Source organism: Oncorhynchus mykiss, chromosome 3 (genome assembly GCF_013265735.2).
Source record: "Oncorhynchus mykiss isolate Arlee chromosome 3, USDA_OmykA_1.1, whole genome shotgun sequence".
NCBI lineage: Eukaryota > Metazoa > Chordata > Actinopteri > Salmoniformes > Salmonidae > Oncorhynchus > Oncorhynchus mykiss.
This window is the reverse complement of record NC_048567.1, coordinates 39,330,586-39,402,674: the sequence shown is the minus strand read 5'-3', so window position 1 is coordinate 39,402,674 and position 72,089 is coordinate 39,330,586. Positions and strand designations below refer to the sequence as shown.

At 42.4% G+C, this 72,089-nt stretch overlaps 1 protein-coding gene, 1 non-coding gene and 1 pseudogene across 2 annotated transcripts; 2 read left to right on the top strand and 1 right to left on the bottom strand.

Annotated features, from left to right (window-relative positions):
• Nucleotides 1-8,961: 8,961 nt before the first annotated feature.
• trnaf-gaa lies at nucleotides 8,962-9,034 on the bottom strand. Its single transcript has one exon. It is a non-coding gene; the product is annotated as a tRNA-Phe (tRNA).
• Nucleotides 9,035-9,134: 100 nt separating this feature from the next.
• On the top strand, nucleotides 9,135-13,900 carry LOC110519954 (heparan sulfate 6-O-sulfotransferase 2). The gene is made up of 2 exons (XM_021596863.2): nucleotides 9,135-10,089; nucleotides 10,687-13,900. Exons 1-2 carry the CDS (start codon nucleotides 9,515-9,517, stop codon nucleotides 11,558-11,560), a joined length of 1,449 nt encoding a protein of 482 aa, XP_021452538.1. The 5' UTR covers nucleotides 9,135-9,514; the 3' UTR covers nucleotides 11,561-13,900.
• Nucleotides 13,901-37,759: 23,859 nt separating this feature from the next.
• Nucleotides 37,760-56,910, top strand: LOC118944667 (annotated as a pseudogene).
• The last annotated feature ends 15,179 nt before the right edge of the window (nucleotides 56,911-72,089 follow it).

Here is a 72,089-nt window from a genome sequence, read left to right as displayed (position 1 = left end):
TAGGCTTCAAACATAAAGATATAAAACTGTATTTTTTTGTGAAGAATCAAGAAGTGGGACACAATCATGAAGTGGAACGACATTTATTGGATATTTCAAACTTTTTTAACAAATCAAAAACTGAAAAATTGGGCGTGCAAAATTATTCAGCCCCTTTACTTTCAGTGCAGCAAACTCTCTCCAGAAGTTCAGTGAGGATCTCTGAATGATCCAATGTTGACCTAAATGACTAATGATGATAAATACAATCCACCTGTGTGTAATCAAGTCTCCGTATAAATGCACCTGCACTGTGATAGTCTCAGAGGTCCGTTAAAAGCGCAGAGAGCATCATGAAGAACAAGGAACACACCAGGCAGGTCCGAGATACTGTTGTGAAGAAGTTTAAAGCCGGATTTGGATACAAAAAGATTTCCCAAGCTTTAAACATCCCAAGGAGCACTGTGCAAGCGATAATATTGAAATGGAAGGAGTATCAGACCACTGCAAATCTACCAATACCTGGCTGTCCCTCCAAACTTTCAGCTCATACAAGGAGAAGACTGATCAGAGATGCAGCCAAGAGGCCCATGATCACTCTGGATGAACTGCAGAGATCTACAGCTGAGGTGGGAGACCCTGTCCATAGGACAACAATCAGTAAGTAGTATATTGCACAAATCTGGCCTTTATGGAAGAGTGGCAAGAAGAAAGCCATTTCTTAAAGACATCCATAAAAAGTGTTATTTAAAGTTTGCCACAAGCCACCTGGGAGACACACCAAACATGTGGAAGAAGGTGCTCTGGTCAGATGAAACCAAAATTGAACTTTTTGGCAACAATGCAAAACGTTATGTTTGGCATAAAAGCAACACAGCTGAACACACCATCCCCACTGTCAAACATGGTGGTGGCAGCATCATGGTTTGGGCCTGCTTTTCTTCAGCAGGGACAGGGAAGATGGTTAAAATTGATGGGAAGATGGATGGAGCCAAATACAGGACCATTCTGGAAGAAAACCTGATGGAGTCTGCAAAAGACCTGAGACTGGGACAGAGATTTGTCTTCCAACAAGACAATGATCCAAAACATAAAGCAAAATCTACAATGGAATGGTTCAAAAATAAACATATCCAGGTGTTAGAATGGCCAAGTCAAAGTCCAGACCTGAATCCAACCGAGAATCTGTGGAAAGAACTGAAAACTGCTGTTCACAAATGCTCTCCATCCAACCTCACTGAGCTCGAGCTGTTTTGCAAGGAGGAATGGGAAAAAATGTCAGTCTCTCGATGTGCAAAACTGATAGAGACATACCCAAGCGACTTACAGCTGTAATCGCAGCAAAAGGTGGCGCTACAAAGTATTAACTTAAGGGGGCTGAATAATTTTGCACGCCCAATTTTTCAGTTTTTGATTTGTTAAAAAAGTTTGAAATATCCAATAAATGTCGTTCCACTTCATGATTGTGTCCCACTTGTTGTTGATTCTTCACAAAAAAATACAGTTTTATATCTTTATGTTTGAAGCCTGAAATGTGGCAAAAGGTCGCAAAGTTCAAGGGGGCCGAATACTTTCGCAAGGCACTGTATACACATATATACACATGTGTGTGTGTGTGTGTATGTATATATATATATATATATATATATATATATATATATATACGTTTTATATGTATATATATATATATTTTGTGTGTAACATATATTAGGTACTACAGTGATTTTCCTACTAGTTTTAGGAGCTGGTGGGAGTGGTCTGTGAGTGCAGATTATATTTTTGGGCACTTGTTTGCACCCCATACAGACATTTATCTCTGCGTTCATTATAGCCTTCATCTGTATAATTTAAGGCATCTCTGTCTGACTTACATGCATCCCCTCTCACATCCATTTTCACATTTTACCTCGAGTGCAACTCAATTTTATACATTCTGTCTTGCATGGAAAATGAAACCTCGGTGCGTTAGTAACACTTCTCAATGACCATGAAAATAACATTGCTTTTTGTGACTTCTCGAAACAGTAAATTGTGTCTGTTGTACTTTACCGTATGTCTCACGACAGAACGGTGGGTGTCCCTGAATTTGTGTTGAATTGGATGACTGACGAGCACAATATTTGAAGTCCCTGTCAACTCTGTCACATCACCTGATAGTTTCACCTCTCACATTTATCCACCTGTTGCTCTTGTACAGTAAATTATTTAATGGCATGTTTCTTTTAAAGAATTTACAAACATGCTTTCAAATAAAAAATACTGTATACAGAATGTATTGATATCTTTTGTAGAAGAAAATATATTAATTTGACAAATTAACTGAAGATGTTTATTAGTTATTTCCAATTTTACATTTGAATTCTCTAAAGAAAAAAACGGATTTGCATGTTGCAATTGTCTGTCAAGTCGTCTGACGTATGGTGATGATGCCTGGACAGGGCTGTTTGCTCAAGGTCTTTTGTGCCTCTTGTGTCCTCCCTAGTGCTGGAAGCACCATTGACTTTCTCAAGCTGATTGTACATTGAAACATGACAGGAGTGCCCTCAAGGATTATGCCTGGATGGCTGACAGTACTTGGAAGGAATCCCTGAGGACATTTGGTAGTTGGGGATTAGGGACAGGACATTGTAATGTCATGCAGCGAAAACATCTATGTAGCCCGTGAAATGTATATATCTATGCTGCCCTTCCACACTCAACTAGTATTGTATTTTAATAGTGTAGTCCCTATGTTGTGAATTGTAGGTTACCACCATCACCATATTTGCAAAGGGTTGTGCTGCTTGTGTTTGTGTCATCAGGGGGAAGTAATCATTGAACACTATTTTCCATCTCAATCGTCAAATGTCTGTGCTTGAGGGCCATGGCAGCAGCTATTTCAGCAGGCACGGCAGTGGTGTGTTAGTCTAGCTTTTAACTGATCCATGAAACAATCTCTGTGAGGTGCATCTGAAATGGCCTCCTTTTCCCACCATAGTGCACAATTTTTGACCAGACTCTTATGGGCCCTGATCAAAAGAAGTGTGATATATAAAGAACAGGGTTCAATTTCAGACACAGCCAGATAGTTGAAGAGATGGATAAATGAAGACACACCCCCATCTGTCTTCGGCCCACAAGAACAACATTGAGTCATCTTTATGATGCCTGAGGAGAGTATGTCTGTGTCCCAAATGTTACCCTATTCCCTTTATAGCACTGGTCAAGATTAGTGCACTACATAAGGAATACTAAAATGTAATTTGGGACACAGCTGTAAGTGGCTTAAAAGAGTCATGTTAAAACTGTGTTAATAATAAGCAGCCGTTTTAAATGTCTCTGCAAAGAGACTGTAACAATCCATCAGATTTTTAATCCGCGTTTCTCTAAGATGTTATGAGAAAAACAAGATGAGATAGATGCTACATTGTAACGGGTATATTAAATAAAGACAGATATTTACTTAAATGAAATGTTAAATGTTTTATTTTCTGAATTACTGACATGATGGTTAGTTTAGTTTACCCTAAAAATCAAACTTCTTCCTATTTCAAAATATGCACTTTGAAAAATTAAATCCATAATACTTATGAACATTCAATCATGCAAATGCCTTTGTGTGTAGAAGCTACAGGTCTTGTCTACTCTCCTTCACAATTATTGTTGTCTATCAACAATGACAAGCCACCTGGATCTGACAACTGGGATAGAGAATTACTGAGGATAATAGCGGATGATATTGACACTCCTATTTGCCGTATCTTCAATTTAAGAGTACTAGAAAGTGTGTGCTTTACACTCCCTGCTATATTTTGGATAAAGATTTACCTGTCTAACAGTAGACCGAGGGTGTTTTTTAATGGAAGCCACTCCAACATAATCCAGGTAGAATCAGGAATTCCACAAGGCAGCTATCTAGGCCCCTTTTTTCAATATTTTCTAACGACCTGACACTGACTGAGTAAAGCGTGTCTATGTATGCGGATGACTCAACCCTACACATCAGCTACTACAGCTACTAAAATTACTGCAACACTTAACAAAGAGCTGCAGTTAGTTTCAGAATGGGTGGCAAGGAATAAATTACTTCTAAATAGATTAAACTGATTGGAGTAACCCTGGATTGTAAATTGTCATAGTCAAAACTAAATGACTATCACCCCGTAGCACACACTTATGTCATCATGAAGTGCTTGGAAAGACTAGCCAAGGATCAAATCACCTCCACCTTACCTATCACCCTACACCCACTTCAATTTGCTTACCGTCCCAATAGGTCCACAGACGATGCAATCGCCATCACACTGCACACTGCCCTATCCCATCTGGACAAGAGGAATACCTATGTAAGAATGCTGTTCATTGACTATAGCTCAGTTTTCAACACCATAGTACCCTCCAAGCTCATCTTCAAGCTCGAAGCCCTGGGTCTGAACCCTGCCCAATTGGGACCTGGACTTCCTGATGGTAGGAAACAACATCTCCACTTCACTGATCCTCAACACTGGGGCCCCACAAGGGTGCGTGCCCAGCACCCTCCTGTACTCCCTGTTCACCCATGACTGCGTAGCCATGCACGCATCCAACTCAGTCATCAAGTTTGCAGACAACGCAACGGTAGTAGGCTTGATTACCAACAACGACGAGACCGATTACATGGAGGAGGTAAGGGCACTCGGAGTGTGGTGTCAGGAAAAAAACCTCTCACTCAACGTCAACAAAACAAAGGAGATGATTGTGGACTTCAGGAAACAGCAGAGGAAGCACCCCCCTATCCACATTGACGGGACAGCAGCGTAGAAGGTGGAAAGTTTTAAGTTCCTCTGCTTACACATAAACTGAAATGGTCCATCCATTCACCATAGTGTGGTTGTAACAGTTGTTAAAGTACTATGTGAATTTCACCAGGTTCATATATCAATATGTTGTGTTGATTTGTTATGCATGCCTGCATCCTGGGAGAAGGGGAGTGTGTACTTACGTTTTGCCCGGCGTGCTCGTGCTCAAATCATTTTGATGCACTGAGAGAGGTAGGCACGCCTTTTCTGTCTTCAGAAAAGTTTGATTATTTTAAGTACAAAGTCATACACACAGTGTTTTGTTCATGAATAATGATGTATATTTAGAGGTTACTCATAAGTGGATGGTATTGTTAAGATGCACTTGTAATTGTACTTTTTAGGATGATATCAACATTCTGAATTCAACATGTGGTTAATAGCTACAGTGCCTTGCGAAAGTATTCGGCACCCTTGAACTTTGTGACCTTTTGCCACATTTCAGGCTTCAAACATAAAGATATAAAACTGTATTTTTTTGTGAAGAATCAACAACAAGTGGGACACAATCATGAAGTGGAACGACATTTATTGGATATTTCAAACTTTTTAAACAAATCAAAAACTGAAAAATTGGGCGTGCAAAATTATTCAGCCCCCTTAAGTTAATACTTTGTAGCGCCACCTTTTGCTGCGATTACAGCTGTAAGTCGCTTGGGGTATGTCTCTATCAGTTTTGCACATCGAGAGACTGACATTTTTTCCCATTCCTCCTTGCAAAACAGCTCGAGCTCAGTGAGGTTGGATGGAGAGCATTTGTGAACAGCAGTTTTCAGTTCTTTCCACAGATTCTCGATTGGATTCAGGTCTGGACTTTGACTTGGCCATTCTAACACCTGGATATGTTTATTTTTGAACCATTCCATTGTAGATTTTGCTTTATGTTTTGGATCATTGTCTTGTTGGAAGACAAATCTCTGTCCCAGTCTCAGGTCTTTTGCAGACTCCATCAGGTTTTCTTCCAGAATGGTCCTGTATTTGGCTCCATCCATCTTCCCATCAATTTTAACCATCTTCCCTGTCCCTGCTGAAGAAAAGCAGGCCCAAACCATGATGCTGCCACCACCATGTTTGACAGTGGGCATGGTGTGTTCAGGATGATGAGCTGTGTTGCTTTTACGCCAAACATAACGTTTTGCATTGTTGCCAAAAAGTTCCATTTTGGTTTCATCTGATCAGAGCACCTTCTTCCACATGTTTGGTGTGTCTCCCAGGTGCCTTGTGGCAAACTTTAAATAACACTTTTTATGGATGTCTTTAAGAAATGGCTTTCTTCTTGCCACTCTTCCATAAAGGCCAGATTTGTGCAATATACGACTGATTGTTGTCCTATGGACCTCAGCTGTAGATCTCTGCAGTTCATCCAGAGTGATCATGGGCCTCTTGGCTGCATCTCTGATCAGTCTTCTCCTTGTATGAGCTGAAAGTTTAGAGGGACAGCCAGGTATTGGTAGATTTGCAGTGGTCTGATACTCCTTCCATTTCAATATTATCGCTTGCACAGTGCTCCTTGGGATGTTTAAAGCTTGGGAAATCTTTTTGTATCCAAATCCGGCTTTAAACTTCTTCACAACAGTATCTCGGACCTGCCTGGTGTGTTCCTTGTTCTTCATGATGCTCTCTGCGCTTTTAACGGACCTCTGAGACTATCACAGTGCAGGTGCATTTATACGGAGACTTGATTACACACAGGTGGATTGTATTTATCATCATTAGTCATTTAGGTCAACATCGGATCATTCAGAGATCCTCACTGAACTTCTGGAGAGAGTTTGCTGCACTGAAAGTAAAGGGGCTGAATAATTTTGCACGCCCAATTATTCCGTTTTTGATTTGTTAAAGTTTGAAATATCCAATAAATGTCGTTCCACTTCATGATTGTGTCCCACTTGTTGTTGATTCTTCACAAAAAAATACAGTTTTATATCTTTATGTTTGAAGCCTGAAATGTGGCAAAAGGTCGCAAAGTTCAAGGGGGCCGAATACTTTCGCAAGGCACTGTATTTTGGCTTTACTCATCTCTGTATACTGTATTATATTTTAGTCTATGCCACTCTGACATTGCTCATCCTAATATGTAGACCCCTACAAATCAGCCGGGCTAGACAATCTGGACCCTTTCTTTCTAAAATTATCTGCCGAAATTGTTGTCATCCCTATTACTAGCCTGTTCAACCTCTCTTTCGTGTCATCTGAGATTCCCAAAGATTGGAAAGCAGCTGCGGTCATCCCCCTCTTTAAAGGGGGGGGACACTCTTGACCCAAACTGCTACAGACCTATATCTATCCTACCCTGCCTTTCTAAGGTCTTCGAAAGCCAAGTCAACAAACAGATTACCGACCATTTCGAATCTCACCATACCTTCTCTGCTATGCAATCTGGTTTCAGAGCTGGTCATGGGTGCACCTCAGCCACGCTCAAGGTCCTAAACGATATCTTAACCGCCATCGATAAGAAACATTACTGTGCAGCCGTATTCATTGATCTGGCCAAGGCTTTCGACTCTGTCAATCACCACATCCTCATCGGCAGACTCGACAGCCTTGGTTTCTCAAATGATTGCCTCACTTGGTTCACCAACAACTTCTCTGATAGAGTTCAGTGTGTCAAATTGGAGGGTCTGCTGTCCGGACCTCTGGCAGTCTGTGGGGGTGCCACCGGGTTCAATTCTTGGACCGACTCGCTTCTCTGTATACATCAATAATGTCGCTCTTGCTGCTTGTGAGTCTCTGATCCACCTCTACGCAGACGACACCATTCTGTATACTTCTGGCCCTTCTTTGGACACTGTGTTAACAACCCTCCAGGCAAGCTTCAATGCCATACAACTCTCCTTCCGTGGCCTCCAATTTTTCTTAAATACAAGTAAACTAAATGCATGCTCTTCAACCGATCGCTGCCTGCACCTGCCCGCCTGTCCAACATCACTACTCTGGACGGTTCTGACTTAGAATACGTGGACAACTACAAATACCTAGGTGTCTGGTTAGACTGTAAACTCTCCTTCCAGACCCACATCAAACATCCAAAGTTAAATCTAGAATTGACTTCCTATTTCGCAACAAAGCATCCTTCACTCATGCCGCCAAACATAGCCTTATAAAACTGACCATCCTACCGATCCTCGACTTTGCCGATGTCATTTATAAAATAGCCTCCAATACCCTACTCAACAAATTGGATGCAGTCTATCACAGTGCAATCCGTTTTGTCACCAAAGCCCCATATACTACCCACCATTGCAACCTGTACGCTCTCGTTGGCTGGCCCTCGCTTCATACTCGTCGCCAAAACCACTGGCTCCATGTCATCTACAAGACCCTGCTAGGTAAAGTCCCCCCATATCTCAGCTCGCTGGTCACCATAGCATCACCCACCTGTATCACGCGCTCCAGCAGGTATATCTCTCTGGTCACCCCCAAAACCAATTCTTTCTTTGGCCGCCTCTCCTTCCAGTTCTCTGCCGCCAATGACTGGAACGAAGTACAAAAATCTCTGAAACTGGAAACACTTATCTCCCTCACTAGCTTTAAGCACCAACTGTCAGAGCAGCTCACAGATTACTGCACCTGTACATAGCCCACCTATAATTTAGCCCAAACAACTACCTCTTTCCCTACTGTATTTATTTTATTTATTTATTTTGCTCCTTCGCACCCCATTATTTTTATTTCTACTTTGCACTTTCTTCCACTGCAAATCTACCATTCCAAATGTTTTACTTGCTATATTGTATTTACTTTGCCACCATGGCCTCTTTTTTTTTTTTGCCTTTACCTCCCTTATCTCACCTCATTTGCTCACATCGTATATAGACTTGTTTATACTGTATTATTGACTGTATGTTTGTTTTACTCCATGTGTAACTCTGTGTCGTTGTATGTGTCGATGTGTATGTATGTGCTTTGCTTTATCTTGGCCAGGTCGCAATTGTAAATGAGAACTTGTTCTCAACGAGCCTACCTGGTTAAATAAAGGTGAAATAAATAAATATATATATTATTTAGCCTTAAACCGCTGCGCCACTCGGGAGCCCACTTCATTACGTTATTTTACTTTTAGGTTGTGTAGCGTTAGATATTACTGCATTGTTGGAGCTATAAACACAATCGCTTCGTGCCACCCGCAATAACATGTATGTGACTAAAAAAAAAATGTACACCTTGCCGAAACCCGGGATCGAACCAGGGACCTTTAGATCTTCAGTCTAACGCTCTCCCAACTGAGCTATTTCGGCGGTAAGAGAAGAGTGACGTGATACGTTTATGTACGGGGGGGATGTACGGGCATGCTATATATCAAACTCCATGGATTGGTTCACATGAGAGGGCCTCCACCCAGTGACGTATTTCCCTAGCCAACGCAGGGGATTGTGGGAGGAAAGGTTGAGGATCACAGGGAACGTGATAATGGAAGGGAACTCTAAACACCGAACTATTGTAGGTGGAAACACAAAATCCGTAATCTACAAGCAGATTTCTGTGAGAAGTAAATGGTATCACTCCTGTGCCACAATTATTTCGTGAAACATCAAAGCGCTCTCTGTATGCGAATGTAACTTAAGTTAGCAAGTGTGGCTAGCCAGCCATAGGTGGCCATTGTTTTTGTTTAGTAAACGAAGTGAAAGCAATATAAAACCAGTGTTTTCCCCAACCGAGGAAGGGCCCAGCAGAGGGGCAAACTGTTTGAGTAATGCGGTTTGGTTTCTCTCGGGAAGATGGATGAAAAGTCCACCAACCAACACCGGCTCTATATTGCCCTGGTGATGGTGTTGCTCTTTGGCGTTATTGTGCTTCAGTACGTTTGTCCTAGCTCCGATTGCCAGCTGTTGCACATAGGATCATTGTCCTCCAGGTCGGGCGGCAATGCCATCGGGTCCCGGGGAGAGGTGAACGACATTGGCCTCAGTGGAAAGGACCCGTACGTCGCTGAGGACGGTGCCCTAGCCCGGTTCGTTCCCCGCTTCAATTTCACAACTTCCGACCTCAGTCGCCTTGTTGACTTCAATATCAAGGGAGACGATGTTATTGTTTTTCTTCACATCCAGAAGACAGGGGGCACAACCTTTGGTCGACATTTAGTGCGTAATATTAAACTCGAGAGGCCTTGTGAGTGTCATGCTGGCCAAAAGAAATGTACCTGTTACCGGCCAGGTAAAAGGGAAACGTGGCTTTTCTCCCGGTTCTCGACCGGATGGAGCTGCGGTCTTCACGCGGACTGGACAGAGCTGACCAACTGCGTGCCGTCCCTCATGAACATGCGTGAGCCACCCAAGAAGCCTACAGTTCCCAGGTGAGTGTCACTCAAGAGTATAGCGAGGAATGGATTTGACATGAATTGTGGACGAACATTTCAATTTGTTCAGCATCTTCTTCCAATATTGAATCCACAGCTCATATTTAATTATGTATGATCTTTGAGTGGTAATCCTGATTTTGTCTGGTAGTGTTTGTGTAGCTTCTCTCATGTCCGAGTCAGTGTAAAATGTGTTGTGAGCCAAATTGTTGGGAAAATGTGTGTTTTTGGGAGGAGTAAGAATTAAATATTGTTGGCACTCTGCATGAACTCACACTTTGAAGGCATGATTGGGTGTGTGGCTTGGGTGATCTGCAGAGAGACTGTGAGATGGTTGGGAACTTGGAAGATGGGTGCATACAGAGGCTGTGTCCCAAATTACCCCACTGATATTCCTCTATATAGTCCACTGGTTTTGATCAGAGGCCCTGGTCAAAAGTAGTGCACTTTATAGGAAATAGCATGCCTTTTGTGACGTAAACTTATTGAGGCCATTTAGTTGGTTATTATTAGTTAGGTGAAATTTCAGAGGTGCTGAATACAAAACCCCAAATATAAAGACAAATGAACTGACCTAGGTCTCTTCTCTCTCAGCCGGAACTACTACTACATCACCATCCTGCGTGACCCGGTGTGGCGCTACCTGAGTGAGTGGCGGCACGTGCAGCGTGGTGCCACCTGGAAGGCCTCCCTGCACGTGTGTGACGGTCGCTCCCCCACGCTGGCCGAGCTGCCCAGCTGCTACCCCGGGGATGACTGGTCAGGCTGCTCTCTGAAGGATTTCATGGACTGCCCCTACAACCTGGCCAACAACCGGCAGGTCCGCATGCTGGCAGATCTCAGCCTAGTGGGCTGTTACAACGACTCGGCCATGAGCGAGGACGAGCGCTGGGCCGTGTTATTAGAGAGCGCCAAGCGGAACCTGCGGGGTATGGCCTTCTTTGGCCTGACAGAGTACCAGAGGAAAACCCAGTATCTGTTTGAGAAGACCTTCCGCCTGGCGTTCATCGCCCCCTTCACCCAGCTCAACGGGACGCGGGCGAGCAGTGTAGAGGTCGCCCCTGAGACGCAACAACGGATCCGCCAGCTGAACCAATGGGACGTGGAGCTGTATGAGTACGCACGTGACCTGTTCCTCCAGCGCTTCCAGGTGGCCCGTCAGCAGGAGAGGAGGCAGGCCAGGGAGAAGAGGCAGCAGGAGAGGAGGAGGCTTCGAGGGAGGCTGGGGTCAACTAGGCTGGGGATAGGATGGCCGGTGGCGATGTGGCCCAGCAACAAGCCCCATTGGACAGAGACCCAGGCCGGGGAGGCGATCACCACCCACCTACGACCACCCACCCCAGAGATGAAGCAGGAGAGAGACGGTGGAGGGGCGGTTGAGGCTGAGGTGCAGCTGCCAGAGTGGTGGGGTCTGGAGGAGAACAGCACCATGGAGGACTACATGGACAATGTGGAACAGTGGCGGTAGTAGTGAGAGGACCAAGCCGAAGAAGGAGTGAGCCATGTGAATTTTCCAGGCTTGCCTTGTCTGCACAGACATTATGGGTGTGTCCCAATATCTCCTTTCTCCCAAAGTGTGCACATGTTCACGTCCCTTTGTGATTTTGAAAGGAAATGACTGGTATAAGAAAAATGTGGTTTTACCCATGCCTACACCAATCCAGCGCTATTAAATATTTGGGGAATAGTGAACAAATGCACACTTCAGGAACAAAGAGATATGGGACATATCCATTTTCAAAACTCGCTAACCACGCACAGCTCCCTTTAGCCTGCATCCCAACCTTTAATCCAGGGGTTCTGAAACATTTTTGGCCATGACCCCATTTTGATATGTGAAAATTCTCACAACCCCAACCATGTGAAGTTTACTATATGGCGGTCAATTGAAAAACATTCCTTCAGTATTTCTGATTGTATTCTCAACCCACCCTCATATACTTTTAATGTGGGGCCATGACAGTCAATTGCAAATTAGTCTGACAAAATGGATCTCATCTCACCACCACTAATGAGAGGGGTGTGCTTGATGCATGTCGCGTCGGAGCTACTCAAAGTCAGGGGACGTGGTCGACAGTGCGCATCTCATCTCTCCTGTCACATTCAACCTGGATCGATATTTGTTTTTAATGCAGACGAGAGCACTGAATCAGTTTTAATACCCGGAGGGAGATGGCACAGTTTTCCCTTTGAGTTAGGTCCCAAAACTCCTCCATATCAGCTGTGTCATTTCATTTACCGGCATGTCAACTGCACCAGGATCACAGTCAAATGGATTTCCATCTGTATAATATTTTTCTATTTCCCCTGCATGCTTGCGTTCAGTTCCCCAAATATGTATGTTACATAGGCAAGGAGACACATCTTCTTTTCATGACACAGATAGTCAACAAAGTCTGTTTTGACATCCATTGCGAATGACAACCGTTCCCCTCTCAATTCTAAAAATCATTCCAACACTACCCCTCGATAACCACCAAGCCTTGCATGAAATGGAGCATTGTCATGCTATGATCCCATATGTCCACATAGTTTTGCGAACAGGCTTATGCGATATAGTTTACAATCTAAGTTACCTGCTGCATATCTCCAAGTTCTGTGCACAGCTCTTTTGCCGCCAGTTGCTCTTGGTGTATCCATTATGGCTCAGTGGGTGTGTCATACAATGCGTCCATATGGCAGGGGGAGACACATTCATAACTAGAGTGCACAGGCCTACCCGCGATAGATGGATCCCCAACTGTGCAAAAGCCCACCATTCAATCCCATGGAATCTGTTTTTGTTAATATAGCCACGGGGCACACTGAACATCCCCTGTGCCGTTTCATGCTCGTGAATCGTGAGACAGAACAATATGTTGTTGAGAATAGCATCCCCCGACATGTAGTGAACAAAAGTCAATGCATCTCGGCCCTCACAGCTAGCATCCAATTGGAGAGCATAAGATGGGGAGTTATCTGACAAAGGTGTTGATGTGAGTTTATGTGCCTTTGCCTCACCACATTGTTTTCATCATATCAATTGTGGCCAGTAGTATCAAAGTATCTGAAATAGTGTATGGTTTCATAGCATACTGGGCTTAGCCATTCACCGTGGAATAATTTTTAAGTGCAATGGTCAAGTGTGGCCTTTTCCAATGATCTAAGGGCGCTCTCTGGTTGAATTTCACATTTTTAGATTTTAATCATTTTCATCTCGATTTTTAAGGTGAACCACATTACAATGATTTTAAGAGACAAAAACAATATTATAACAGGATTTTGGAAATTCTCCTGCGACCCCATTTTCATATCAGGCGACCCCTACGGGGTCACGACCCCTAGTTTGGGAACCGCTGCTTTAGTCCATGGCCAGTTTTCCATTTCGCTATACCTACTTATGTTTCTTGAATGTAATTTGTTTTCATGTACTTCACTTACCCACATTGTGGCCATGACATTTCTGAGAGAGAATACAGTGCTTGTCCCAATTGGCACCCTATTCCCTAATATAGTGCACTAGTTTTGACTAGAACCTGGACTAGAACAAAACTATATAGAGAATAGAGTGCCATTTGGGCCAGGACCACCACCAATCCCATGCCCCTCACAATCACCCAAGCCTTCTGAGGAGATCCCTACGATTCTGGTGCAGAACTGTTGGTTACTAGTACAGAAATGTTTTAATTATAATAATTTTGATATTGAGGTACAGTGCATTCAGGAAGTATTCAGACCCCTCGACTTTTTCCACATTTAGTTATGTTACATCCTTATTTTAAAATGGATTCGATAGTTTTTTTTTTTTTTTTTTTTTTTTTTTTTTTTTTTTTTTTCTACACACAATACCCCATAATGACAAAGCAAAAACAGGTTTTATGAATCTTTAAAAATATATATATATATATTCCAATGTACATTATTATTCAGACCCTTTACTCAGTACTTTGTTGAAGCACCTTTGGCAGCCATCTAGTCATCTTGGGTATGACGCTATAAGTGTGGCACACCTGTATTTGGGGAGTTTCTCCCATTCTTCTCTGCAGATCCTCTTAAGCTCTGTCAGGTTGGATGGGGAGTGTCGCTGCACAGCTATTTTCAGGTCTCTCCAGAGGTGTTCAATCGGGTTCAACTTCAGGCTCTGGCTGGGCCGCTCAAGGACATTCAGAGACTTGTCCCAAAGCCACTTATGCGTTGTCTTCGCTGTGTGCTTAGGTTCGTTGTCCTTCTGGAAGGTTAACCTTCGCCCCAATCTGAAGGTCTTGAGCCCTCTCGAGCAGGATCTCTGTGCTTTACTCCTTTCATCTTTCCCTTGATATTGACTAGTCTCCCAGTCCCTGCCACTGAAAAACACCCCCATAGAATGATGCTGCCACCACCATGCTTCACCGTAGGGATGGTGCCAGGTTTCCTTCAGACATGACGCTTGGCATTCAGGCCAAAGAGTTCAATCTTGGTTTCATCAGACCAGAGAATCTTGTTTCTCATGGTCTGAGAGTCATTTTGGTGCCTTTTGGCAAACTCCAAGCGGGCTGTCATGTGCCTTTTACTGAGGAGTGGCTTCCTTCTGGCCACTCTACCATAAAGGCCTGATTGGTGTAATGCTGCAGAGATGGTTGAGCTCTAGAGCTCTGTCAGAGTGAACATTGGGTTCTTGGTCACCTCCCTGACCAAGGCCCTTCTCCCCTGATTGCTCAGTTTGGATGTGCGGCCAGCTCTAGGAATAGTCTTGCTGGTTCCTAACTTCTTCCATTTAAAAATTATGGAGGCCACTGTGTTCTTGGGGACCTTCAATGCTGCCTACATTTTTTTGGTACCCTTCCCCAAATCTGCCTCGGAGCTCTACAGACAGTTCTTTTGACCTCGTGGCTTGAATTATTATTTTTTTGATATGTGCTGTCAACTGTTTATATAGACAGGTGTGTGCCTTTCCAAATCACGTCCAATCAAGTTGTAGAAATATGTGGAAATATCAAGGATGATTTTTATTTATTTTATTTAACCAGGCAAATCCGTTAAGAACAAATTCTTATTCACAATGATAGCCAAACCGGACAACGCTGGGCCAATTGTGCGCCTCCCTATGGAACTCCCAATCACAGCCTGTTGTGACACAGTCTGGAATCGAACCAGTGTCTATAGTGACCCCTCTTGCACTGAGATGCAGTGCCTTGACCGCTGCGCCACTCTGGAGCCCATGATCAATGGAAACGGGATGCACCTGAGCTAATTTGAGTCTCATAGCAAAGGGTCTGATTACATTTGTAAGGAATATTTTTTTTTTATACGTTTGATAACATTTCTACAAACCTGTTTTTGCTTAGTCATTATGGGGTATTGTAAGTAGATTGAGGAAAACATTTTAAATATATTTATTTTAGAAAAAGACTAATGTAAACACGTGGAAAAGGTTAAGGGGTCTGAATATAACTGGTTTTGTTTGAAAGACAATAAGCTATGTTTTTGTTTTCACTGAGATTTTTGTATTCGTATTATGCTACTATTTTGTCATGACTTAATGTAGGTCAGGGTAAAGCTGTTGAATGATTTGTCGGATGACATGCAGCTTACAAATGACTGAGAAAGACTTAAGTGATCGTGTGGAAAGAAACACATTTCTCACTAAATTAGATTTGTATAATTACCTCAATCAGTAGCACACCTGTCTGTTATATTCACTTTTTGTGCTATCCTTGTCTTCTCTTTTGTATATTAAACAAAAATAATTCACTGGTGTCATGTCTTGTTACTAATATGCATTAGTTTGTTGGTATGTGTAATCTGCACGCTTGTCTCTGGTTGGTACAAATGTGTTGCCAGCCAGGTCTCGATTGGACCATCATAAATTGTCTCATCGTTGCCTTCTCTGTTTGCTCCAGCAGGAGGTGCCGATTCCATGTGACCACAACTGTCTCCACTGAAAATGTCATCTCTAGTTTTTTTTATAAATCTGGTCTAGTCTAAATTATAATCCCTGTCTGTAAATTATACTTTGGATGTATTACTTGATTGTGCAAGGAATAAATTGATGGAAATCTGAATGCTGCACATGCTACAATAACACCACAGTGCACCATGCATAGGTACCATGGGTGCGTTTTGGAACATTCAGATAGAACTATACTATGTAGAATAAGGAATCATATCATCTCTGTTTATGCCATTTCTATCTGCAACATTTGGCCACTGAATGTGGCCCTAGCATACAAGTATGGTTATTCTTAGTTGTCTGGCACATCTCATTTGGGTTGAGGTCTGGTGATTGTGGAGGTGAGGTCATCTGATGCAGCACTCAATCACGCTCCTTCTTGGTCAAATAGCTCTTAAACAGCCTGGAGGTGTGTTGGGTCATTGTCCTTCTGAAAAACAAATTATAGTCCAGCTAAGCGCAAACCAGATGGGATGGCGTAACGCTGTGGTAGCCATGCTGGTTAAGTGTGCCTTGAATTCTAAATAAATCACTGACAGTGTCACCAGCAAAGCACCATCACACCTCTTCCTCCATGCTACACGGTGGGAACTGCACATGCGGAGATGATTCGTTCACCTACTCTGCGTCTCACAAAGATGCGGCGGGTGGAAACAAAAATCAAACATTTGGACTCATCAGACCAAAGGACAGATTTCCACTGGTCTAATGTTTCTTGGCCCAAGCAAGTCTCTCCTTATTGGTGTCCTTTAGTAGTGGTTTCTTTGCAGCAATTTGACCATGAAGGCCTGATTCACGCAGTCTCTGAACATTTAATGTTGAGATTTGTCTGTTACTTGAACTCTGTGAACCATTTATTTCGGCTGCGATCTGAGGCTGGTAACTCTAATGAACGTATCATCTGCAGCAGAGGTAACTCTGGGTCTTCCTTTCCTGTGGCGGTCCTCATGAGAGCCAGTTTCATCATAGCGCTTGATGGTTTTTGCGACTGCACTTGAAGAAACTTTCAAAGTTCTTGACATTCTCTGGATTGACTGACCTTCTTGTCTTAAAGTAATTATGAACTGTCGTTTCTGTTTCCTGTTCTTGCCCTAGTAGGTGACTGCCTCATGAAGCTGGTTGAGAGAATGCCAAGAGTGTGTGCAAAGCTGTCATCAAGGGAAAGGGTGTCTACTTTGAGGAATCTAAGATATATTTAGATTTGTTTAACACTTTTTTGGTTACTACATGATATGTGTTATTTCATAGTTTTGATGTCTTCACTATTATTCTACAATGTAGAAAACAGTAAAAATAAAGAAAAATCCTTGAACGAGTAGGTGTGTCCAAACTTTTGACTGGTACTCTATAAGCCCAACACATGATACATTTCTGAAATCCTCAAATGTTTCCTAATCATACAAAATTGAATTGTCATTCGGTACAATTAGGACTAAAATAATGGTGTCCCTGTTTGTCTAACCTGCTGTTCCATTCTACCAAATGTGAACTGAAAATATGGTTTTGACTCAGTGTATGCAAATATGCCTCCTGTGAATATGATATCAATATTTTGTGTGTGTGTGTGTGTGTGTGTGTGTGTGTGGTTAAGAAACATCTTGAGGATTTCAGAAATGTATCACATGTTGGATAGATATCGAAAGAGGTTACAGAATACGGAAATGTTAAAAGCGTCCCCCTTATTCCAAATTCACCCTCTATCTTTTGAAGAACTACAGAATGCATAGGTCTATTGAATTGCAAATCAATAGACCTATTTGAACCCTTTTTTGATAGAAAATGTTCCCCAATTCTTGACTGACAGTTATGAACAGTAATAAGAACATTGGCGATGTGAAAGTCTGATCCTAGATTTGTACTCTAACTCCTGGCTTCGCCTCATTATAAATATTCAAACCTAATTAACATCTCATCAAAACCGACACAGTGATTAATCTCCCTAGGCAGACTTGTTGCTTCCCACAATGTGTCAATGCCACGGCATACGAGTCTACAAGTTAATGATGTCAATCTGGAATAGAGGAAGTGGTTGGGACAAAGAGGAAGAGGCGAAGTGAGACGTTTCACTTTTGCCAAAATTTGTCCAAAGTAAGCCCAATGTGTTTCTATGGATTTATTTTGGATCTAAGTTTGTCTCCTGTATTTGTATTTATTATGGATCCCCATTAGCTGCTGCCAAGACTGTGCCCTCAGGCCCCTACTCCACCACTACAACATACAGTGGGGCAAAAAAGTATTTAGTCAGCCACCAATTGTGCAAGTTCTCCCACTTAAAAAGATGAGAGAGGCCTGTAATTTTCATCATAGGTACACTTCAACTATGACAGACAAAATGAGAAAAGAAATCCAGAAAATCACATTTTAGGATTTTTAATGAATTAATTTGCAAATTATGGTGGAAAATAAATTCTAGTTTGGATTATAACTTGGATTATTGCTTTTCATCTCAATGTGTGATACAGTATGTTATTCCTTGAGTTCACCAATATGGCTGTGTTTACACAGGCAAATCAATTATGATCTTTTTCCCAGTAATTGGTGTTTTGACCAATCACATCAGATCTTTGCATTTCAGATATTTTTCAGAGCTGATCTGATTGGTCAAAAGACCAATTAGTGAAAAAAAGATCAGAATTGTGTTGCCTGTGTAGACACAGGAATAGCCTACCCGTGTGTGGTCAACTATTTCATGCTGCTTTGAGACAAGCATGGGGACTGGTATTTATAAATCAATCAGATTATTATTTCCACTGAATCTCCTGTTGGCTATTGGTTAGCCTACAATTAGGCTGTGGAAATGTTAGGATAATTTAGATTTTCACACAGTCGCTTAGTTGCCTAGGCCTCCTCCGGACGGGTCATGTTGTACAACGCCACATTTTGCTAATGGAAACCCTGAGGCCTACATAGGGTACTGTAAAATGCATTTTTGTTTTTCTTGGAATAAAAACACTATAATATTAATCAATTGCAAAAATCTCTGAAGCCGGAGACTCACATCTCCCTCACTAGCTTTAAGCACCAGCTGTCAGAGCAGTTTACAGATCACTGCACCTGTACTTAGCCTATCTGTAAACAGCCCATCTACCTACCTCATCCCCATACTGGTATTTATTTATTTATTTTGCTCCTTTGCACTCCAGTATCTCTACCTGAACATACACCTTCTGCTGATCTACCATTCCAGTGTTTAATTGCTATATTGTAATTACTTCACCACCATGGCCTATTTATTTCCTTAACTTACCTCATTTGCACTCACTGTATATAGACTTTTTGTTTTCTTTTGTTCTACTGTATTATTGACTGTGTGTTTTGTTTATTCCATGTGTAACTCTGTGTTGTTGTATGTGTTGAATTGCTACGCTTTATCTTGGCCAGGTCGCAGTTGCAAATGAGAACTTGTTCTCAACTAGCCTACCTGGTTAAATAAAGGTGAAAAAAAAAATTAAGCTAAATTTCAAACAATATAAACAGGAAAATATTCCCTGTCTTAGATCAGTTAGGATCACTATTTATTTAAAAAATGTGAAATGTCAGAATAATAGTAGAGATAATTATTTAATTCAGCTTTGATTTCTTTCATCACAATCCCAGTGGGTCAGAAGTTTACATACACTCAATTAGTATTCGGGAGCATTGCCTTTAAATTGTTTAACTTGGGTCAAACATTTTGGGTAATCTTCCACAAGCTTCCCACAATAAGTTGGGTGAATTTTGGCCCATTCCTCCTGACAGAGCTGATGTAACAAAGTCAGGTTTGTAGGCCTCCTTGTTCGGAAACGCTTTTTCAGTTCAGCCCACAAATATTCTATAGGATTGAAGTCAAGGCTTTGTGATGGTCACTCCAATACCTTGACTTTGTTGTCCTTAAGCCAATTTGCCACAACTTTGGAAGTATGCTTTGGGTCATTGTCCTTTTGGAAGACCCATTTTCAACCAAGCTTTAACTTCCTGACTGCTGTCTTGAGATGGTGCTTCAATATATCCACATAATTTCCCTACCTCATGATGCCATCTATTTTGTGAAGTGCACCAGTCCCTCCTGCAGCAAAGCACCCCCACAACATGATGCTGCCACCCTGTGCTTCACGGTTGGGATCGTGTTCTTCTGCATGCAAACCTCCCCCTTGTTCCTCCAAACATAACGATGGTGATTATGGCCAAACAGTTCTATTTTTGTTTCATCAGACCAGAAGACATTTCTCCAAAAAGTACGATCTTTGTCCCCATGTGCAGTTGCAAACCGTAGTCTGGCTTTTTTTTATGCGGTATTGGAGCAGTGGCTTCTTCCTTGCCGAGCGGCCTTTCAGGTTATGTCAATATATAGGACTCATTTTACTGTGGAAATAGATACTTTTGTCCCGGTTTCCTCCAGCATCTTCACAGGGACCTTTGCTGTTGTTCTGGGATTGATTTTCACTTTTCGCAACAAAGTACGTTCATCTCTAGGAGACAGAACGTGTCTCTTTCCTGAGCGGTATGATGGCTGCGAGGTTCCATGGTGTTTATACTTGCGTACTATTGTTTGTGATGAACGTGGTACCTTCAGGCGTTTGGAAAATGCTCCAAAGGATGAACCAGACTTGTTGATCCAGACTACAATTTATTTTCTGAGTTCTTGGCTGATTTCTTTTGATTTTCCCATGATGTCAAGCAAAGAGGCACTGAGTTTGAAGGTATGCCTTGAAATACATCCACAGGTACGCCTCCAATTGACTCAAAAATGTCAATTAGCCTGTCAGAAGCTTATAAAGCTATAACATAATTTTCTGGAATTTTCTGAGCTGTTTAAAGGCACAGTCAACTTAGTGTATGTAAATGGTACAGTGAATTATAAGTGAAATAATCTGTCTGTGAACAATTGTTGGAAAAATGACTTGTGTCATGCACAAAGTAGATGTCCTAACCTACTTGCCAAAACTATAGTTTGTAAAAAACTTTTTCGGGTTAGGGGGCAGTTTTTGGAAATTTGGATGAATGAGGTGCCCAAAGTAAACTGCCTATTACTCAGGCCCAGAAGCTAGGATATGTATATTGGTAGTATTGGATAGAAAACACTCAAAAACTATTAAAATAATGTCTGTGAGTATAACAGAACTTGATATGGTAGGCGACAATCCATCCAGAATAGTTTTTTCCCAGCTCACCACTGATTACAATGGCTGTCAATGGGAATATAAAAGGAATACCTCCCAGATGGCAGTTCCTAGGGCTTCCACTAGACGTCAACAGTATTTAAAGAGTTTAAGGCTTGTTTTTGAAAAATGTGCTGCATGGCACTTGTATTTTCATGAATGTGTAATATTACGATTTTTGTCATTTAAATTTCGCGCTCTGCAATTTCAACGGATGTTGTCGAGGCCGGGCGGTAGGGGTACGCCTATCCCAAAGAGGTTTTAACAAGAAATTTGTGAAGTGTATGTCAACTTCCGACTTCAGCTGTATATATATATTTATATATTAAAGTAAGCCTTTAGGACAATAAGTAAATTACGTTACGACAGCTACAGTTAACAGGACTCTTAGGTCTACAGCTCCATGTCATTTCAATAACTTAATGTAAATGAAAACCTTGAACCCACTTGTCCCTGACATTTCCTAAATATGTGTATTTTACACTCTAGAGTAGGCCTACATTGAGAGAAATGTCATAAAGGACAAAGGTCTGCTGCACCGTATGCGTGTTAACAGTGGAATAGCCTGAACTTGACTAGTAGCCTACCAATAGCTGCCAGTCTAATACAATATATACATTTCAAATCGACAATCATAAAAAAATCCATTAATATTTTGTTTGGGAAGGTCATAAAAACATGGTACTAAGACAATTTATTTCAAAATAACAGAATGTTTTAAGATGTATTTATCTGTGCTGTAGTAGCTGAGGCTATGGCTACGCCGTGTCAAATAAATTTACTTGTTCATTTCCGTAGCAGACGTCACACACTTATATTCCCCAGCCCTTTACAATATGAATATAACATAATAAAATATAATAAAATATTTTCCCTAAATGGGTATTTGGTGATTCAGTACTCATGGAGCTGCAGTTATTCTTGGAAAATGTTTTATTTTGAAACAGAGAACACAATCTGCTCAATTTGTTGTGTTGTTTGGCAAAACTAGGTTAATTAAAAACCTTGGAATATGCTCTTTCAGATAGGGTATTACAATCAAAATGTCTGGCCTGCATGGACCTCTGTGGTTGAACTAGCATTAATGGCAACAATGGCTGACAATAAAATACTATGACGTCATGCACTCCAACACTCCCATGCTATACCGCAGCGTCCTGCAAGCTGTGCTGCGGTATGATGCAACTTTTAAATGAGGACCCACTGCATGTCATTTATGAGTATTGCCTTCGAGTATATGCCAGTTACACGTGTGTATCCTGTATACTGTTTGTTTTTGTGTAAGTGGTGCTTTCACGAACTGAGGGGATTATAGATACTTAACCTAATTACTTTGCTCTCTCCCTCTGGCTGTGGACTTTCACGCTCATTGTGGCCCATAGGTCCCCTCGTCTTCTCCTCCTCCACCTCTCTTTAGTCAATCACTCTACCCACACCACTCTCTCTCTGTTTCTCGCTCTCTTGCTTCTCCTTCATTTTTGAATAAATTAATTTGTTAAAAACTGTGAAACTATCGTCTTTCTCTCTCTTTGAGACAACAACTCACCATATTGTATGCACTGCAGTGCTAGCTAGCTGTAGCTTATGCATTCAGTACTAGATTCATTCTCTGATCCTTTGATTGGGTGGACAACATGTCAGTTGATGCTGCAAGAGCTCTGAAAGGTTGAAGGATGTCCTCCGAAAGTTGTCATAATTTCTGTGTAAGTCTCTGGAAGGGGGTGAGAACCATGAGCCTCCTAGATTTTGTATTGAAGTCAATGTACCCACAGGAGAACGGAAGCCAGCCGTCCATGGTGCTACTCTACGGAGTGATGTTGAGGCTACTGTAGACATTCATTGCAAAACAGTGTGTTTTAAACAATTATTTTGGTGACGTGGATATTTTTTGTATAGTTATATCGAAAAAGGAGATGTTTATATATATATATATATTTTTTTTACGTTTTCTTATTTTTCAATCAACAAACAACACATTCCCCTTTCACAGATGTGGCAGACATCAATCAGATTTGTATTTGTCACATGCGCCAACTTACTTTGAAATGCTTACTTACAAACCCTCAACCAACAATGCAGTTTTAAGCAAATAGAGTTAAGAAAATATTTACTAAATCAACTACAGTAAAAAATGACACTAAGGCTAAATTCAGGGGATATTTATATCGTGTCAGTGTGCGGGGGTACAGGTTAGTCGAGGTAATTTGTAAATGTCGGTAGGGGTAAAGTGACTATGCATAGATAATAAACAGTGAGTAGCAGCAGTGTAAAAATGGGGGGAATTGTCGTGGAAATTCAGTACTGAGAGAGACTTGGTCATTTCTTCAAACAATCTTTATTTAATATTGATTAATTATTGCAATAGTGAGGTTGTTAACTTAACAGCCTTGACTGTTGAGCCGAGAGTCTACCCTTTACAGACCATGCTGTTTCTTATATAGCTGATACCAATAATGGTTAGTCACTCCTCCCATATATATTGGGGGGCACCATAAGCCACTTTGGGTTCATCCTGTGGTCATCTGCCTCTGGTGCTGTCTCCCAGATGCCAGGATAAGTAGGAATACTGAGGCCTTTGTTCTGTTCCTCTAGGCTACCTCTATCTCGGTGACACCAACCACATCTTATCTATGGAATGCCAGCTGTAGGTTTTTTGCCTAGCCATCACTTAATCAGTTGCCAGCCCAAGCTTCAAAAGACTCCTCTCAGTTAACTCAGAAAGGGAGAGCGAGTCCTAAGAACCTTACTCTATTTCATAAAACAACCATATTGTGCATAAATATAACAATCTTGTAATCCTGCTACCACACAACGCAAATAGTCCAGGTGGCCATTTGATTCATAGTTCAGCAGTCTCATGGCTTGGGGGTAGAAGCTGTTGAGGAGCCTTTTGGACCTAGACTTGGCACTCCGGTACCGCTTGCCGTGAAGTAGCAGAGAGACAGTCTATGACTTGGATGACTCGTCTTTGACCATATTTTGGGCTTTCCTCCGACACGCCTGGTATATAGGTCCTGGATGGCAGGAAGCTTGGTCCCAGTGATGTGCTGAGCTGTACGCACTACCTTCTGTAGCGCCTTATGGTCAGATGCCAAGAAGTTGCCATACAAGGCGGCGATGCAACTGGTCAGGATGCTCTCGATGATGCAGCCGTAGAACTTTTTGAGGATCTGGAGAGCCATGCCAACGTCTCCTGAGAGGGAAAAGGCGTTGTTGTGCCCTCTTCATTACATTCTTGGTGTGTTTGGACCATGATAGTTTGTTGGTGATGTGGACACCAAGGAACATAACTCTCTACCCACTCCACTAAAGCCCTGTCGATGTGAATGGGGGTCATCTCATTTGTCTTGGTCATGTTGAGGGAAAGGTTGTTGTCCTGGCACTACACTGCCAGGTCTCTAACCTCCTTATAAGCTGTCTCATCACTGTCATTGATCAGAACTATCACCGTTGTGTCATCAGCAAACTTAATGATGGTGTCATGCCTGGCCATGTAGTCATAGGTGAACAGGGAGTACAGGAGTGGACTAAGCACAAACCCCTGATGGGCCCCTGTGTTGAGGATCAGCGTGGCAGATGTATTGTTGTCTACCCTTACCACCTGGGAGCGGCCCATCAGGAAGTCCAGGATTCAGTTGCAGAGGGAGGCATTTAGTCCCAGGGTCCTTAGCTTAGTGATGAGCTTTGTGGGCAATATGGTGTTGAATGCTGAGCTGTAGTCAATGAATAACATCCTCACATTGGTGTTCCTTTTGTTCAGGTGGGAAAGCGCAGTGTGGAGTGCGATTGAGATTGCGACATCTGTGGATCTGTTGGGGAAGTATGAGAATATGAGTGGGTCTAGGGTTTCTGGGATGATGGTGTTGATGTGAGCCATGACCAGCCTGCCTGTTGCCCCCCCCCCCTATGTTCCCTGTAATCCATGGCTTCTGGGTGGGAAATGTACCTATGGTCACTGTGGGGATGACTTCGTCGATGCTCTTATTGATGGAGCCGGTGACTGAGGAGGTATACTCCTCAATGCCATTAGATGAATCCCGGAACATATTCCAGTCTGTGCTAGCAATACAGTCCTGGAGCGTAGCATCAGCGTCATCTGACCACTTCTGTAATGAGCGAGTTGCTGGACCCTCCTTCTTTAGTTTTTGCTTGGTCGCAGGAATCAGAAGGCTAGAATTATTGTCCGATTTTCCAAAATGGAGGTTGAGGGAGAACTTTGTTGTCACGATCGTTATAAGGAGTGGACCAAGATGCAGCATGGCATGTTTCCAATCCTTATTTTGGAATAGAAAATTTTAAAGAACAAAACAATTAAACGAAACGTGAAGCTAATATAATGCTCACAGGCAACTATACATAGATAAGATCCCACAAAGCACAATGGGAAAATGGCTACCTACAACGAGGGCATTTAGTTTGCCCCCGGTGATGCGTTGTGCAGACTGCACCACCCTCTGGAGAGCTGGAGTGGGCTGTGCAGTTTCCGTACCAGGCGGTGGTACAGCCAACAGGATGCTCTCAATTGTGCATCTGTAAAAGTTTGAGGTTGAAGACCACAGTGTCTGTGTGGGTGGACCATTTCAGCTATTGGCACCTCCAAGCTTCCCTCTCCCAGAAACGGTTCGCTGACTGGCGAGGGAAGCTTGATGGAGATGCCGATGTGCGGTCTCCCAAACTTGCTCGCTCCGTCAAAATCACTTATTGACGGCAGGCACAGTTCCGGGCTCGGTCTCCCATGGGAACACGGGGGGGTTGGTACCCGAGGACACACTGAAAAGGAGTGAGATGGAGTGAGGAATGCCACAGGAAGTTCTGTGAGTATTTGGCCCAGGCTAGATAGCGACTCCACTCGTGTGGTTGGTGGGTGCAGTGTTGGTGAAAGTACTTCCCTATTTCCCGATTCAGATGTTCCACCTGCCTGTTGGTTTGGGGATGGTATCCGGAGGATAGGCTGATGGAGATCCCCAGTCGGTCGCAGAAGGCTCGCCACACCCTGGAGATGAACTGGGGTCCCCGATCGAACTGGGGTCCCCAATCCAAAGCAATGTCTTCTGGAATCCCATACAGACGAAACACCTGTTGGAACATGCACTCAGCCATTTCCATGGCATTAGGTAGATGCGGAAGGGGGATGAGTCCGCTCATCTGGGAGAACAGGTCCACTACAACTTAAATAGGTTTGAAGCCCGAAGAGTCTGGCAGATCCATGAGGAAATCCATGGCAATGTGAGACTATGGTCTGTGTGAAATAGGTAAAGGCTCGAGTTTACCGGTAGGTAGTTGGCAAGGGCTCTTTGCCCATGCACAGACAGGACAGGAGAGAACGTAATCTCGGACGTCTGCTGGTAGGGATGACCACCAGAACTTGCGTGTCAGTAGCTCCGTGGTCCAGGTGATTCCAGGAAAGCCAGAACTCAGCGAGGTATGGCACCAATGCATTAGTTGGGGTCTGACGGACGCCGGAACGTAGGCCTTGCCTGCAGGGGTTTCGGAAGGTGCTGGGTTTTGGCATAGGGCCTCTTGGACGGCTGATTGGATTTCCCACTGTATGGGTCCCACGACGCAAGACGGAGGCAGCATGGGCTTGGGAGCTGGGTTAGAGGAAGGGGAGTCATAGGAATCAGCCTCCACATTTTTCTTGCCGGGTAGATAGGTGACGGTGAAGTTGAAGCGGGTGAAGAAGAGTGCCTAGCGAGCCTGTCTGGGGTTGAGCCTCTTAGCACTTCTTAAGTACTCCAAATTGAGGTGGTCATTAAGGACAAGGAATGGGTGAGCTCCCTCTAACCAGTGGCACTCTTCGATAGCCAACTTCATGGTGAGAAGCTCTTGACCCGCTGAGAGAGAACCGCTCCTACGCCGACTTCAGAAGTATCCAACTCCAGAACAAAAGGAAGAGTAGGATCTGGATGCCTAAGGATGGGTGCAGAGGTGAACAGGCATTGAAAGGTCTCAAATGCAGTAGGGGTGGTGTCGGTCCATTGGAGGATACGGGTATTTTGGCTGGTGAGAGCTGAGAGAGGAGCGGTTGTGCTGCTGCAGTTTCGGATGAACCGGAAGTAGTAGTTGGAGAGCCCTAGGAACCGTTGTAGTTCCTTTACGGTGGTAGGTTTGGGCCAGTTAATCACAGCTGTGACTTTGCCTTCGTCATGTTAACCCCTCCTGGTGTCAGCACGAACCCTAGGAAGGTTACCATAGTAACGTGAAAGGCACTTTTCTCAGCCTTGACATAAAGATGGTGGTCCTGTATTTGTTGGAGGACCTGTTTCACATGCTGTACGTGTTCTGCAAGGGAGTGAAAGTAGATCAGATATCGTCAATGTACACGATGATGAACTGGTTGATCATGTCCTGGAAAACTCCATTCATGAAGGACTGGAAGACTGCAGGAGCATTGGTGAGACTGTAGGGCATAAAAGGTATTTGTAGTGACCCCTAGCAGTGATGAACGCAGTCTTCCACTCATCCCCACTTTGGATATGGACCCGTTTGTAAGCACTGCGTAGGTCCAGTTTGGAGTAGATGGTAGCCTGTCCCACTTGTTCTAGTGTGGCCGGAATCAGAGGAAGAAAGAAACAATTCTTGATGGTAAGGTCATTGAGGGGTAGGTAATCTCTGCAGGGACGGACACTACCATCCTTTTTCTTCACAAAAAGAAACTGGATGCAGCCGGAGACATGGTTGGACGGATTAATCCCATGTCGAGGGCCTCTTCTATATAAACTCAGCAAAAAAAGAATAATCCCTTTTTCAGGACCCTGTCTTTCAAAGAGAATTCGTAAAAATCCAAATTACTTCACAGATCTTCATTGTGAAGGGTTTAACCTCTGTGCACGCTAGCGGGCTGAAATTCCACAACATACGGTGATCGCTACATAAATAGTCATATTAAACATTCATGAAAATACAAGTGTCTCACATGTTTCGAAAGCCTAGAATCTTGCTAATCCAACTGCGTTGTCAGATTTAAAAAAGGATTTACTGCGAAAGAATACGATGCGATTATCTGAGCATATATATATATATATATATATATATATATATATATATATATATATATATATATATATATATATATATTTATTTATTTATTTATTTATTTATTTATTTTTCCTTTTTTTTTTTTTTTTTTTTCTCTTTTTTTTTGGGGGGGGGGTGTGTTAGAATACCATTTTGGTATTTTGTATATAGTTATTTGTTTCAAAATGTATACCTTCACCAATTTGGCCACTTGGGTACATTTGGGCTACTTGTGTGGGACACCTGGGTGACTTCATGAGAAATGTCATGTGGATATGAGTACTGTTGCCCTCTTGTATTTTTCACTGAAATTGTCCCCATCATCCTATCTGAATGTTTGTTTTATCTTGTTCATTTTAAAGATGATGATACAAAAATAAAAATAAAAAACATATGTTATTCTTCATTGTTTTATCTAAACCAGATCTATTGTGTTATATTCTCCTACATTCAATTCACATTAACACAAACTTCAGAGTGTTGTCTTTCAAATGGTACCAAGAATATGCATATCCTTGGTTCTGTGCCTGGGCTACAGGCTGTTAGATTTGGGTATGTCTTCAGGCAGAAATTGCACAAAGTAGGGGGGAGCTCTAAGAGGTTTTAACCTTTCTGGCACAGGCGTTCCGCTAGCAACCCACCTCGACAACATCCGGTGAAATTGCAGAGCGCCAAATTCAAAATATAGAAATAGTCATAATTAACATTCATAAAAAATACAAGTGTTATACATCGGTTTAAAGATTAACTTCTTGTTAATCCAGCCGCTTTGTCAGATTTCAAAAAGGCTTTATGGTGAAAGCATACCATGTGATTATCTGAGGACAGCGCCTCGCTTATTATGAGTCTTTCTGTATATTGAATTTCGCACTCTGCAATTTCACCGGATGCTGTCGAGGTGGGATGCTACCATCCCACCTGCCCATAAGAAGTTAATCTTCAGGTTGTCAATTGTCTAATTAATCAATAATATTTCAACAGGACAATAGCGTATTCAATGGAAAGGAAAAACAACGAAGGGTGGCCTTCGTCACGCGCCCAAACCAGCTCTGCATTCTTCCTCAGTCCACTGAGAGAAAGGTCTCATTCTTCTTCATTTTTCAGAAAACAAGCCTGAAACAATGTCTAAAGACTGTTGACATCTAATAGAAGCCATAGGAACTGCAATCTGGGTCCTAACCCATTAAATACAAACATTTAAAAAATCCCACTTCCTGGATGGATTTTCCTCAGGTTTTCGCCTGCCATATCAGTTATGTTATACTCACAGATGTAACTTTAGAGTGTCTTCTATCCAAATCTACCAGTTATATGCATATCCTATATGCATATCCGAGTAACAGGCAGTTTACTTTGGGCACGCTTCTCATCCAGACGTCGAAATACTGCCACCAAGCCATAAGAAGTTATTAAACTGGAGGGTAATGTCAAGGTTGTATTTTTAATGATCCAATACGTAATATTGTACACTAATCATTATTAGGTTTTAGTCCAGAGAGTCCAGAAAAGTTATCTAGATCTTCAATGAGACATTGCAGAGATCTATCTTGCGGACTTAATATCAAACTTGAGGCATCGGCATACAGAACATGTACACCTTTGATTTTAAGCCTTGGATTTCTTATCCTCTAATGTTGTTATTGGAGGTGATTTTAATAGCTAGCATTTCAATGGCCATAACAAATAGATATGGTGACAGCAGACACCCTTGTTTAACTCCTCTTGACAATTCAAAACTCTCTGAGAAGTAGCCGTTATTTCCTATTTTACACCTGGGGTTGCTTTACATTACTTTTACTTATTTTAGAAGAGAATCACCGAAATTTAAAAAATCCAGGCATTTATAAATAAAATCCAGTCTTACTTTATCAAATTACTTTTCAAAACCGCTATAAACATCAGGCCTGGCTTCTTAGATGTTTCATGATGTCCTATTATTTCTAGCAGTTGTTGTATGTATTGTCCATGTATCGTCTGAAAAGGCAGCGTGCGAAATTCAAAAAAAATTTTTTGAAATATTTAACTGTCACACATTAACAAGTCTAATACAGCAAATGAAAGATAAACATCTTGTTAATCTACCCATCGTGTCCGATTTTTAAAAATGTTTTACAGTGAAAACACAACATATATTTATGTTAGATCACCACCAAATCCAAAAAACACAGCCATTTTTCCCAGCCAAAGGTAGTCACAAAAGCAGAAATAGAGATACAATTAATCACTAACCTTTGATAATCTTCATCAGATGATACTCATAGGACATCATGTTACACAATACATTTGTGTTTTGTTCGATAATGTGCATATTTATATCCACAAATCTCGGTTTACATTGGCGCCATGTTCAGAAATGCCTCCAAAATATCCGGAGTAATTACAGAGAGTCACGTCAAATAACAGAAATACTCATCATAAACTTTGATGAAAGATACATGTTTTACATATAATTAATGCAACCGCTGTGTCAGATTTTTTTTTTACTTTAGTAAAAAGCACACCATGCAATAATCTGAGACGGCGCTCAAATATAAATAACATTTCTCCGCCATGTTGGAGTCAACAGAAATATGAAATTACATCATAAATATTCCCTTACCTTTGATTATCTTCATCAGAATACAATGCCAGGAATCCTATTTCCACTATAAATCTTTTTTTTGTTCGTTAATGTCCATTACTTATGTCATATTAGCAACTTTAGATAGCATGTGTAGTACATGTGTCCAAACACTGGCGCAAGTGAAGGCAAACGTTGGACGAAAACTTCAAAAAGTTATATTACAAGTCGAATAAACTGGTCAAACTTAGTAGAGAATCAATCTTCAGGATGTTATCATATATATCCAAAAACGTTCCAACCGGAGCATTTCTTCATATCTGTATAAGTAATGGCACACATTGCCATTCCATGACTAGCGCGCGTGACCAGGAACTGGCAATCTGCCAGACCAGTGACTCAAGTAGCTCCCATCCGGCTCCGCATCACACTAGAGGCTTCATTCCACGTTCTACTGACTGTTGACATCTAGTGGAAGGCATATGAAGTGCAAACAGATCCATAAACTACAGGGAATTGAATCGGTGATGACTTTCACATCGACCCTTTTCAGAATTCTCACTTGCTGTTTGGAAGTTTGCCTGCCATATGAGTTTTGTTTTACTCGCAGACATAATTGAAACAGTTTTAGAAACTTCAGAGTGTTTTCTATCCAATAGTAATAATAATATGCATATATTATCATCTGGGACACACTCCAAACTCCACTATGGCCAAGACCAAAGAGCTGTCAAAGGACAGAAACAAAATTGTAGACCTGCACCAGGCTGGGAAGACTGCAAGCAGCTTGGTTTGAAGAAATCAACTGTGGGAGCAATTATTAGGAAATGGAAGACATACAAGACCACTGATAATTTCCCTCGATCTGGGGCTCCAGGCAAGATCTCACCCCGTGGGGTCAAAATGATCACAAGAATAGTGAGCAAAAATCCCAGAACCACACGGGGGGACCTAGTGAATGACCTGCAGAGAGCTGAGACCAAAGTAACAAAGCCTACCATCAGTAACACACTACGCCGCCAGGGACTCAAATCCTGCAGTGCCAGACGTGTCCCCCTGCTTAAGCCAGTACATGTCCAGGCCCGTCTGAAGTTTGCTAGAGAGCATTTGGATGATCCAGAAGAAGATTGGGAGAATGTCATATGGTCAGATGAAACCAAAATATAACTTTTTGGTAAAAACTCAACTTGTCATGTTTGGAGGACAAAGAATGCTAAGTTGCATCCAAGGAACACCATACCTACTGTGAAACATGGGGGTGGAAACATCATGCTTTGGGGATGTTTTTCTGCAAAGGGACCAGGACGACTGATCCGTGTAAAGGAAAGAATGAATGGGGCCATGTATCGTGAGATTTTGAGTGAAAACCTCCTTCCATCAGCAAGGGCATTGAAGATGAAACGTGGCTGGGTCTTTCAGCAAGAAGCATTTCAAGGTCCTGGAGTGGCCTAGCCAGTCTCCAGATCTCAACCCCATAGAAAATCTTTGGAGGGAGTTGAAAGTCTGTGTTGCCCAGCAACAGCCCCAAAACATTACTGCTCTAGAGGAGATCTGCATGGAGGAATGGGCCAAAATACCAGCAACAGTATGTGAAAACCTTGTGAAGACTTACAGAAAATGTTTGACCTCTGTCATTTCCAACAAAGGGTATATAACAAAGTATTGATATAAACTTTTGTTATTGACCAAATACTTATTTTCCACCATAATTTGCAAATAAATTCATTAAAAATCCTACAATGTGATTTTCTAGATTGGTTTTCTCTCATTTTGTCTGTCTTAGTTGAGTGTACCTATGATGAAAATGAAAGGCCTCTGTCATCTTTTTAAGTGGGAGAACTTGCACAATTGGTGGCTGACTAAATACTTTTTTGTCCAACTGTATGTAAAGGAATGTAATTAAGAATATATAAATATATGGACGAGCAATGTCAGAGCTGCATTTTTGTAATACATTTTTTAACTCGGTAAGTCAGTTAAGAACAAATTCTTATTTACAATGACGGCCTACCCCGTCCAAACCCGGATGATGCTGGGCCAATTGTGCGCCACCATATGGGACTCCCAATCACAGCCAGACGTAATACAGCCTGGATTTGAACCAGGTACTGTAGTGACACCTCTTGCACTGAGATGCAGTGCCTTAGACCACTGCAGGTCTCCTCCTCCAGGTAGACCCATTGTAGCAGCAATCGACTCTGTGACATCCAACATGGATTACCACATAAAACCGATGGTTGAGAATCTTCCATCTTATATCAAATACACTAATCACATGATCTCATTGATAGAGGGCTTAGGAAGGATACCATAGGGCATCCTGCTGGACACTTTTGATGTGGAGAGCTTGTAAAACTAACATCTCACACACTGCAGGCACTGCAACACTTACTGCAGAGGCCTGTAGGCACTGTAACACTCACTTCAGCAGAGAGACTCTACCCTTGCTCCATCAAATGACTACATCCTGCAACTCATTGAACTGGTATTATCCTAGAACTACTTTGTCTTTGAGTCAGACCTTTTCCTTCAAATTCGGGGTGTAGCCATGGGCTCCCCCTTTTCCCCCAACTATGCAAACCTGTATGTGGGACAATTTGAGGAAGCACTCCTTTACAAACAGAGACACACCACTTACTTTCTTAAATGCTCGTATGAAAGAGATACATAGATGATGTCTTTGTACTCTCGGAAGAAAGTCGTTTGGAACTAAATGAATTCCAAACTCTACTAAACGAGAGCTCAGAATACCACAAATTCACCATGCAGACTGATGAGGCAAAAATAAACTACCTGGACTTATGAATCATCAAAGAGAATGATGCATTGCACACAGACAGATCGCAATACCTTGCTATGTGCTGATAGTATGCTTCCCCTTCCCCTCAAGAATGGTCTACCATATAGCCAGTTATGCAGGGTTAAACGAATCTGTGGTCACAAGAAAGATTTTGACAGTAATGCTAGAAAACAAAAGATACATTCAAAATGAGAGGCTACAAGGACAAAACTATTGATAATGCAATGATGAAAGTATCTCAAAAACCGGGAGAGGAATTACTAAAAACTCAACCAATGAAGAAAAACACAGCAACCTTCTTTTGTACCAAGTACAACAAGCGTTCGGAGATAATTTAAGCAATCCTGAAAAAGCTCTGGCATATTCTGCAATCAGACAAAATAAATTGCACACCTCCTCAAGGAACCCCCACTGGTAGTCTAAAGTCAAAAAAAGAAACGTCCTCTCACTGTCAACTGCGTTTATTGTCAGCAAATTTAACGTGCTAATATTTGTATGAACATAAGATTCAACAACTGAGACATAAACTGAACAAGTTCCACAGACATGTGATTAACAGAAATGGAATAATGTGTCCCTGAAAAAAGGGGGGGTCAAAATCAAAAGTAACAGTCAGTATCTTGTGTGGCCACCAGCTGCATTAAGTACTGCAGTGCATCTCCTACTCATGAACTGCGAAATATTTGGCAGTTCTTGCTGTGAGATGTTACCCCACTCTTCCACCAAGGCACCTGCAAGTTTCTGGACATTTCAGGGGGGGAATGGTCCTAGCCCTCACCCTCCAATCCAACAGGTCCCAGACGTGCTCAAAGGATTGAAATCAGGCTCTTCGCTGGCCATGGCAGAACACTGACATTCCTGTCTTGCAGGAAATCACGCACAGAACGAGCTATATGGCTGGTGGCATTTTCATGCCGGAGGGTCATGTCAGGATGAGCCTGCAGGAAGGGTACCACATGAGGGAGGGGGATGTCTTCCCTGTAACGCATAGCGTTGAGATGGCCTGCAATGACAACAAGTTCAGTCCAATGATCCTGTGACACACCGCCCCAGACCATGACGGACCCTCCACCTCCAAATCGATCCCGCTCCAGAGTACAGGCCTCGGTGTAACGCTCATTCCTTCGACGATAAACGCAAACCATCACCCCTGGTGAGACAAAACCGTGACTCGTCAGTGAAGAGCACTTTTTGCCAGTCCTGTCTGGTCCAGCGACAGTGGGTTTGTGTCCATAGGCGACGTTGTTGCCGGTGATGTCTGGTGAGGACCTGCCTTACAACAGGCCTACAAGCCCTCAGTCCAGCCTCTCTCAGCCTATTGCGGACAGTCTGAGCACTGATGGAGGAATTGTGCGTTCCTGGTGTAACTCGGGCAGTTGTTGTTGCCATCCTGTACCTGTCCCGCAGGTGTGATGTGCCGATCCTGCGCAGTTGTTGTTACACGTGGTCTTCCACTGCGAGGACAATCAGCTGTCCATCCTGCCTCCCTGTAGCGCTGTCTTAGGCGTCTCACAGTACGGACATTGCAATTTATTGCCCTGGCCACATCTGCAGTCCTCATGCCTCCTTGCAGCATGCCTAAGGCACGTTCACGCAGATGAGCAGGGAGCCTGGGCATCTTTCTTTTGGTATTTTTCAGAGTCAGTAGAAAAGCCTCTTTAAAGTCCTAACTGTGACCTTAATTGCTTACCATCTGTAAGCTGTTAGTGTCTTAACAACCGTTCCACAGGTGCATGTTCATTAATTGTTTATGGTTAATTGAAAAAGCATGGGAAAAAGTGTATAAACCCTTTACAATGAAGATCTGTGAAGTTATTTGTATTTTTACGAATTCTCTTTGAAAGACAGGGTCCTGAAAAAGGGACGTTTCTATTTTTGCTGAGTTTATAAGCGTCGCAATATTGGCGATAGCTTGGTGAGATCTGACATGCGCCCTGAGCCCACTCAGACACTCTTGACACCCACTACAAATGGGAACTACAAATGTGGCTCATGCGCAAAGTGCAATGGCACTATAAAAACATCCTTCTTCAGACACCCACATACAGGTTCAAAAATACCTGTTAGGGGTATCATCTCATGCAAGACCAAGGGAGTAATCTATCTCGTCACCTGTTCATGTGGATATCCTACATAGGACAAACAAAAATACAATTAAAACAATGCATAGCTGAACACCGCAGCTCAATCAGGTGTAAGAACATTGACTATCCAATAGCAGCTCACTTTGTTGAAACTAACCATCCAATCTCCTCCCTCAAATACACAGGCATTGAGCATGTTGCTTTACCAAGGTAACATCAAGATCCTTCTACTACAAAGGGAGGCTTACTGGATATCATAAATAAAAACATTGACCCTGAGAGGTGCAGTGGTCTAAGGCACTGCATCTCAGTGCAAGAGGTGTCACTACAGTACCTTGTTTGAATCCAGGCTGGATCATATCCGGCCGTGATTGGGAGTCTCATGGGGCGGATCACAATTGGCCCCGTGTTGTCTGGGTTTGGCCAGGGTAGGCCGTCATTGTAAATAAGTTAATTCATTCTAATAAAAGTTAATCATTATGACACACCCTCACTATTGTCATTGGTTGCACTAATGGCACTGTTTGTCTACATAACCTGGTTCAAGTATTCATAGTTGAAAAATCCCTGTTAGGGGTATCATCTAATGCAAGACCAAGGGAGTAATCTATCTCATCACCTGTTCATTAACCTGAAGAAGGCACAGTGATGTCGAAATGTTGGTGATTTACCCAGAGTATGCAAGTCTTAATTTTAATAATTTATTTTTTATAGTTAATTGAATATTAAAACTTACAATCTACCTGCAATGAAGCTGCTCAATATTTACATTACATTCAGTCATCTAACAAACTTCCATCCAGAGCGACCGACAGAAGCAACCAGGGTCAAGGGCACAACAGACTTCCCACCAAGTCAAATCGGAGACCTTAACCAGAGACCTAACAGCCACAGGGCCAACCTCCCAACTGCCAGACCACCAACTATCCAAGATCCCCCACAGTTCCCCGAGAGCCGCCCCTCAACCATCCGAGACCCCCCCCAAACACAGTCCCCTCAAGCCACCGTCCCCCAATCACCAACAAAATGAACAAAAGAGAAAAAATTGAAAAACAAAGGAAGAGAACAACAGAAAACAATAATTCAAAAACAAAAGACATCAAGGACAGCAAAAATCAAAACAGCAAGGCAGACTGTATGCGTTTGAGTGCATGTGTGGCACTATTTACGTGTGTGTGTGTGTCCGTGTGTGTGCACGTGTGCATTTGAATGCGTGTGTGTGTGCATGTGTATGCATGTACATGTCACGACTTCCGCCGAAGTCGGTCCTTCTCCTTGTTCGGGCGGCGTTCGGCGGTCGACATCACCGGTCTTCTAGCCATCACCATTTTACATTTGTTTTGTCTTGGTTTTCCGCACACCTGGTTCACATTCCCTAATCTGACTAAAGGTATATTACCCTCTGTTCCCCCCATGTCTGTGTGTGGAATTGTTTGTTTGTTACGTGTGGTTTGCATCAGGCTGGTTTGCGCCGGGTATGTGTTTGACCTGTGTGTTTTGTTTATTGTACCATTTGTGTACTTTGGGTGTTATCACTGTTTTCCTTGGGCATGAATAAAGTGTGCCTGTTATTACCCATCTCTGCTCTCCTGCACCTGACTTACCTTCAACCAGTTGCGTACATCGTGACAGTACAAGCATCTGTGCGGCATCAGCCTCCGGCAAACAGGCATTGGATGTAACAGCATTCCCCCTCAGTGTCATTCAAACATACTTTAAAAAATATATGTTTGCCAAGAAACTCCACTCCCACTTGTCTCCAATTCTACATCCCAACCCTCAGTTTACCTCAGCCCCCATATTACTTACACTGTTTAGTGCAAACCTATTTGCCATGTTCAAAAGTAGTGCAAAACATTTTAAAACATTTCATGACAGACTGACCAGGTGAATCCAAGTGAAATCTATGATCCCTTATTGATCCACTTCAATCACTGAAGAACTGCAGCGCTGCTGGGTTGTTCACGCTCAACAGTTTCACGTGTATTGATAGGTTTGGATTTCTGAACTTTAAATGCCATTAATCATTACTTGTAATAGAGACCTGAGGGGTGCCATAGCTGAGGGGCTACACCAGAGGTTAATGGTTATATGTACGAGGAAAATATATAGTGGGTGCAATTAAGCTTGGAATGAGGTCAGTGTAGGGAAAGTGATCACATGGCAGGCATTGATAAGGGGAGAGAGCCATGGATTAGTGATGAAGGGGGTCGAGGTCAGGTAAGGGAGAAAGAAAAGTGTATGGCCAGCATCACTTAGTTTCCTGCCTATCAATGAAGATACAATGTTTGTTCAGATGTGTAGGAGTAGACTCAGCCTAGGAGGGAGGGTTAAATAATAGTGGTTGTGTGAAAATGTCTTTGTCTAATGCAGCTGTATCGATCCTCTGGGAAGAATAAACTTGGTTTGAGTGTCCTTAGGTTCTAATTCTCAGAGTAAAAACTCAAACAGTATCAAGAATGGTCCACCACTCAAAGGACATGCAGCCAACTTGACACATCTGTGGGAAGCACTGGAGTCAACATGGGCCAGCATCCCTGTTAAATGCTTTCGATCCCTTGTAGAGTTCATGCCCCAGAGGCTGTTCTGGGGGCAAAATGCAACTCAATATTAGGAAGGTGTTCCTAATGTTTTTTACACTCAGTGTAAATGGAATAGGGTGCCATTTGGGACGCACACCAAGTGATAGCTCTTGATCTGCTTTTCCTTCTATATGACATGGAGATCTCGATCTTGTTGTCTTTAGGGGCCTAATGTCAGGGGAACCCCAGAGTGATTGACACCCTCCAATCACATTACTCTCATCACCTTGTCACACCCGATTCATCTCTCCTAAATCGAATATTGAAGAGACGTCTCAATCCATCACCAATGATGCACCACAACTCAGGCCCTCTCTCTCCTCTCTCTTCTCTTCACTTCACCCCCAGGGACGCTGCACACATGACAACTGTAAGTACCTGCACCCCCCTCTCCACCTCAAGACCCAGCTTGAAATCAACGGGAGGAACAAACTGATCCAGCAGAAGACAGCAGCGGCCATGTTGGCCCACCAGATGCAGATCATGCTGCCGGGAGTCCAGTTGCAGCCCACAGTAAGTAGATCACACTACACCATGAGTAGTTCATGTATAGTGCATAGCTGGGGCACCATTTGGTTTTAGAAGTGGGGTGGGGATAACGTGGCCCCCAGAATTTCTTTGAGCATCTAAAGCTCATTTCCTGCATCTTTACACAATCCAATCTCCATTTAGTACAAAAAGTAAGTCACAATTCCCACATTCATCAAGCTAGGTAAGAGATCATTATTAAATATGTTTAAGTGATTAATAAGACTGAACTTGATCAAAGGTAATTCAGTAATACATATTATTTTGTACCTTTAACCAATAGCCTAACAAATGAACAACTCCAGAAAAAATACAAAGACTTCTGATTGTGTTTATTAAAACATGCTCTATATCAAAATTCTGCCAGACAAACCAGCCTGCCTGAGCCGCCTGCACGCCCGACCCCCACCAGTCTAATCAATAACTCAACTCTCTCCCAATAGCATTTCCTTCCCAGTTCACACCTTTCATTTTTTTAATTCCCAAGGGAAAGGTTTGGAAAAAAAAACAAAAAAACACATACACCACAAATATATATATTAACACACAGAAACAGCAAATCCTCCATATAATTAATCTCATAGGACTAATACTACTGTATAAGTATTTTTTACTTGTACACAATATAGCTGGGTTGCCCCATCCTCAGTGCCCCAACCTACCACACCCAACTCAGCTTTAGGATCTTAGTGAAACATTCATTATTGGTTTCGGGTGTGTTAGGCCAAGACCAGAGTGACAACCCACAGGACAGCAGATCCCCAGGGCCAGGACTGAGGAGTCCAGCAGCTAGGGATTGCCTAATTAGTTACAGTATCTCCCCTGACGTGGGCATGTTTTCAATACAGACTCCGTTAGTCATAATGTATTCCATATAAGGCATCCAATCCTTATGAAAGTTGCCCAGTATACCCTTAATCTTGTAATAAATCAAATATAGTGATACATAACTTGACATTGCGGGAGGATAACCAACCTTCCAATTAATGGCAATGCATTTCTTAGCCACTATAAATGCTTGGTTACACAGTTTCTTCAGATAAGTCTCCAGTATCAACATTTCCAAGCAAACAAAAACAGGGAGAATCTGTAGAATTTTGGCCCACTCCTCCATACAGACCTTCTCCAGATCCTTCAGGTTTCGGGGCTGTCGCTGGGCAATACGGACTTTCAGCTCCCTCCAAAGATTTTCTATTGGGTTCAGGTCTGGAGACTGGCTAGGCCACTCCAGGACCTTGAGATCCTTATTACGGAGCCACTCCTTAGTTGCCCTGGCTGTGTGTTTCGGGTCGTTGTCATGCTGGAAGACCCAGCCACGACCCATCTTCAATGCTCTTACTGAGGGAATGTTGTTGGCCAAGATCTCGCGATACATTGCCCCATCCATCCTCCCCTCAATACGGTGCAGTCGTCCAGTCCCCTTTGCAGAAATGCATCCCCAATGAATGATGTTTCCACCTCCATCCTTCACGGTTGGGATGGTGTTCTTGGGTTTGTACTCATCCTTCTTCTTCCTCCAAACACAGCGAGTGGAGTTTAAACCAAAAAGCTCAATTTTTGTCTCATCAGACCACATAACCTTCTCCCATTCCTCCTCTGGATCATCCAGATGGTCATTGGCAAACTTCAGACGGGCCTGGACATGCGCTGGCTTGAGCAGGGGGACCTTGCGTGCGGTGCAGGATTTTAATCCATGATCGCATAGTGTGTTACTAATGGTTCTCTTTGAGACTGTGGTCCCAGCTCTCTTCAGGTCATTGACCAGGTCCTGCCGTGTAGTTCTGGGCTTATCCCTCACCTTCCTCATAATCATTGATGCCCCACGAGGTGAGATCTTGCATAGAGCCCCAGACCGAAGGTGATTGACCATCATCTTGAACTTCTTCCATTTTCTAATATTTGCGCCAACAGTTTTTGCCTTCTCACCAAGCTGCTTGCCTATTGTTCTGTAGCCCATCCCAGCCTTGTGCAGGTCTACAATTTTATCCCTGATGTCCTTACACAGCTGTCTGGTCTTGGCCATTGTGGAGACGCTGGAGTCTGTTTGATTGAGTGTGTGGACAGGTGTCTTTTATACAGGTAACGAGTTCAAATAGGTGCAGTTAATACAGGTAATGAGTGGAGAACAGGAGGGCTTCTTGAAGAAAAACTAACAGGTCTGTGAGAGCCGGAATTCTTACTGGTTGGTCGGTGATCAAATACTTATGTCATGCAATAAAATGCTAATTAATTACATAAAAATCATACAATGTGATTTTCTGTATTTTTGTTTTAGATTCCGGCTCTCACAGTTTAAGTGTACCTATGATAAAAATTACAGACTTCTACATGCTTTGTAAGTAGGAAAACCTGCAAAATCGGCAGTGTATCAAATACTTGTTCTTCCCACTGTACAACCGGGAAGAACTATTTGATATCAGAGAGATGTCAACTTACCAGCACAACCAAGCACTACGACCAGGATTACGACTTTCCCAAATCAGATACTTAGTCTGCACCTCCCAGGGCATTTGAACTGACCCAAAACAATGCGGGCGGAGTAGAGGGTGCCGGAGCGGTCTTCTAGTGAGGCTTTGGATGCACGCATAACACCTATCTCTTCTGAGTATATTACTCGCTAATGTCTCTAGTTGACAAAGTCGACGAAATCAGGGCAAGAGTTGCTTTCCAAAGAGATATCCGGGATTGTAACATGCTCTGTTTCACAGAAACATGGCTAGCTGGGTACATACTCTCGGAGTCCATACAGCCAACAGGATTTTCAGTGCATCGCGCCGACAGGAATACAGGAAGGGTGTATGTTTTATGATTAACGACTCATGGTGTAATTGTAACAACATACAGGAACTCAAGTCTCAATCTGACCAATCAGATTCCACGCTTCGATCATGTGGACTGGGATATGATCCAGGTAGCCTCAGATAATAACATTGATGTATACGCTGAATCGGTGAGCGAGTTTATAAGGGAGTGTATAGGAGATGTTGTACCCACTGTGACTATTAAAACCTTCTGAAAGCACGTACCACCGTATTTAATCATGGCAAGGCGACTGGAAATATGGTTGAATACAAACATTGTAATTATTCCCTCCGTAAGGCAATCAAACAAGCAAAGTGTCAGTATAGAGACAAAGTGGAGTCGCAATTCAACTGCTCAAACACGAGACGTATGTGTCAATGTCTACAGACAATCACAGATTACAAAAAGAAAACCAGTCCCGTCAAGGACATCGACGTCTTGCTTCCAGACAAATTCAACAACTTCTTTCCGTGCTTTGGGGTCTCACAAGGGTGCGTGCTCAGCACCCATGATTGCGTGGCCATGCACGCCTCCAACTCAATCATCAAGTTTGCAGACGACACAATGGTAGGCTTGATTACCAACAGCGACGAGACAGCCTACAGGGAGGAGGTGAGGGCCCTCGAAGTGCTGTGTTAGGAAAATAACCTCTCACTCAATGTCAGCAAAACAAAAAAGATAATTGTGGACTTCAGGAAACAGCAAAGGGAGCAGCCCCCTATCCACATCGACAGCACAGCAGTGGAGAAGGTGGAAAGTTGTAAGTTCCTCGGTATACATATCACCGACAAACTGAAATGGTCCACACAGACAGACAGTGTGGTGAAGAAGGGCGCAACAGCGCCTCTTCAACCTCAGGACGCTTAAAAGATGTGGCTTCTCACCCAAAACCACAAGGCACTCCAGAGGATGGTGCGGTCTGCACAACACATCACCTGGGGCAAACTACCTGCCCTCCAAGACACCTACAACACCCGATGCCACAGGAAGGCCAAAAAGTTCACCTCGAAGCTTCCAGAAGGCAATGCCAGTACAGGTGCATCAAAGATGGGACTGAGAGATTGAAAAACATCTTTGTCTCAAGGCCATCAGATTACTAAACAGCCACCGCTAGCACAGAGAGGTGGCTGCCTTTCTACAGACTTGGCCACTTTAATAAATGGAACACTAGTTACTTTAATATTGCCACTTTAAGAATGTTTACATACAGTGGAGCAAAAAGGTATTTAGTCAGCCAACAATTGTGCAAGTTCTCCCACTTAAAAAGATGAGAGAGGCCTGTAATTTTCATCATAGTTACACTTCAACTATGACAGACAAAATGAGAAAATCACATTGTAGGATTTTTTATGAATTTATTTGCAAATTATGGTGGAAAATAAGTATTTGGTCACCTACAAACAAGCAAGATTTCTGGCTCTCACAGACCTGTAACTTTCTCTTTAAGAGGCTCCTCTGTCCTACACCCATTACCGGTCTTAATGGCACCTGTTTGAACTTGTTATCAGTATAAAAGACACCTGTCCACAACCTCAAACAGTCACACTACAAACTCCACTATGGCCAAGACCAAAGAGCTGTCAAAGGACACCAGAAACAAAATTGTAGACCTGCACCAGGCTGGGAAGACTGAATCTGCAATAGGTAAGCAGCTTGGTTTGAAGAAATCAACTGTGGGAGCAATTATTAGGAAATGGAAGACATACAAAACCACTGATAATCTCCCTCGATCTGGGGCTCCACGCAAGATCTCACCCTGTGGGGTCAAAATGATTGCAAGAACAGTGAGCAAAAATCCCAGAACCACACGGGGGGACCTAGTGAATGACCTGCAGAGAGCTGGGACCAAAGTAACAAAGCCTACCATCAGTAACACACTACACCGCCAGGAACTCAAATCCTGCAGTGCCAGACGTGTCCCCCTGCTTAAGCCAGTACATGTCCAGGCCCGTCTGAAGTTTGCTAGAGAGCATTTGGATGATCCAGAAGAAGATTGGGAGAATGTCATATGGTCAGATGAAACCAAAATATAACTTTTTGGTAAAAACTCAACTCGTCGTGTTTGGAGGACAAAGTTGCATCCCAAAGAACACCATACCTACTGTGAAGCATGGGGGTGGAAACATCATGCTTTGGGGATGTTTTTCTGCAAAGGGACCAGGACGACTGATCCGTGTAAAGGAAAGAATGAATGGGGCCATGTACCATGAGATTTTGAGTGAAAACCTCCTTCCATTAGCAAGGGCATTGAAGATGAAACGTGGCTGGGTCTTTCAGCATGACAATGATCCCAAACACACAGCCCGGGCAACGAAGGAGTGGCTTCGTAAGAGGCATTTCAAGGTCCTGGAGTGGCCTAGCCAGTCTCCAGATCTCAACCCCATAGAAAATCTTTGGAGGGAGTTGAAAGTCCGTGTTGCCCAGCAACAGCCCCAAAACATCATTGCTCTAGAGGAGATCTGCATGGAGGAAGGGGCCAAAATATCAGCAACAGTGTGTGAAAACCTTGTGAATACTTACAGAAAACATTTGACCTCTGTCATTGCCAACAAAGGGTGTATAACAAAGTATTGAGATAAACTTTTATTATTGACCAAATGTTTATTTTCCACCATAATTTGCAAATAAATTCATAAAAAATCCTACAATGTGATTTTCTGGATTTTTTTCTAATTTTGTCTGTCATAGTTGAGGTGTACCAATGATGAAAATTACAGGCCTCTCTCATCTTTTTAAGTGGGAGAACTTGCACAATTGGTGGCTGACTAAATACTTTTTTGCCCCACTGTATCTCACATTACTCATCTCATATGTACAGTTGAAGACGGAAGTTTACATACACCTTAACCAACTACATTTAAACTCGTTTTTTCACAATTCCTGACATTTAATCCTAGTAAATATTCCCTGTCTTAGGTCAGTTAGGATCACCACTTTATTTTAAGAATGTGAAACGTTTAAATAATAGTAGAGATAATGATTTCTTTCAGCTTTTATTTCTTTCATCACATTCCCTGTGGGTCAGAAGTTTTACATACACCCAATTAGTATTTGGTAGCATTGCCTTTAAATTGTTTAACTTTGGTCAAATGTTTCGGGTAGCCTTCCACAAGATTCCCACAATAAGTTGGGTGAATTTTGCCCCATTCCTCCTGACAGAGCTGGTGTAACTGAATTAGGTTTGTAGACCTCCTTGCTTGCACATGCTTTTTCAGTTCTGCAAACAAGTTTTCTATAAGATTGAGGTCAGGGCTTTGTGATGGCCACTCCAATACCTTGACTTTGTTGTCCTTAAGCCATTTTGTCACTTTGGAAGTATGAATGGGGTCATTGTCCATTTGGAAGACCCATTTGCGACTAAGCTTTAAGTTCCTGACTGATGTTTTGTGATGTCGCTTCAATATATATCCACATAATTTTCCCACCTCATGAAGCCATCTATTTTGTGAAGTGCACCAGTCCCTCCTGCAGCAAAGCACCCACACAACATGATGCTGCCACCCCATGCTTCACGGTTGGGATGGTGTTCTTCGGCTTGCAAGCCGTCCCCTTTTCCCTCCAAGCATAATGATGGTCATTATGGCCAATCAGTTCTATTTTTGTTTCATCTGACCAGAGGACATTTCTCCAAAAAGTGTGATCGTTGTCCCCATGTGCAGTTGCAAACCGTAGTCTGGCTTTTTTATGGCGGTTTTGGAGCAGTGGCTTCTTCCTTGCTGACCGGCCTTTCAGGTTATGTCGATATAGGACTCGTTTTAATGTGGATATAGATACTTTTGTACCCGTTTCCTCCAGCATATTCACAAGGTCCTTTGCTGTTGTTCTGGGATAGATTTGCATTTTCCGCACCAAAGTATGTTCATCTCTAGGAGACAGAACGCATCTCCTTCCTGAACGGTATGGTGGCTGCGTGGTCCCATGGTGTTTATACTTGCGTACTATTGTTTGTACAGATGAACGGGGTACCTTCAGGCGTTTGGAAATTGTTCCCAAGGATGAACCAGACTTGTGGAGGTCTACAATTGTTCTACTATTTTTTGTCTTGTCTGATTTCTTTTGATTTTCCCATGATGTCAAGCAAAGAGGCACTGAGTTTGAAGGTAGGCCTTGAAATACATCCACAGATACTCCCCCAATTGATTCAAGTTATGTAAATTAGCCTATCAGAAGCTTCTAAAGCCATGACATAATTTTCTGTAATGTGCCAAGCTGTTTAAAGGCACAGTCAACTTAGTGTTTGTAAACTTCTGACCCACTGGATTTGTGATACAGTGAAATAATCTGTCTGTAAACAATTGTTGGAAAAATGACTTGCACAAAGTAGATGTCCTAACCGTCTTGCCAAAACAAAAGTTTGTTAACAAGACATTTGTGGAGTAGTTGAAAAACTAGTTTTATTTACTCCAACCTAATTATATGTAAACTTCCGACTTCAGCTGTATATAATGTGCACTGTATCCTTCACTATCTATTCTTTACTATCTATTGCATCTTAGCCACGCTGTCCCTGCTCATCCATATATTTTATATTTATATATTTTCATCCCCTTCCTTTACTAGAGTCTGTGTATTAGGTTTTATTGTGGAATATGTTATATATTAGGTTTTGTTTTGGAATTGTTAGATATTACCTGTTATATTCTGCTGCACTGTTGGATCTAGAAGCGTAAGCATTTCGCTACACTCGCAGTAACATCTGCTAACCATGTGTATGTGACCAATAAAATTTGATTTGACCCATGACAGTGAAGCCTGTAATGTTAGAGCTGTTTATTACTGTGTCAGTGTGAAAAGTAGGGAATTATCTAGGGACACTAACACATCAATAATGTTACATTGCCATACTGACTAATAAAACTCACATTGCACTGAAAAAACGTCTCAATATCAGTCTTCAATTGTTTGGCCAATGGTTTCATCATTCAATTCAGGTCTAGTGTGATTGAGACAAAAGAATAGCTAACATTAGCCAACTTCTGGCCAGCTCTCTTCCTAACTGTATATCAACTGGAGAAAGCTAGCCAAGTTGATTTAGTTTTGAAACGGGACAAAACAAAGGCTACACAAAACACTTCCGTACAAACAACAGCTGTTAGTAATAATAGCCACCTCATGTCATATCGCTATCTGACAGATAATTAGAGGCTAGAGCTGACCTGTCTGGGGTAGCTATGAGCTGATGTAGCTTATCCCATTCACCTCAGTAGAGAGGGGATGAAACATTAGCTAATGTTACATGTCAGTTACAATACACTGCGAATAAACACTAGTTTATTTTTTTCTGTTAAGTTAAACAGCAGTTACCTTGCCAGCTACATCAGTCAACTAAAGAGTAGCCAGTTTCTCCTCTACTTGCTTTTACAAATTGGTGAAAGAGCGCAACACATGTACACTGAATTATGCTCAACTCTCCCATGCTGGTCTAGCCAGCCTTCCAAAAGCTTTGCCTTCACACAGCCTGTTAGAGCCGATTCGGACATATTTGTATAAAAGACAGAACATACAGAGCTCCATGTACGTTTGTGTAAATACATTAAATATGAATGTATATGATGAAATATTAGGTACGTACCTTTATGATTTATATTTACCTGATTTGAGATATATTCATTTGCTATTAGTGTAACTTAGTTCTCCCCCCCTCTTGCCCATTCACTGTACTGTGGTAAGTGTGTTAGGATAAAGGCAGGAAGTTGAGCCTTCGGGGGGAGGAGTCCTAGCTAGACACGGGAGCAGTATAGTCTTTTGACCATACAGACAGGTCATATTATGTATTTTCCATGTCAAGTAATCTATACTTTAAGTTGATTGGAGAATAATTTTTTTATTAGATATAAGAAGAATAAACCTTTTTGTTGCACCATATCCCTGGATCTCATTGAATGTTTTGGCCGTTTGGAAACCTTGAATGTGGACTGTACGCGTATGAAACAACCCCGCTTTCGGGCTAGGGCAGTGGCTATGGTAAGGATGAAAGGAAGCCACTACAATCAAGTCAAAAGACTCCGTGAAGAATTACTATCGGAAGTAAAGCTCCAGTACGGATACACACTTGATATTGTTATTTTTGACATTGCTTTTGGGCCACAAGGACAGCCCGCTTGGAAGGACTTGAACTCCTAGAATTTGCCAGCTGTGAATAACCACTGTGAACGAATGAGCATTGTAAATTGAACTAAAAGTAAATGATGGTGGATGAAATCCCATATAAGACCCCATTGGAGAGGGCAGAGGAGCATTTAAATTCACTCTATGCAGCCCGGAGAGGCAAACTTGGAGTGTGTACACGCAAAATGAACAAATTAAAAGTCCTTCTTGTTGATGGAGAAAACGTTGAAACTGTGAAGCATTTGATGTTGTTCTCAATGACTTTAAGAATGCTCATGAATCTGTGCTAGAGCTAGTCACAGAAGAGGAATGGGAAAATGAGAGCATTAACTATTATCAACCAAGAATGAAGGCATATGAACATTTACTGAAAGAGGTGACAATATGGAAAAAAGCTGAAGTTGAGCCACAAACACTCATTGAACCACACAACAGTATTTCCAATGTGTCAAAAACATCAAGTAAAACAAAGTATTCTAAGGCGGCTTCCTCAGTGTCCTCTGCTGAGGCAGAACAAGCAGCTCTACTAGCATGCTTTGGAACTGGAGAAAGCTCAACTGAAGGTTAGGATGGAAAAAATGGCACTGGAAATGGACATAGCAGCATATAATACCAGACTGAAGGTCCTGGAGAGTGAGTCAACTTCTCAATCCCATGCTGTGGTAGCCCATTTACTAAGCCAAGAAGATGGAATTAAGTCTTATTTTGAGAACCAGGAACCTGGGGTCTATGAAGAACTTGAACCATCAACTGTTGAGTTTGCTGCATTAGGTGCAGTTCCAAAGACCCCACTACAAAGGGTTTTACAACAACCGACAACAAAGCCATCAAAACCTACTCAGAAAACAGTCATAAACCACACCCTTCAGCAGCCAACAGCAACAATACCAGCCATGATAACATCTCTACTGCCATGCAAAGGCAGAATGAAATTGCTGACCTTGTACTGCAGCACAAACAGGTCACACTCCCTGTTAGGGAGATACCTAAGTTTGACGGTGATCCTCTAAACTTTAGGCCATTCATGCATGCATTTGAGCATGGCATAGAAGATAAGACATGCAGTCACCAGGATATACTCTATTACCTGGAACAGTACACATCTGGTCAGCCCAAGGATCTGGTCCGTAGTTGTCTGCATATGGAAGACAGAAGAGGGTATGCAGAGGCTAAGAGGTAGTTAAAGGAACACTTTGGCAATGAAATCAAAGTCACCATGTTTACATGGAAAAAGTTTGGAACTGGACAAACATAAAATTGGATGATGGATAGGGACTGGGTGGCTATGCACTCTATCTTAGAGGTTGCTGTAACGCTATGCAAGACCTACAGAGCATGGAAGAGCTTAATCTCCCCTCCAACATAAAGCTGATCATGTCAAACTTCCCTACAAACTAAGGGAAAAATGGGTGTGATATTTTAGAGAGAAGCCACCTGAGGGCCCAGTTCAATGACCTGGTGACGTTCATGGAAAAACAGGCCAAAATATTGCATGATACGTTGTATGGAGATATTCAAGATCCCCTGTCCAACAAAAAGTAAAAAAAAACAAAAAAAAAACAGCAGCTGACTTTAAAGAGCAGTTCAAGTCCAAGAGTAGGGGAAGCAGCTTTGCCACTTCAGTAGCTGTAGTGGCAGATTGCGACTCTGTAAAACATATAAAAGGACACACATTCAAAGTAAAGAGACCAGGCACCTACCCTTCTGATGCTTCCAGTATCTCATGTGCGTTTTGAGCTGGTGAGCATTAATTGGTTGACTGCCAACAGGTGAAGGCACAACCACACTACTCCAAGGTTGAGTTTCTGAGATCAAAAGGCCTTTTTTGGCTGTTTGATGAGAGGACACTTAGGCAAATAATGTAAAAGAGGGATGACCTATCAGAGCTGTCAAAGAAAGCACCCCACTATCCTGCACAATGAAGGAAGAGAGATTTAGATCTCAAAAGGCAGATATGAGTGGTGTATTAGTAAAGCGGGAGGAGACTGTGAGCAGTGGTCTTGTTTCATTGGAAGCTGGTGTAGGTACCGGGGCCAGTACAGATTGTGCACTTTCAATTGTGCCAGTTCAAGTAAAGATGGCAAATGGAAGCCAGTCTGTAACCTATGCGTTTCTCAATTCTGGTAGCTCAGCAACATTTTGTACGGAGAGACTCATGAGGCAGCTGAAAGCCAAAGGCAGTACGCACAAGGGGGCAGGAGAGTCCTACCAAGAGCTTGGAGAAATCTGGATTAGAGATTGGCAATGTGTGGAAGGCAACACATTTCTTGCATTATCAAAGGTCTACACCCAGAATAAGATCCCAGTGACAAGAGAGAACATTCCCACTCAGAAAGAGCTCAAAAAGTGGCCATACCTGAAAGAGGTTCAGTTGAAGGAGATTGATGCCGACGTCGGGCTCCTGATTGGCGTAAATACTCCAAAGGCAATGGAACCCTGGCAAATCATAAATAGCCAAGGTATGCAGTGAAAACACTCTTTGGATGGTCCTCTTAACAATTGTACCATGGCAGAAGAATCTGGGCGTCCTATGGTGATGGCCAATTGTATCTCAATGGGCGACCTGGGGGTTCTTCTTGAAAATCAATACAACCATGACTTCCCTGAGAGAGTATGAAGAGAAAAGTGAGATGTCAGCTGAGGATCGTAAGTTTATGGAGATAGTATTAAGCTCCATAACCCTCAAAGATCGTCACCACTACTTACCGTTGCCCTTTCGCAACAAAGATGTAGTCCTGCCAAACAATCGTGACATGGCTCTAAATATTATCAGGATGTTCAAGAAGAACGAAGGTTACGCTGCAGAGTATGAAGGCTTCATGGAAGAGATGATAACAAAAGGTTACGCTGAGAAGGTACCACAAGAACAGCTCCTCAGAAAGAAAGGTAAGGCATGATACATACCACACCATGGCGTTCACCATAAGCGCAAAGGAACGATACGAGTGGTGTTTGACTGTTCATCATAATATAAAGGCGCATCTCTCAACAGTGAACTCCTTCAAGGCCCTGACCTGGCAAACATGCTTATAGGAGTCTTGCTAAGATTTCGGGCAAGAGCACATTGCCATGATGGCAGACATCGAAGTAATGTTCCATCAAGTACGTGTCCATGAAGATGACTTAGACTTCCTGCGATTCCTATGGTGGCCAGACGGTGATACTAACAAAAGATTGGAGGAGTACAGAATGATGGTAGATCTTTTTGGTGCTATGTCCTCATAAAGTTGTGCAAATTTTGCACTGCGAAAGACTGCGGAAGAAAACTGTGAGAGGTACAATGAAGAGGTGATTCAAACAGTCATGTCCAACTTCTATGTTGATGACTGCCTCAAGTCAGTGGCCACGGAAAACAAGCCATAGCTCTCACAAAAAACCTCAGGGATGTGTGCTCTCAGGGTTTTTTCAAATTGACCAGGTGGGTCAGCAACACCCGCGCTGTGCTGACTTCTATCCCTGATGAACACAAAGCCAAGCAGATAAAAGAATTGGACCTGGACAGAGAAAAGCTGCCTGTTGAAAGAGCACTTGGAATCCGATCGAACATTGAAAGTGATGCCTTAACCTTCCGAGTCACTATCAAGAACTGACCCCTTACAAGAAGAGGTGTTCTCTCAACTGTCAGCTCAATTTATGATCCATTAGGTTTTCTCGCCCCATTCATATAAAAGACAAAGCAAATTCTTTGAGCGCTCTGCAAGCTAAAATGTGGATGGGACAAAGTCCTGTCCGAAGAACATTCTATTTCATGGAATAGATTGCTCTCAGAGCTGGACCAGCTGTCCAGATTCCAGATTGACAGGTGTATGATTCCTGAGATCTTTGGTCAAGTCAAGACCGCACAGGTGCATCACTTCGGTGACGCAAGTGAACAAAGGTTATGGCACGGCAAGCTACCTTAGGTTCACAAACGGTATGGAAAAGGTCCACATCGCATTCACACTGGGGAAATCAAGGGTGACTCCACTCAAGCAGATGATGATCCCCAGACTGGAACTTGCCGCAGCAACATTGGCAGTGCGAGTGAACAGGATGTTAAGGTTGGAGCTCCAGATTGAGGAGTCAACTTTCTGGACAGACAGCCAGTCTGTGCTAAAAATACATCCTCAACAATACAAAGAGATTCCATAACTTTGTGGCTAATAGGGTTGCTATGATCCATGACCTATTGAAAGCAAAACAGTGGAGGTATTTGAACTCTTAACACAACCCAACCGATGATGCCTCAAGAGGATTACATGTTGAAACTTTCCTGAACTCAGAGACGGCGCAAAGGACCATAATTCCTGTAGAAAGCAGAAACACAGTGGCCAAAAGTCCCCGGGGAGCTTGGGTCCATCCCTCCCGATGATCCAGAGGTGAGAAAAGAAGTCACCTTAAACAGTTCAAGTGTGGAAGAAAAGAGTCCGACCAGCAAACTGATTGAGTACTATTCAACATGAAACAGCTTGAAGAAAGCAGTTGCCTGGATGCTGAAACTGAAGAGACTTCTTCTACAGTTTAAGGGAGAAAAGGAAAGTTCTCACAAAAACTGATTCAGGATCAGATCAGAGATGATCAAAGGTCATCATTCAATTTGAGCAATGACAGCACTTTAAAAATAACTTGCACTAGTGCCAAGAGAAGCGGCTCAATCTGTAAGGTTGATCCAATTGTTGACAATGGCATTCTAAGAGTGGGAGGAAGGTTAAACATGTCTTATGGTTAGGGGGCAGTATTGAGTAGCTTGGATGTTTAAGGTGCCCAGAGTAAACTGCCTGATACTCAGGCCCAGAAGCTAAGATATGCATATTATTAGTAGATTTGGATAGAAAACTTCTGAAGATTTGAAAACTGTTTGAATGATATATGTGAGTATAACAGAACTCATATGGCAGACAAAAACCTGAGAAAAAATCCAACCAGGAAGTGGGAAATCTGAGGTTTGTAGTTTTTCAACTCATTGCCTATCGAATATACAGTGTCTATGGGGTCATATTGCACTTCCTAAGGCTTCCAGTAGATGTCAACAGTCTTCAGAACCTTGTTACAGGCTTATACTATGAATGGGGGGGAGAAAGAGAGCTCTTTCAATCAGGCATCTGCCATGAGCTGATCACGCGCTCTCCTGTGAGAAGTAGCTGCGTTACATTGCATTTCTAAAGACAAAGGAATTCTCAGGTTGGAACATTATTGAAGATTTATGTTAAAAACATCCTAAAGATGGATTCTATACTTCGTTTGACATGTTTCTACGGACTGTAACGGAACTTTTTGACTTTTTGTCTGGACCTAGGGATCGTGCCTCATGAATTTGGATTAGTGAACTAAATGTGCAACATAAATGGACATAAATGATGGACTTTATCGAACAAAACAAACATTTATTGTGGAACTGGGATTCCTGGGAGTGCATTCTGATGAAGATCATCAAAGTTATATTTGAATATATATTTGAATATTTATAATGCTATTCCTGACTTCTGTTGACTCCACAACATGGCGGGTATCTGTATGGCTTGTTTTTGTGTCTGAGCGCTGTAAACAGATTATTACATGGTGTGCTTTTTCCGTAAAGTTTTTTTGAAATCTGACACAGCGGTTGCATTAAAGAGAAGTGGATCTATAATTCCATATGTAACACGTGTATCTTTTATCAATGTTTATTATGAGTATTATGAGTATTATGAGTAAATCACCGGATGTTTTTGGAACTATTGAACATAACGCGCCAATGTAAACTGGAATTTTTGGATATAAATATGAACTTTATCGAACAAAACATACATGAGTGTCATCTGATGAAGATCATCAAAGGTTACTGATCTCTTTCTGCTTTTTGTGACTCCTCTCTTTGGCTGGAAAAATGCCTTATTCTGTGACTTTTTCTGTGACTGTTTTTCTGTGACTAGGTACTGACCTAACATAATCGTTTGGTGTGCTTTCGTCGTAAAGCCTTTTTGAAATCGGACACTGTGGTGGGATTAACCACACGTTTATCTTTAAAATGGTGTAAAATACTTGTATGTTTGAGGAATTTTAATTATGAGATTTCTGTTTGAATTTGGTGCCCTGAACTTTCACTGGCTGTTGTCATATGGATCCCGGTAGCGGGATTTCAGCCTTAAGAAGTTTTTAAGCAAAGCTGCTATGCCTACGGAACTAAAGAGTCCTATTTATTTATTTATTTTATTTCACCAGGTCGGCAAGTTAAGAACAAGTGACATGGTCATTCAACCCTCCCTCTGGAGCCCACCATATTTCAATCATTAAAGAGCAAATACTGGATGATGAGGGTTTGCAGACAGCCTTGTGTGAAGTTGAGGTGATTATGAACGACAGACCAATCACAACTGTAACAAATGACCCTAATGATCTAGAACCCCTGACTCCAAACCAGCTGCTTCATCTGAAAGCAAAGCCAGTCCTGCCACCAGGACTATTCCAGAGAAGTGACCTATATTCACAAAGGAAATGGAAGCAAGTACAATATATCACTGACCTCTATTGGAAGAGATGGATCAGGGAGTATCTTCCACTTATGCAGGAGTGTAACAATTGGAACAAAACTAAGAGAAACTTCAGTCCTGGTGACCTTCTTGTCACCGTCAATGACACCGCCCCAAGGAACACCTGGCTGATGGGGTGTGTGGTGGAGGCTTTGCCTGGGGCCAAAGGTTTTGCCCGGAGCGTCATGGTTAAGACCAAGACCAATATCTTACAGACACTCTGTCTGCTCCTTGAGACAGCTGAGTGAGACACACAAATATATATATACATACATAAACAATGCTCCATCTTTGAATCACGTGCACCTCTAATTTGTTGATGTCGTACATTGTTGTATGTCAAGCTCTTGACATTTTTGGAAGTTGAACACCTGAACTTTTCAACTCCAACTGAGATCTATGGACTCTTTTCCTATATGGGACCTTTTTTTGTGAGATATAAGAAGAATACATTTTTTGTTTGACCATATCCCTAGATCTCATTGAATGTTTTGGCCATTTGGAAACCTTGAATGTGGAATGTATGCGTACGAAACAAACCCGCTTTCAGGCTAGTGCAGTGGCTATGGTAAAGATGAAAGGAAGCCACTACACAGCCTGTCAGCCCGCTCTGTGGTGTCCATACTGTCCTAAATCCAGCATACTGAACACTCCAAACAGCCTACCCGACCGCTCGGAGGCATCTACAAGGTCATGAAGCACATTGCTGACACTTTTTGTATCACATTGCAATGATAAAGCTGGGGGTGACAAAAAGGCAATTTCAGAACGTAGTGGGGACATGACCCCCCAGTCCCCACTAAAAGTTGTGCCCCTGGAGCATAGTATGTATTGGATTGCCTGTTGTCTGGCCCTCTGGCCTATGGGGGTGCCACGGTTCAATTCTCGGGCCGACTCTCTTCTCTGTATACATCAATGATGTTGCTCGTGCTGCTAGTGATTCTCTGATCCACCTCTACGCAGACAACACCATTCTGTAGACCTCTGACCCTTCTTTGGACACTGTGTTAACTAACCTCCAGACGAGCTTCAATGCCATACAACTCTCCTTCTGTGACCTCCAACTGCTCTTAAATGCAAGTAAAACTAAATGCATGCTCTTCAACCGATTACTGCCCGCAGCTGCCAGCCCGTCCAGCATCACTACTCTGGATGGCTCGGAAAATTAAATCTAGAATCGGCTTCCTATTTCGCAACAAAGCATCCTTCACTCATGCTGCCAAACATAGCCTTATAAAACTGACCATCCTACCGATCCTCGACTTTGCCGATGTCATTCATAAAATAGCCTCCAACACTACTCAACAAATTGGATGCAGTCTATCACAGTGCCGTCCGTTTTGTCACCAAAGCCCCATATACTACCCACCACTGCGACCTGTACGCTCTCGTTGGCTGGCCCTCGCTTCATACTCGTCGCCAAACCCACTGGCTCCAGCTCATCTACAAGTCTCTGCTAGGTAAAGCCCCGCCTTGTCTCAACTCACTGGTCACCATAGCAGCACCCACCCGTAGCACGCGCTCCATCATGTATATCTCACTGGTCACCCCCAAAGCCAATTCCTCTTTGGCCGCCTTTCCTTCCAGTTCTCTGCTGCTAATTACTGGAACGAACTGCAAAAATCACTGAAGCTGGAGACTCATATCTCCCTCACTAGCTTTAAGCACCAGCTGTCAGAGCAGCTCACAGATCACTGCACCTGTACATAGCCCATCTGTAAACAGCCCATCCAACTACCTCATCCCCCTACTGTATTTATTTATTTATTTATCTTGCTCCTTTGCACCCCAGTATCTCTACATGCACATTCATCTTCTGCACATCTACCATTCCAGTGTTTAATTGCTATACTGTAATTGCTTCGCCACCATGGCCTATTTATTGCCTTAATTCCCTATACCTTACCTCATTTGCACACACGGTATATGCACTTCTTGTTTTCTTTTTTTCTTCTGTATTATTGACTGTATGCTTTGTTTATTCTATGTGTTCCCTGTGTTTTTGTGTGTGTCGAACTGCTATGCTTTATCTTGGCCAGGTCCGGGTTGCAAATGAGAACTAGTTCTCAACTAGCCTTCCTGGTTAAATAAAGGTGAAATAAAATTAATAAAAAAATGTAGCCCACACCAAGCCATCCTAATTATTTTGTCAACACATTGTACAGTTTGGACCGTGGCTGTTCACTGCGTGTTTCCCTCCCTGTGTCCCTCCTCTCTCTCCCCCTCTCCTTGCCTCTCAGACTATGTTCCCCATGTCTACCAGTATGTTGTCTCTGGCCACCAGTCCCAGTATGTCGTTCAGCCCATATCTGAGCCTCATGGGTCCAGGGATGGGCCTGATGCCTGAGCTGCTACCCCAGGCCCCCCTGCTGGTCCCAGGGAGCCCTACCGGCTTCCAGGTCATGGGCAACGGCAGCTCTCAACAAAAACCCATGCACACAGACAAGCTGGAGGTATGTGTGGTGTGTGTCGGTACGTCTGTCTTACTTTGCCGTAGCCCAGTCTGAACCAGAGAAATATAATGACAGAATATAATGGAATAATTCTAGTTCCATGGTTCGAACTCTTTCGCTGACTGTGCCACCCCACCCAGGTATGTCGTGAGTTCCAGAGGGAAAACTGCACTCGGGCGAGGGCGACTGCCACTACACCCACCCCATGGAGGCGACAATGTTGGAGGGCACTGAAAACTTGGTCATCGTCTGCATGTACTATATCAAGGGACGCTGCTCTAGGGACAAGTGCAGGTACTTCCACCCCACCCACCCACCTGCAGGCAACGATCAAGGCCAGCCAGCACTAAGCCAGCCAAAATGCAGACGGCAATGCCATGGTGAGTCATGGGAAACGCTCTGGACACTGGACCCAGAGCCCAGAGCAACAGAGGGTGAAACTGTATGATTCAGCTAGTAGTCTCAGAGTGGCACCCTATTCACTACATAGTACACTACTTTTGACCAGGGCCTTCCCTATATAGTGCACTACCTTTGACCAGAGCACGAAGACTTGCACTGTATGGGAATGGGGTGCATTTCAGACCCATCGTCGGTCTGCACTGGTTCTTTGTAATTCACAGAGATATAGTGTTTGTATTTTACATTTGTTTTCCTTTTTCTGCAGTTGTATTTATTTATTTACAGTTCTTATTCAGGCTAAGGGCACAGCACCACTAGCACATGACCCACCAGAGATGAAAGGATGTATTCTTGCTGTTTAGTGTGTGAAAGTGTTTTCTGCTGGAGGCTGGCTTGTGTTTGAGGTTGGGGATTGCATTCCAAATGGCACCCTATTCCCTATATAGTGTACTGATCTTGACCAGAGCCTTATGGGCTCGGTCACAAGTAGTGCAAGTATGGGCCCTTTGTATCCTCTGTGATATATGGCGGAAACAGGAGGATAATCTGTAAGTATGAACAACAGCAAACAAACTGCATTGCAAGTGTATAAAAAAATAGAGAATGGAAGAGGGAGGGAGTGAGACAGAGAAAGATGTGTAGAGGGAAGGAAAAGAGACATTTTTTAAATCATTTTTTATTGTTTTTGTTCATCTGCATTTGTTGGTTCTCTGGTCCGCTTCTAATAGCTGTTAAAAGTTAGCCACATAAGTCTTCATTCCCCTCATGTTATATAATCATTGTCTCTTTGACTACCATCCTCTTGTGTAATCCTTCAAGTTTGTGTTCTCTGTGTGTTGTTTCCTTCTTTTTCTCGAACTCATTTTTTTCATCTAAATCATTTGTATTCCCACTGGAATGTAATTCTCTTTTTATGCTCTTTCCTCTATGCGTGTTCTGACCTTGAATATAAGTGTGAGAATATCAATTCCACCACATTTACGCATTAGGAATCCATGAATAAGGTTTAGCGAACCTACTGGTTCCAAGTGGACAAAGCATCTACTTCATTTTATTGATAGAAATAACACTATTCTCCATGACTTTTTCCACATTTTGTTATGTTACAGCCTTATTTTAAAATATTCAGACCCTTTTATCCAGTACTTCAAAGCATTTTTGGAAGCGATTACAGCCTCAAGTCTTCTCGGGTATGACACTACAAGCTTAGCACACATGTATTTGGGGAGTTTCTCCCATTCTTCTCTGCAGATCCTCTCGAGCTCTGTCAGGTTGGATGGGGAGCGTCACTGCACAGCTATTTTTAGGTCTTTCCACAGATGCTCGATTAGGTTCAAGTCTGGGCTCTGGCTGGGCCACTCAAGGACATTCAGAGAATTGTCCAGAAGCCACTCCTGTGTTTTCTTGGCTGTGTGCTTAGGATTGTTGTCCTGGTGGAAGGTGAACCTTCGCCCCAGTCTGTGGTCTTGAGCCGGTTTCCATCAAGGATATCTCTGTACTTTGTTCCATTCATCTTTCCCTCGATCCTGATTAGTCTCCCAGTCTCTGCCGCTGTAAACATCCATACAGCATGATGCTGCCACCACTATGCTTCACCATAGGGATGGTGCCAGGTTTCCTCCAGACGTGATGCTTGGCATTCAGGCCAAAGAGTTAAATCTTGGTTTCATCAGACCAGATAATATTTTTTCTCATGATCTGAGAGTCCTTTAAGTGGGCTGTCATGAGCCTTTTACTGAGGAGTGGCTTCCGTCTAGTCACTCTACCATAAAGGCCTGATTGGTGGAGTGCTGCAGAGATGTTCGTCCTTCTGGAAGGTTCTCCCATCTCCACAGAGGAACTCTGGAGTTCTGTCAGAGTGACCATCGGGCTCTTGGTCACCTCACAGGCTCTTTATCCCCAACTGCTCAGTTTGGCAGGGCGGCCAGCTCTAGGAAGAGTCTTGATGGTTGCAAACTTTTTCCATTTGTGACAGACCGCGTCGATTCGGTCTTATGTAGCAACATTTTTAATTGTGTAGAGACTCAGAGCTAAAAAATTGTATATCATACACTACAGTTGAGGAACAATGTGAAAGAATTCTGCATTGAAAGTTGGTCAACTTGTAACCTCACCTTTGAGAAAATGGCCCTTGAATGTTTTGGTACACATACTGGAGGGCTCTTCTTTGTCTACACCAATTCAGAATCGTTCACACCCTCTTAAGCTTTAGCTCCACCCAGCTCTTTAAGGAATCACAAGTGAGGCCAAGTGCTAAACAACCAAAGATTTCAAGACTAAAGGCTGGTTTACACTACGGGTGTGTTCATAAATTCAATCTGGAGTGCCAGAGTGTTCTTAGTGCGCTCTGGGCGTTCGTAAACCCAGAGTATTGTCAGATTGTCCGTTCGTAAATTCAGAGCGTTTCACTCTCGGGGGTTTCAGAGCGCACACTGGGCACGGAATGGGGATAGGGCCAAGGAATAGGGTTGATTCAAGTGTTCTGACCTAACAACAGCAGTCAAGCACCCAAGCTAACTGGCTAATGTAGGCTAGCTTGCTAGCTACTTCCAGACACAAATGAGGTAACAGCTCACTCTGACCATTTTACTCGCACTAGCAGAGCTTGTTAGGCTGTTTTTATGTTATCCAGAGCATTGGTGACTGTAACTGTTCTGCTGGCAACAATTTAATTATGTTTTTTTGCCTACGTTTACTGACACTGGCCATATTCAACGGATGTTGAGTGGTCGTAATTTAGTCAGTTATTCTGCTCTCTGGCACACTCAGACGAGTGCTCTGAAATCGGAGTAGATAGCCACAGCGAATTTACCAGCTACATCTATCGACAGTTGTTGTTGTGACATCATGAACATTATATTGAAATGGTTACCTGCATAGTGGAGTCTTTTTTAGGGGCCGGTATGTTGAACCTGGTTGCAATGCAAATGGCTCTGAGATTAGAATAATTATTACTACACAGATCATCACGTTACCTAGTGAGCCAGCCAGTGAGCCAGTAAGCTAGCTGAATTTAAGTGGGACCATTCTACTACTCTTCAAACCAATGTATTCTACTACTCTCAACACCAATGAGAACCATCTACACGAATAGCTAGCCTATCTCAGCATCAGCAGAGGAAAGCAACAGTAGAAGAGACAACAGTGGGATGAATGAAAACACATTTCTGACGAAATTAGAAGTGTGTAATATTTGAAAATGTAGCTAGCTAAACTATTTTATCCATATACATAGATGGAAGCTTCTCCCTCTCTGTCATGGATGTCATGATTACCTTAGTCTGAAGATGTAATCCGGAGACAGGTGTTTTATACAACAGCCTCTTTTTGACACTGTCTGCATATTTGCAATCAAACGGCAGAATTTAATCCATCTCCTTAGTTATCATAATTCCACCATGTATTCCACTGATTTCAAAACTCGGTCCTCCAGAAAGTGGAGAGCAACACCATTGCAGTTCTACTACGTAATATCTTTCAAAAAAGCTGCGTAAAAAAGTATTACCTTCACATACTGACTAGCTCATGTTATAGTCAAAAGCATGTTAAAACCTCTTGAAGCTAGGGGGCACTATTTTTATGTTTGGAAAAAAAACGTTTCTAAAGTAAACGGCCTATTTCTCAGCACCAGATGCTAGAATATGCATATTAGGATAGAAAACACTCTAAAGTTTCCAAAACAGTCAAAATATTGTCTGTGAGTATAACAGAACTGATATTGCAGGCGAAACCCTGAGAAATATCAAACCAGGAAGTGGCTTCTATTTTGAAAACTCCATGTTCCATAACCTCCCATTGCTCCATTTAAAGGGATATCAACCAGATTCCTTTTCCTATCACTTCCTCAAGGTGTCAACAGTCTTCAGACATAGTTTCAGGCTTTTATTTTGAAGAATGAGCGTGAACGACCACATTGCGTAAGTGGATAGGTGGGGGCTCTCAGAGTGAATTATGCGCAAAAGAGATTGTTACTCTCGGTCCTAGTGAAAAGCCAACTGTCCCGGTTGATATGTTTTTGAAAAGATATTTGAAAAACACCCTGAGAGTTGATTAGAAAAAACGTCTGACATGTTTCTGTGGACATTATGGATATCATTTGGAATTTTTGTCTGCGTTTTCGTGACCGCTCTTTCCGGTGGATTCCTGGGCATAACGCACCAAACTAACGGAGGTATTTGGATATAAAAAATATCTTTATGGAAAAAAAGGAACATTTGTTGTCTAACTGAGAGTCTCGTGAGTGAAAACATGTAAGGTAAACAATTAATTTGATTGCTTTTCTGATTTTAGTGACCTAGTTACCTGATGCTAAGTGTACTTATTGTTTTGTTAAGCGATCTATAAACTTACACAAACGCTTGTATTGCTTTCGCTGTAAAGCATAATTTCACAATCTGAGACGACTGGTGGATTAACAAAAGGCTAATCTGTGTTTTGCAATATTGCACTTGTGATTTCATGAATATGAATATTTTCTAGTAATATTATATGACTGTGGCGCTATGCTATTCAGCGTTGCTGATGACAATTATCCCGGATCCGGTATGGGTGGTTCAGAGAGGTTAATGGCAGTCCAATCCGAACTCATCTCTCTGCATGTCCAGCCCAGCCATTATCTCAGCCAATCATGGCTAGCGGGAAGGTTCCTTCCTTTTTCTGTGGCTAGACCAACTAGACTCGCAATTTAAGCCTTACATTTGTATTTACAGATGGCATACACGTTTGTTATTAAGGCACATGAAAGTTCACATATTCCAGAAGGCATTTCTGCCAAAAAAAAAAACGCATTTGAATGAAAAAAAAGTTTACATTCCTGGGAACCTTCAATGCAGCAGATATGTGCCTCGACACAATCTTGCCTACGGACAATTACTTTCGACCTCATGGGTTGGTTTTTGTTCTGACATGCATTGTCAACTGTGGAACCTTACTTAGACAGGTGTGTGCCTTTTCAAAGCATGTCCAATCAATTTAATATACCGCAGGTGGACTCCAATGAAGTTGTAGAAACATCTCAAGGATGATCAATGGAAACAGGATGCACCTGACCTCAATTTCGGGTCTCATAGCAAATGGTTGCAAAAATATCTAAAAAAACAGTTTCTGCTTCGTCATTATGGGGTATTGTGTAGATTGATGAGGATTTTTTTTTACTTAATCAATTTTAGAATTAGGCTGCAATGTAACAAAGGGAAGTGGTCTGAATTCTTTCCAAATGCAGTGTATGCTCAAGCTTTTCTCCATTTTATTTGCCATTTGTTTCATGTTAAATATTAGTCATCGGGAGCCACAGTCAGTAATAGCCACATACACTTATTTTTGCTTCATTGCATTCCATTCCGTGTACTTTTCTATCCTCTGTCACGTTCTTGTAAATTGTTGCTAAGGGTCGATAGGATTGGTAGATCATATTAGGCTAACATTGTGCAATAATTTAAGACATGTAGCCTATTTGAATCATTGAGGCCACACGTAGCAGGTTTAGCCTGGAGTGTATTGCATGGTCCACGACAACTGGAACATTGTCATAAAAAGTGAGAATAAGGGTAGATTTGTAGGATTATTATTCAACCCCTATTGTACACTTTTGTCCACCTCCCAATATTTAATGGATTGAACTTGAATAAGGCAACTTCCAGGACACCACAGTATTTTTTTATTCAGCAATATACAGTATTTTATATGTAAAGGCTCTCCAAACCATTTATTTTGTATTTTTGTATGATTCATACATACTTTCCTAACACTAAAATGTGCCTAAATAATCTACAAAATCAGAGTATTATTTTAATCTACCAGTTGGTGCTAAAACGGAGACAAATATGCATAGATGGCCATCGTTCATTGATCCCTATATTCTGAACCCATTTCTCAATGTATTCTATTGAGTCTGTTGACAAATTTCTAATTAAAGTTGCACCTATTTAAAGCGATGGCTTAAACTACATATACTGAAAACCCCATTGAATGAAAACTCCACAAGAAAATCTGTTGGTGTCAACGTTCTAGGTGAATGGATAAGGCGGAGTCAGGCGCAGGACACAGGTATGAGTAAAAGCTCAGGTATGAGCTTTACTCAAAATAAGCAATGATCCAACAAGGATAAACATAAATATCCAGAGCACATAAAAGAAACCACTTGACAACGACAATCACGCACAAAACAAAAATGGAAGCCAGAGGGTTAAATAAGGAATACTGATTATGGAAAGGAAACCAGGTGTGTACAATGAAGACAAAACTAAAATGAAACATGGATCGGTGGTGACTAGAAAGCCGGGGAAGTCAACCGCCGAACGCCGCCCGAACAAGGAGAGGGACCAACTTCAGTGGAAGTCGTGACAGTTGGCCATCAAGTGAGCAGTGATGGGAAAAGTAAAAGTGAAAGTCCCCCAGTAAAATACTACTTGAGTAAAAGTCTAAAAGTATTTAGTTTTAAATATATTTAAGTATCAAATGTAAATGTAATTGCAAAAAATATACTTCATTATCAAAAGTAAAAGTATAAATCATTTCAAATTGCTTATATTAAGCAAACCAGGCGGCACAATTTAATTTGTTCATTTACAGATAGCCAGGGGCACACTCCTACACTCAGACATAATTTATAAACTAAGCATTTAGTTTAGTGAGTCCTCCAGATTAGAGGCAGTAGGGATGAGCTGTGTTCAAATACCCATACTAACATACTGTATACTACATACTTAATGAGCATATACTACACACTATATACTATAAGTTAATTTTAGTGTACTGTAAAATAACACTATGCTTTCAGTTGAACGTACTAGCTCTTAGCCTGTCTACCGGAAGTTGATGCTGTTGCTATGCAACCTCTTGCTAGCTAGTTAGCATAAAAATTACTAGTAAAACATTTTACGACTTCGGGTGTGTTCTTAAGAAGGGTGTTGGGCCTTTCCGAGGCACACTTGTAAGCCTCTGATTGTCCAAAAGGAGTCCCCCACTGTTGTCTCTTCTACTGTTGCTTTCCTCTGCTGATGCTGAGATAGGCTAGCTATTCGTGTAGATGGTTCTCATTGGTGTTGAGAGTAGTAGAATACATTGGTTTGAAGAGTAGTAGAATGGTCCCACTTAAATTCACTTTCTAGATACATTACTTAGGACAGCTAATCAGCCGTACCAGTTATTATCCGGGAGGTGACGTTATTGCCTCTACCTAGTGTTGAGATTTCAGAGTTCTAACCACTTTGGACATGAGCTACAGCTACACACCTCTCTGGTCTAAATGTTTTTTTCTTTACCAATCTTTTGATAGATTCTGGTCGAAAGTGACGTTCTGTCAGGCTGACATGCTCACTGACCTCACTCGTGGCTACTTACTGTGCAACGTTTATAGAAAACAAATTATCTCTGATGGCTCTTAAAATCACATCACTATTGTAACAAAAATACTTTCAGCATTTTTCACATTTCAGGCACAATGTAGAGGATTGAGATTTAGTGTATATTATTTTCAAGTTACAGTACTTCCTTTGTAACATTTTTAATGACATCACAAAATGACAACTGAAAATACATAATTATTGTTTAGATCAGGGCTCTCCAAGCCTGTTCCTGGAGAGCTACAGTACCTTGCGAAAGTATTCGGCCCCCTTGAACTTTGCGACATTTTGCCACATTTCAGGCTTCAAACATAAAAATATAAAACTGTATTTTTTTGTGAAGAATCAACAACAAGTGGGACACAATCATGAAGTGGAACGACATTTATTGGATATTTCAAACTTTTTTAACAAATCAAAAACTGAAAAATTGGGCGTGCAAAATTATTCAGCCCCTTTACTTTCAGTGCAGCAAACTCTCTCCAGAAGTTCAGTGAGGATCTCTGAATGATCCAATGTTGACCTAAATGACTAATGATGATAAATACAATCCACCTGTGTGTAATCAAGTCTCCGTATAAATGCACCTGCACTGTGATAGTCTCAGAGGTCCGTTAAAAGCGCAGAGAGCATCATGAAGAACAAGGAACACACCAGGCAGGTCCGAGATACTGTTGTGAAGAAGTTTAAAGCCGGATTTGGATACAAAAAGATTTCCCAAGCTTTAAACATCCCAAGGAGCACTGTGCAAGCGATAATATTGAAATGGAAGGAGTATCAGACCACTGCAAATCTACCAAGACCTGGCCGTCCCTCTAAACTTTCAGCTCATACAAGGAGAAGACTGATCAGAGATGCAGCAAAGAGGCCCATGATCACTCTGGATGAACTGCAGAGATCTACAGCTGAGGTGGGAGACTCTGTCCATAGGACAACAATCAGTCGTATATTGCACAAATCTGGCCTTTATGGAAGAGTGGCAAGAAGAAAGCCATTTCTTAAAGATATCCATAAAAAGTGTTGTTTAAAGTTTGCCACAAGCCACCTGGGAGACACACCAAACATGTGGAAGGAGGTGCTCTGGTCAGATGAAACCAAAATTGAACTTTTTAGCAACAATGCAAAACGTTATGTTTGGCGTAAAAGCAACACAGCTGAACACACCATCCCCACTGTCAAACATGGTGGAGGCAGTATCATGGTTTGGGCCTGCTTTTATTCAGCAGGGACAGGGAAGATGGTTAAATTTGATGGGAAGATGGATGGAGCCAAATACAGGACCATTCTGGAAGAAAACCTGATGGAGTCTGCAAAAGACCTGAGACTGGGACGGAGATGTGTCTTCCAACAAGACAATGATCCAAAACATAAAGCAAAATCTACAATGGAATGGTTCAAAAATAAACATATCCAGGTGTTAGAATGGCCAAGTCAAAGTCCAGACCTGAATCCAATCGAGAATCTGTGGAAAGAACTGAAAACTGCTGTTCACAAATGCTCTCCATCCAACCTCACTGAGCTCGAGCTGTTTTGCAAGGAGGAATGGGAAAAAATGTCAGTCTCTCGATGTGCAAAACTGATAGAGACATACCCCAAGCGACTTACAGCTGTAATCGCAGCAAAAGGTGGCGCTACAAAGTATTAACTTAAGGGGGCTGAATAATTTTGCACGCCCAATTTTTCAGTTTTTGATTTGTTAAAAAAGTTTGAAATATCCAATAAATGTCGTTCCACTTCATGATTGTGTCCCACTTGTTGTTGATTTTTCACAAAAAAAATACAGTTTTATATCTTTATGTTTGAAGCCTGAAATGTGGCAAAAGGTCGCAAAGTTCAAGGGGGCCGAATACTTTTGCAAGGCACTGTACATGGCAAGTGACCACAGAATTTCTCCCTTAATTTAAGTAACTATAAGGTGCTTTGGACTCTTTCTTGGATATAAGTTGCATGTTTCTGTTTGCTTGGCAAGGCAAAGCCAAGGAGTGAACAAAGTTGCACCCATGCTAAAATATTGGGTCTGTTTAGAAGCAGTTAAACTGGAGAAAAGGCTGTCTATTATATCTCTATCCCCCACTCCAGGACAAAAGTGTAATTGACCGCTTTATTTATTGGTATGAAAATGCGGTAACAGCAATTACAGTTTAAGGTACATATATTATAAAGAGCCAGTTACACAAGAAACAGAATCTTAGTAAGCTGTTTCAATGTGGGACTAATCAGGGCACAGTACCTCAATCTGTTCCCTATGAAGTATGACCATATTCTTACCTTCAGAATTGTTTTTTTTAGAAATGACCTTTTTGGACAGAAAGGGTCATACCTCTCCTCATATATGCCATTCAAACAACAGTAAAACAGTTGATGTAAACAACTAAAGATCCATATATTTGCATGTTAGCTGTATACGATTATATTATGAATCGCAAAGGGGCACACCTCCCCACACTTCGAGCAAAAGCATATCATGCTTGCCTGAAACTGAGGATTTGTGTAGTTTGATGACATAATAAATTAATTCATACAGTATATATGTCATATTTCTGTACTTCCGGCGCCGACAGAGATGGCCGCCTCGTTTCGCGTTCCTAGGAAACTATGCAGTTTTTTTTTTTTTACGTGTTATTTCTTACATTAGTACCCCAGGTCATCTTAGGTTTCATTACATACAGTCGAGAAGAACTACTGAATATAAGAGCAGCGTCAACTCACCATCAGTACGACCAAGAATATGACTTTCGCGAAGCGGATCCTGTGTTCTGCCTTTCACCCAGGACAACGGAATGGATCCCAGCCGGCGACCCAAAAAAACGACTTCGTAAAAGAGGGAAACGTAGCGGTCTTCTGGTCAGACTCCGGAGACGGGCACATCGTGCACCACTCCCCAGTATACTTCTCGCCAATGTCCAGTCTCTTGACAACAAGGTTGATGAAATCCGAGCAAGGGTAGCATTCCAGAGGGACATCAGAGACTGTAACGTTCTTTGCTTCACGGAAACATGGCTCACTGGAGTCGGTGCAGCCAGTTGTTTTCTCCACGCATTGCGCCGACAGAAACAAACATCTTTCTGGTAAGAAGAGGGGCGGGGGCGTATGCCTTATGGCTAAAGAGACGTGGTGTGGTCACAAAAGCATACAGGAACTCAAATCCTTCTGTTCACCTGATTTAGAATTCCTCACAATCAAATGTCGACCGCATTATCTACCAAGGGAATTCTCTTCGATTATAATCACAGCCGTATATATTCACCCCCCAAGCAGACACATCGATGGCTCTGAACAAACTTTATTTGACTCTTTGCAAACTGGAATCCATACATCCTGAGGATGCATTCATTGTAGCTGGGGATTTTAACAAGGCTAATCTGAAAACAAGACTCCCTAAATTGTATCAGCATATCGATTGCACAACCAGGGCTGGCAAAACCTTGGATCACTGTTATTCTAACTTCCGCGATGCATATAAGGCCCTGCCCCGCCCTCCTTTCGGAAAAGCTGACCACGACTCCATTTTGTTGATCCCTGCCTACAGACAGAAACTAAAACAAGAAGCTCCCACGCTGAGGTCTGTTCAACGCTGGTCTGACCAATCTGATTCCACACTCCAAGACTGCTTCCATCACGTGGACTGGGATATGTTTCGTATTGCGTCAGACAACAACATTGACGAATACGCTGATTCGGTGTGCGAGTTCATTAGAACGTGCGTTGAAGATGTCGTTCCCATAGCAACGATTAAAACATTCCCAAACCAGAAACCGTGGATTGATGGCAGCATTCGCGTGAAAGTGAAAGCGCGAACCACTGCTTTTAATCAGGGCAAGGTGACCGGAAACATGACCGAATACAAACAGTGTAACTATTCCCTCCGCAAGGCAATCAAACAAGCTAAGCGTCAGTATAGAGACAAAGTAGAATGACCATATCATATCATGTCACCTCCACCCTACCTGACACCCTAGACCCACTCCAATTTGCTTACCGCCCAAATAGGTCCACAGACGATGCAATCTCAACCACACTGCACACTGCCCTAACCCATCTGGGCAAGAGGAATACCTATGTGAGAATGCTGTTCATCGACTTCAGCTCGGCATTTAACACCATAGTACCCTCCAAGCTCGTCATCAAGCTCGAGACCCTGGGTCTCGACCCCGCCCTGTGCAACTGGGTACTGGACTTCCTGACGGGCCGGCCCCAGGTGGTGAGGGTAGGCAACAACATCTCCACCCCGCTGATCCTCAACACTGGGGCCCCACAAGGGTGCGTTCTGAGCCCTCTCCTGTACTCCCTGTTCACCCACGACTGCGTGGCCACGCACGCCTCCAACTCAATCATCAAGTTTGCGGACGACACAACAGTGGTAGGCTTGATTACCAACAACGACGAGACAGCCTATAGGGAGGAGGTGAGGGCCCTCGGAGTGTGGTGTCAGGAAAATAACCTCACACTCAACGTCAACAAAACTAAGGAGATTATTGTGGACTTCAGGAAACAGCAGAGGGAACACCCCCCTATCCACATCGATGGAACAGTAGTGGAGAGGGTAGCAAGTTTTAAGTTCCTCGGCATACACATCACAGACAAACAGAATTGGTCCACCCACACAGACAGCATCGTGAAGAAGGCGCAGCAGCGCCTCTTCAAACTCAGGAGGCTGAAGAAATTTGGCTTGTCACCAAAAGCACTCACAAACTTCTACAGATGCACAATCGAGAGCATCCTGGCGGGCTGTATCACCGCCTGGTACGGCAACTGCTCCGCCCACAACCGTAAGGCTCTCCAGGGGGTAGTGAGGTCTGCACAACGCATCACCGGGGGCAAACTACCTGCCCTCCAGGACACCTACACCACCCGATGTTACAGGAAGGCCATAAAGATCATCAAGGACAACAACCACCCGAGCCCCTGCCTGTTCACCCCGCTATCATCCAGAAGGCGAGGTCAGTACAGGTGCATCAAAGCTGGGACCGAGAGACTGAAAAACAGCTTCTATCTCAAGGCCATCAGATTGTTAAACAGCCACCACTAACATTGAGTGGCTGCTGCCAACACACTGACTCAACTCCAGCCACTTTAATAATGGGAATTGATGGGAAATTATGTAAAATATTTCACTAGCCACTTTAAACAATGCTACCTAATATAATGTTTACATACCCTACATTATTCATCTCATATGTATACGTATATACTGTACTCTATATCATCTACTGCATCTTTATGTAATACATGTATCACTAGCCACTTTAAACTATGCCACTTTGTTTACATACTCATCTCATATGTATATACTGTACTCGATACCATCTACTGTATCTTGCCTATGCCGCTCTGTACCATCACTCATTCATATATCTTTATGTACATATTCTTTATCCCCTTACACTTGTGTGTATAAGACAGTAGTTTTGGAATTGTTAGTTAGATTACTTGTTGGTTATTACTGCATTGTCGGAACTAGAAGCACAAGCATTTCGCTACACTCGCATTAACATCTGCTAACCATGTGTATGTGACAAATAAAATTGGATTTGATTTGATTTGATTTCCAACATTCAAGTCTGATGAAAACAATTGATCTAAACTATTAGTTTCAGGCAAACATTTGAAGGTATTACTCATTGGTGTGGGGAGGTACAGTTGAAGTCGGAAGTTTACATACACTTAGGTTGGAGTCATTAAAACTCATTTTTAAACCACTCCACAAATTTCCTGTTACCAAATTATAGTTTTGGCAAGTCAGTTAGGACATCGACATTGTGCAAGTCATTTTTTCAACAATTGTTTACAGACAGATTATTTCACTTATAATTCACTGTATCACAATTCCAGTGGGTCAGAAGTTCACATACACTAAGTGGACTGTGCCTTTAAACAGCTTGGAAAATTCCAGAAAATTATGCCATGGCTTTAGAAGCTTCTGATAGGCCAATGGACATCATTTGAGTCATTTGGAGGTGTACCTGTGGATGTATTGTAGACCTCAACAAGTCTGGTTCATCCTTGGGAGCAATTTCCAAATGCCTGAAGGTACCACGTTCATCTCTACAAACAATGTTACGCAAGTATAAACACCACGGGACCATGCAGCTGTCATATCGCTCAGGAAGGAGACTTGTTCTGTCTCCAAGAGATGATCGTACGTGCAAATCAATCCCAGAACAATAGCAAAGGACCTTGTGAAGATGCTGGAGGAAACCGGTACAAAATTATCTATATCCACATTAAAACGAGTCCTACAGTGAGGAGAACAAGTATTTGATACACTGCCGATTTTGCAGGTTTTCCTACTTACAAAACATGTAGAGGTCTGTAATTTTTATCATAGGTACACTTCAACTGTGGAAGACGGAATCTAAAACAAATATCAAGAAAATCACATTATATGATTTTTAAGTAATTAATTTGCATTTTATTGCATGACATAAGTATTTGATCACCTACCAACCAGTAAGAATTCCAGCTCTCACAGACCTGTTAGTTTTTCTTTAAGAAGCCCTCCTGTTCTCCACTCATTCATTACCTGTATAAACTGCACCTGTTTACAAAAATATATTTTTTTGGTCTAAACTCCACTCACCGTGTTTGGAGGAAGAAGAAGGATGACTACAACCCCAAGAACACCATCCCAACCATGAAGCATGGAGGTGGAAACATAATTATTTGGGGATGCTTTTCTGCAAAGGTGACAGAACGACTGCACTGTATTGAGGGGAGGATGGATGGGGCCATGTATCGCAAGATCTTGGCCAACAACCTCCTTCCCTCAAAATCACATATACAGTGTATTCAGAGGGTATTCAGGCACCTTGACTTTTTCCACATTTTGTTACGTTACAGCCTTATTATAAAATGTATTAAATTGTTTTTTTCACATCATCAATCTACACACAATAACCCATAAGGACAAAGCAAAAACAGTTTTTTTTAAAGTTTTTGCAAATGTATAAAAAAAATATATAATGATATCATATTTACATAAATATTCAGAGACTTTACTCATGACTTTGTTGAAGCACCTTTGGCAGTGATTAGAGCCTCAAGTGATCTTGGGTATGATGCTACAAGCTTGGCACACCTGTATTTGGGGAGTTTCTCCCATTCTTCTCTGCAAATCCTCTCAAGGTCTGTTAGGTTGAATGGGGAGAGTTGCTGCACAGCTATTTTCATGTCTCTCCAGAGATGTTCAATCGGGTTCAAGTCCGGGCTCTGGCTGGGCCACTCAAGGACATTCAGAGACTTGTCCCATAGCCACTCCTACTTTGTCATGGCTGTGTGCTTAGGATTCATTGTCTTGTTGGAAGGTGAACCTTTGCCCCAATCCTAGGTCCTGAGCACTCTGGAGCACTCTGTACTTGGCAACATTTATCTTTCCTTCGATCCTGATTAGTCTCCCAGTCCTTGCCGCTGAAAAACATCCCCACAGCATGATGCTGCCACCACCATGCTTCACCGTAGGGATGGTGCCAGGTTTCCTCCAGCCATGACGCTTGTCATTCAGGCCAAAGAGTTCAGCTCTTGGTTTTATCAGACCAGAGAATCTTGTTTTTCATGGTCTGAGAGTCCTTTAGGTGCCTTTTGGAAAACTCCAAACGGGCTGTCATGTGCATTTTACTGAGTAGTGGCTTCCGTCTGGCCACTCTACCACAAAGGCCTGATTGTTGGAGTGCTGCAGAGGTGGTCATCCTTCTGGAAGGTTCTCCCATCTTCACAGAGGAACTCTGGAGCTCTGTCAGAGTGACCTTCGGGTTCTTGGTCACCTCCACGACCAAGGCCCTTCTCCT

Excerpts from the sequence above, each read along its gene's own strand:
- LOC110519954 (XM_021596863.2), top strand. The coding sequence starts at position 9,515 with ATGGATGAAAAGTCCACCAACCAACACCGGCTCTATATTGCCCTGGTG. Across the intron at positions 10,090-10,686 it reads AAGAAGCCTACAGTTCCCAG|CCGGAACTACTACTACATCA; the intron begins GTGAGTGTCACT and ends CTTCTCTCTCAG.